Genomic DNA, 72,089 nt, shown 5'->3' on the forward strand with positions numbered 1-72,089 from the left:
AAATGTATCTATCACCAATCCCAAGATTGACACAAAACTCAAAACTAGCTAAATGGTTCAATTGAACCTTGACATAAAGTCCTAGTTTTGGCTTCCTTTTGATGTATTTGCCCATACCATCCCACAATGCATCCCTATCATTGGTTTATATGGCATCTATACATTCAAAACCAATTATCATGCTATATGACCCCAAATGTCATATTTCTTGCATGAAACACAATCCATGTGTGCCAAATCCCTAGGTTTGAGACTCAAATCCGTCTCTAAACCATTTGGCACACTCCATGGCTCCTCTAGACCCCCAAGTAGAACCCACCTGAGATCCATTGGCCATGGGTCCCAAATTGACTCTTTGAGCTCCCCCTAGAGCTCTTAACATTAGTCACCTCCCTAGGTGACTCATCCACAATGGCTAGGCCGCATCGGTCCACCCCCGGTGACACTTGGCCTACAAACCTAACTTTCTTAACCTTGGACACCTTGTCCTTGGTTAATTTCTCCTTACCTTTAAATGACTTTCCCTTGCCATTAATTGACTTCTCCTTGCTATAGTCATATGCAACCCTAGCATAAGACTTTCCCTTAGCCTTGGAGACCTCTCCCTTGCCATGATCATTTGCCACCCTAGCACATGATCTCTCATTAGCCTTAGAGGAACTAGATCGGTATCCCAAGCCCGATCTATCATTGTTGGGTCTTTGGTTACCCAACATCATCCTTAATTCCTTAGATCCAATATTAAATCTCTTAAGGAATTGTTCCAACTTATCAAGCTTTCCCCTTAAAGCTTGATTCTCCTTCTCTAGGTTTCTAACCCTAGAGTTAATTTGTCCAAATTGGACATTCCTAGACCTACCCTTCCTAGGCATGTGTCTCCCCTTCTTGGGATTAATGCCTTGGGTCTCCCTAGGTCTATTGTTTCTAGATTTTTCATGCATAGATTTCCTAGGGTTTTGATCTACATTAACCCTATTCCTATCATGATATTTAAATCCAAAATTTTGCATGGGTATATAATGATTAACATTATTTTTCCTAACATGCATGGAAGAATTTAAATTTGACTTCAAATTTAAATTAGGGTTTACCTTACCCTTTACCTTTGGAGCTCCCCCTTGACATGAGCCTCCATTCTTCCTCCACTTCTTTTCCCACATCCTTAAATGCCCCAACCTTTTGAGCTCTCTCTTCCTTGGGCATTTGGTGTGGTAGTGCCCTATTTCACCACAAGTGAAGCATCTAATGTGCTTCTTCTCGTTCTTCTTCCTACAACTCAAATTAGATTCAAAATGAATTGAATTGAGTTTAGGAGTTACCTCTTTCTTACCCAAAGGACATCTACTCTTGTAGTGTCCCTTCTTATTGAACCCGAAGCAAATTATGTGGTCCTTTGACTTCACTTCGGTGGAGGTGCTTGCTAGATTGACCACTTCCAAGACCTCTTCTTCTTCTTCACTTGCCTTGGAATTTTCTTCAATTCTTGAGGATGTAGATAATGCCTCATCTTCATTTTCCTCCTCCTCAACTTGAGCAATTAAACCCATCTCCTTGGGTTCTTCTTCTTTTGATGTTGAATTGCTCTCCACATCCGATTGGTCCTTCTTCTCCTCTTGGACCACTTCATCACTTTCTTCGGATTTTTCATCTTCTTGTGTAGGCAAAAATTCCTCCCATGGTAATTTCTTCACTTTGCTCCACAATTCATGGGCATTCTCATATTTACCTACACCACTTATCACATTAGGAGGCAATAAATCAATTAAAATTGCTATTACCTTTGAGTTTGCCTCCGATCGTGAGGTTTGCTCCTCCGTCCAATGTCGTGTTCGGAGCTTCTTTTCTTTCTTGTTCTTTGGGACTTTGAATGACTCCTTTACCACCATCATGGTGTCCCAATCCGTGTTGAAGAAGACTTCCATCTTCATCATCCAAAATGTGATGTCCACAAGGCTTCCTCCTTCAAACTTTGGAGGGACAATCAACCCGGCCATCTTCTTATGCGTTGCTCTTCTCGGTGGTTAGTCCGATGAAGTGCGCCCTTGCTCTGATACCACTTGTTGGGGATCGGACGGCCGACTTGAAGGGGGGGTTGGATAGACGGCGCCCCCAAATCGTTGCTTCCTACGTATTCGTTAGCACAGCGGAATACAAAGAATACAAATACGAATACTAAAGCTAATCTAAAGACAAGGAAAGAACAAGCAAACCAATGACACGTTCGTTTAACGTGGTTCGGAGATTAGGGCTCCTACTCCACGGCTGTCCGTAAGGTGGACGATCCCGATCCTTCGGTGGATTACTCCCCGGCAAACTCCGGCTAGCACAATCCTCCTTGTCGGTGGAGAAACCTCGCCACAACTCGATCAAGAACACTTGGATTGCTAGGGCACTAGTTGACTACTAATTAGAGGTTACCCACCACTAATTTCGTCAACTCAAACCAAGCTCCCAAGCTTTGGTTTTATAGGCCACGGGTTGGAAAACCCCGCCTACCAGTCGACTGCTAAAACATGCAGTCGACTGCCCTCTGTGGAAATTCGACCGTTACATCCCAACGGCTCGATTCCACACATTCTGTTCGCTGCCAGTCGACTGCCCCAGTCGACTGCACCAGTCGACTGCTAAAACATGCAGTCGACTGCTACAGTACTGCTACAGTAGTGCTACAGTACTACTACAGTAGCGCTACAGTACTGCTACAGTAAAACCCTAAAAACTAGGATTTTACTCCGAGTACAATCTCTCGTGCACTCGTACCCTCACCCTTATGACTCACTTGATTCTTCCTTTGCAGCTTTGACCTTTTGCCTTCAAGCCTACTTCCTTTGGCTCTCGTCCCTCGGATGCATTCAAGCCCGCGGCTCGTACCCAATGCCATCCTTCGCGTATGCCTCGAAGTCGCTTCCCTCGGCCCTTGTCCTCGCTGCCTTGTCTACGGTCCCTCGGATGCTCCATCCTTCACCGGACCCGAAGCCATCAACCTGAGTCACATGTGTATCCTGCAAACCTGCACAACTCAAATACACATATCAAATACAAGGGTGAACCTAACTTAAACCCTTTGCCCAAACACCAAAACACATGGTCCCGCGGACCATTGGGATTGCTCCAACAAAAACGGCATTCCTAAATGGAGATCTAGAAGAAGAGATATATATGGATCAGCCTGAGGGATATGTAGTCTCTGGACATGAGAATAAAGTCTGTAGGTTAGTCAAATCTCTTTATGGTTTGAAGCAAGCCCCAAAGCAGTGGTACGAAAAATTTGATAGAGCTATGCTATCGTTTGGCTTTGAAGTAAATGACTCTGATAAATGTGTGTATGCTAAAATGAAAGGTGATAATTGTATTATCCTATGTTTATATGTAGATGATATTCTACTATTTGGAACTAATCTTTCAATTATTAATGAGACTAAGGCCCTCTTAAGTGGTAAGTTTGATATGAAGGATATGGGTTGTGCTGATATGATTTTAGGGCTGAAGTTGACTCGATTAACTGATGGAATAGCAATTTCTCAATCACTCTATGTTGAGAGAGTATTAGAGAAATATGGCTATAGCCAAGTTAAATCTGTTGTCACACCATATGACCCTTCAAAAACTCTCCACAAGAATAATAGTGGTGTGGCAGTGTCTCAATTAAGATACTCACAAATAATATGTAGTTTAATGTATTTAGCTAATTGTTCTAGACCTGATATTTTTTTTGCTATATCGAAATTGAGCAGGTTTACCAGCTGTCCGGACAGAACGCATTGGGATGCATTAGATAGAGTACTCAGATATCTGAAAGGCACTATATCCTTGGGCTTGTGGTATGGGAGATTCCCTGCAGTCCTGGAGGGATATAGTGATGCCAGTTGGATAGCTGACACTGCTGAGTGTAAAGGCGTTACTGGTTATGTCTTTACACTTGGAGGCGGTGCAGTTGCTTGGAGGTCTGTTAAACAGACGATTATAACCCGGTCTACATCTGAGGCAGAATTGTGTGCTTTGGATACCACAGTAACTGAAGCTGATTGGCTTAAGGGTCTTCTTTCTGAAATTCCCTTGATGATGAAGCCAATACCTTCTATTTCAGTACACTGTGATAATCAAACAACAATAGCTCAGATTAGAAGCTCCAAGTATAACCAGAAATAGAAGAGACATGTACGAATAAGATTAAAGTCTATTCGTGAGCTAGTGTCTCTTGGAGTGGTGTCATTGGACTTTGTAAGTTCAAAAGACAATATTGCTGACCCACTCACTAAAGGACTTGATTCTGAGAAAATCAAGAGATCCAGTAAGGGAATGGGACTGAGGCCTGTCCTGGTTTCATCTATAGCGGCAACCCAACCTATCTGATTGGAGATCCCAAAAAGTAGGTTCAATGTGGTACAAACAAGCTATAAGGGTGAAACGTAAGCATCAAATTAATTGAGATATAATCTCATAGTCTCTTCCCTGGATAGATGCTTGACTGCTAGTAAGGATAAGCTTAAAAGCTCTTAATGAGTTCAAGGTCTTAATGACAGGATGCTTGCAGTACATCCTTGGAGAACTCACCTATGTAAGTGTAACTGTGAGGCCGCAGTGTGGGGGGTCTAGGCAACTCTCCTTAGCACTTATGAAACAAGATTCGGTGGCATGGCCGTAATGCACCAACCCAGAAGGATTCAACCGTCGCCAGTGATGAGTTGTTACCAATTGATCTTCACATATAAAAGGTTTAAGATCAAGACTCTGTTCTCTTCAAACCTATGTGAATAAGATTGGTATACTTAGGTGAAAATTCAAACCGGAAGGTATTTTCACTGAAAGCTCATTGCAACCAAGCCTCAGAACATATCTTTCTTTTCTTCTAAAATAATTTGAATTAGTGGGGGATTGTTGAATTGTAATTCAAACTATTCCCTTCCCTTTAGTTTTTAGTCCCACATTGCCAAGCTAAGAACTTTGGAAGGCCTTATATATGGAACCCTTCCATCCTTGCTTAGCAATGATAAGGGGGCCTACACGCATGCGCGGGCCAAGCCCAAATCGAATGGATTTGGGGGGTTCGAGCCGGAAATCCATAAACCGGGCGTCACGTACGCGATTATCGCGCGCAGGGGGGGTGCAAATCCCCAGCTCGTGGGCCTCTCGCTTACGGGCGGCCCGGTCTGTTTTTGCCAGTCCGGTTTGGTTCACTCCATTGGGTTTTGTTGCCTGATTCCGGTTCGGTTCTTTTCCGCTCCGCGTGAGGAATCAAAACAGCGCGACGCACTGTTTCTGTCCGCGTGAACGAAGAGACGCGATTCTGTGAAGGAGCAAAGCGACGTACACTTTGGTGCGTGCGCTGTTTCGAAGTGTATAAATACACTTCCTCCGTTCCTTCTGAAATCACACCGAAGCAAAGCATTTCTTCTGCCTTCTGCTTCTTCTTCTCTCCCCTTGTTCCGAAGTTCTGAGGCTTGGGTTGCGATTTGAGGTTGAGTCCGAGTGCGGTGCTCGTTTTGGAGTGCACCTACGAGCGACGCGAGCGGTTGTCGGATCTTGGGAGGATTTTGCCGGAGAGCCTTTGCACCGTGGGCGGCAATCAATTCTCTAAAGACAGTCGGCACGTCCGACGCTTCGACCGGAGATACACAATTTCTTAACCCTTTGCTGTTATTAAAGTTTATTGCATGCTCGTCGTTTATTAGTGCAATTAAATATTACTGTTTTAGCATAATTAGTTCTATTACAGTTATTATAGACTATTGACCACCACGTCCTCTTGACTTTTGACCACCATATAACCTTGACTTTTCTAACCCTTTTCTCATGGACCCCTCCATTACCAACCGTATCAATTATGAAGCCCAAAAAGTAGCGTAAGATCACGGATTCCCGATGGACAAGCAGGATCGGAGAAAGAACGAGGACGCAAAGAGGTTGGGATCGGGAAGGAGAAGGCACCAGGATGAAGATTGACGCTTTCAAGCCGGGTCATCAAATCCTAGACCGACCGTCTCCGGTGTGCGACGTCCATCCAAGGCAATATGTGACCCATGACTATCCAAGTGACATGAGAAAAAATTCTAATTCTATTAAACAATACGACATATTTTGCAAAACAGCTTACGAATGGTACATTCATCTACATTGACTACGAACCACTGCCGCCTGTATATCCTGTCAGCTTGTCATTGGGATACTCGTCGCTAAGATAGTCGGCCACCTGATCATCATAATCGTCTGTGTATGATTGGACATTTTCATTGGATTCGAAATCTCAGTTGGTATCGTCGTATTTGGAGGAGCTGACTTGCCTCATGCTCCACTCTCTCTCTCGCCTGAACTCTGTGAGTAAGCCTCAACTCTGGCCATTTTAGAGCTGCCAGTAATCCAACTGCTGAAAGTGACCTTTTATCAGTTGTGGATACTACTCTGCAATCCGATCTGTGCTCAGACCTCACCTCACAGTTCGACTTCCACACCTGAGGCCACCGCGTCCTCACATTCGTCCTCTTCTAGTGTATTTGCTTTTGGCTTTCCTTAAAATGCCAAGATCTTGAGACATAAGATCGGCTCTGGAGGAACTTGCACTTCCTCTTGACCCTCTCCGTCCTTGTCCTCGTCCTCGTCCTCCACGACTTACTTGGCCTTCACTACCTCTGCCCCGGCCCGTGTCCCCTTCCTTCATTCAGGTAATCAACTTGCTCAGGTGTTTCCCTAGTCTTTACCTTCTGCATGTTGTTGACAACAGCATAGCGTGATGGAATCTTCTGCACAACAAACATTCTTTAGACCCGTGAAATTAATACTGGCATCGGATATGTAACTGCTGCAGAACACTAACAAAAGAACTAGGAAAATAACATTCTGGGACGTTAACAACTTCCAGTTTTTTTCCCCTAGTCTTACGGGTTCAACGTCTAGTTTTCACTATCATTTGAAAATTTTAAAACGAAACATGGATTACTTTCTATAAAAACACAAAAAGATGCAGTGATAAGAAAGGCAATAAATTACTACAAAATACTAACTCTTGTAGGAAATACTACAAATGTTGATTACACAAAAGAGTTGCTAAACGGAGATCTTAAAACCGAAGGAAATGCTTTCCAGGGACACGCGGGAGAATTCGAAATAAGTTCAGCTTACTCTTCCCTTATGGTTAATGGTTAAAAAGAGAAAAATGGACTGAATTCATAGAGGGAACCTATAAGAACTAGGTCATAGCATCTTTCTGAGATTCCAGCTTGGCATTTATTAGCATTTCAGACTGTTATTAGCATTGAAATATTCAATGCATGGTTTAACTAGGTTGATTGGAAAGCATATCCACTACAACTAGACTAGATACATAATGAAGATTTACTGGTAAATTTTGTTAACGCTTTTTACTATCTTTGGATGCCAGTTATGACCCACATTAGTCTGCTTTGGATTTTTACAACAGTCCAATTTTTCACAAATATTACTAGAGTATAGTAGGACCTACAACAATTATTTCTTATCATTGGATCTTCAATTTATTAATAGGCCAAGCCACTATGATTCAAATACAAAAGCCATATGTTCGTTAAATTCTGATATACAAGAAAGAAAACAGAAAAAAAATGGAACTTACATTTTGATATCCTTCCTTTTCTTTTTGAAATTCGAGCTTCTGGTTCAATTTAGATGAAATTGATAAATCAAGATCTAATAGCCTTAATGCAACAGCTGCTGAAGTGTCAGAAACCCATGGCAGCACAGGAACAGTTCGTGAGTAGGCAGAGAAAAAGTCTGCATCAACCTCGCCAGTAGAACTCAGCAGTTCAGCTGTTGTTTTAAAGTTCGATGAGAGAAAATCTGGCACGTTACCCAAAAAAATCACACAACTGTGTTCAATTAAAGAAATGCTCCAGCCACCAAATATTTACTAATGTTGGAGAAGAAAAACTGCTACTGATTAATGTAATCCAAGAAAATATGATCTTTTGGTACTATTAAGAATTGGATTAAAAAAATCAATAACAGAAAATCAAGTGAGATAATTTGTGTAGTTCCAAGATTTATCATGAGTTCAGTTTTATTCCAACGTAATAGGAAATGGAAATAATGTGGTTAATGGCATGAACAGGTTAAAACCTGAGACAATTCCCCAGCAGATGATGAAGCGTCCAATTTTACAGCCCAAGATTTCGGATTACCAGCCTGTCCAAAAACTCTGAATTGCTTCAGCTGGAATACCAGCCTGTGATTAACAAAGTAGCATACATAATTAAACTAACAAAAAAATTAATAATGCCAACCAGGAAATATCATAAAAGAGTTAGGTTTACAGCAGTTCCAACCTCAAACATGGATAGTTGTGCCTTTAGCAATCTGATCCTTATTGGAAGAGTAGAGTTAGAGAGTTCGGATTTCCAGTCGGGGTCTGACTTCCTTTTCTGTTTGCACAAGGCCAAATGCTCTGAAAAAAGTGCATTGGAAGTTTGAAAGGTCTTAAATGTCTTGTGACATGAAGGACAATGCCTTTCTTCGAGTAAGAAAGATTGGAAGCAATTAAGAATTACAAGTGTGAAGGCGCTCAGAACATCTTTTCTCCCCGTATTTCATTGTGCATAATACATGTGCATTGCAGCATTCTTTCCACATCCATCTCAAGAAACCTTGATGTCTAATAAGAGCAGATTTTTTTTCGGCATCATCGCCCTCAAATCCAATCTTGAAAGACTTTGAGTTCTCTAACACATCAGAAGTGAGCCCAGTGGGAGGACTATTAGGACTGCCGTTTTCCACACTCCAGTCTGGGCTTGACATTATTTTAGAATCCCTTGGTTTAGCATGATCTCCAACTGACTTTAATGAATTGATAGTTTTCTGTCTCTGCCTAATTGCCTCTTTGAAATTTCTCTCTATTCTGAGCAGCATTTAGTGCAAATGTGATTCTCTAATCCCACGAGTGTCTAGAGCAGCTAAAAGTGCATCAAATGCCTACATTCATAGATGACAAATTAAACATAATAATAATAAAACCTGAGACTTGCAAAGATCAATTACTTCAGCACTTGAGTTTTGAACAAGAGTACATACAATATCCTTAATTCATCAGATTGCAGGATCTAGCTGGTTCTTATGCACATTATGTCTTCAATTGGGAAGAATTGATCACCTTCTACATCTTTTTTTCTTGCAATGGGCAATTTAAGAACTCTTCATAAATAGGTGGAAGTTGGTACAATAAGTGTCTATTGTGCGATTGAGGATATCAATATGGTAAAGCACATGGAAGCTACATGACTCATGATGAAGAATGTTTAGCTTACATGGATGGACTCCTTACTCTTCATCAATGAGACGCATATCATAGGGGTCATACAATTTTATTACGCACATGGTATCCAAATAAATAGTGAAGCAATCACTGGGGCTGCAGTTTTGATGGATTTAGCAGAAATTATAGGTAACATGATAGTCTTGATAGGAGAAGGTGGAGTTGTGGGCACTATGAAGGTAATTGCACTCATGAATGAGACAAAAAAAAACAAAACAAAAAAAAAAATATCATGTAAGTTCATCATTTTGAAGAATTTTTATTTTAGTGCAGGAAGAAGCCAAATGTAAAGTTACCTCCTCTGAATTAATAAGGCTCCAATGACCATCTTTATATTCAAAAAAGATTCTTCCAGAACCAGGATCATTTGGTGAAGAAGATGTTGAAAATAGCCAGTAGCAATTTTGCCTATGACCCAAGGGTAATGACCGGTATGCATAAAGTTGCTCTGACTTATGACCAATAAATGATTTTAACAGTGCATGAGACTTCTCAGCAACATATCCACTTTGCTGAACAGATGAAGTGTCAGGAGTTTGTTCTTGCATAGAACTATAGCCCAGATTAACCTGATTCAGGTCGACAAACTGCTCCTTGTTTGCTTCTAGATTGTCATCATTAACCTTGTCAACATTGTCAAGTGGAGTTTGGTTTCCCCCTATTGCAGCATTAGTTTGGGCAGTCTCAGACTTGTATGATGTATCCATCCAAAGTACCATGTAATTGGCTGGAGTATTCTTGTCTTGAACGTCTTATTTCTAGTTGTGTTTCTGGCCACATTTTTTAAGTGCAGTTGCAGCTTCTATACGTTCCTGTTAAACCTCGAGTGAATAACACAATCAGAAACCAGAAATTATAAAGAACATAGCATAAATATATGGTATCAGTACCTCCAGAACTGCTCGTATAGAGTTTCCATCAATAGCTATACCTATCAAAGAGACAAGTGCATTCAGGCGTTCTTGAACACTCAACTCCCAGTAATCACCTTCTGATAGGCCCTGAACCCATGGTTCACCAAAGTTGCTTTCATTAATCTCTGTATCCTCCATGTCAGGGTTAGCTGATTCATGGTACTTTAAACTGGCATCAGTATGTTCAGCAGCACCAGAAATACCTACTGTTTTCAAGTTATCTGAACAAGGGATTGGAGGAACCTTCTCAACATTTCCAAAAGTAATTAGTAGAGTGTCTTCAGTATCTCCTCCTTTCCCCTTACCTAGTGAAGTGTACATTCTAGGGTCTTTTAGCTTGCTACCAAACAGTTCATTCTTACCCAATGTCGGATCCATGCTAGCATCATCAACCTCAGGATCATCATCAGCATCTTCTGTATCTTCATCTCTTTCTGCATCATCTACATCTTCTATATCCTTTTTGTTGGAATGTATACTAAAAGGCTAACTTTTTGTATAAACATTTATTTAGAAATAAGAATCACATTGGTCAAATGTCTACATTTATGCTAAGTATAGTTGTCCATTTAATTTATATTGTAGATAACATGATGTGAGGAGACACAGAAGTTCATGTTATCAGTTCCTTATAAATTATAAACAGTTGCTCACAACCAAAATGAAATGGGACAAACCATTGGAGTGGTTGTAGTGTAATTAGGTATTAGTTTATCTTGACTAATAAATTGCACTAATACACTATGAGTGTATTGAGCAGGACCATTTGAGGTAGTTTCTTTTTATACTGACTATATAAAATAACAATACCTTTGTTATTATGGAAATGTGTACTCTTAATTATGATATAATAACAAGCACATATACTTAATATTTATTTCTTTAATTTATCAAAGGGTGCGATTTAGCTCGTTAAATCAATAGGCTCAATAAGTTGGGAAATGATATTATTTATATGGTGTGTTGTTGATTATTGAATGAAACTGTGTCCTAATAATCTAGGTTGATGATGTCCCCTTGAGGAGCTCATAAGGATTATCATGTAAACCCTGCAGGTGAACTTAATCCGACATGACAATAAGGTTGAGTGGTACTACTCTTGGAGTTAGATATTAATTAAGTGAGTTGTCAGTATCTCATTTAATTAGTGGACATTCGATATCTTAAACACAGGGAGATTAACACACTCATGATAAGAAGGAGCCCATATAGTAATATGGGATTGGTGCGGTAGTTCAATAATAACTCTTTAGTGGTATGAGTTATTATTGATCAACTCGAGTTGGGTGTTCGGGACGAGCACGGGAAGCTCAAGTTCATCGGGAGACCAAAACCAATTCCTCCTCTCGGTTCTTGTCGTAGGCTCGTAGCCTCTTATTTATAAAGTCTTATACCACCTATACCCACCTTCTTATCCATCCTTAGGTGGTCGGCCAAGCCAAGCTTGGAGCCCAAGCAAGGGTCGACCAAGATAAGCCTTGGATGGACCAAGTGGTGGTCGGCACTAGCTTGGAGCCCAAGCTTAGGTGGCCGACCACATAAAAAAAATAATTATAAAAAAATAAAAGGAGTTTATTTTAAAATATTTCCTTATGTGGAAGTCATGGTTTTAAAAGAGAGTTTAAAATTTAAATCTTTCCTTTTATAGCTTTCTACAAAAGATTAAAAGAAAGGTTTGATATCTTTCCTTATTTGTAGTTAAAAGGAAGATTTTAATTTTTGATAAAACTTTCCTTTTTTGTAACCATCCTCATGATTTTAAAAGAGAGTTTTAAAATTTAAATATTTCTTTTTATAGCTTTCTACAAAAGATTAAGAGAAAGATTTGATATCTTTCCTTATTTGTAGTTAAAAGAAAGATTTTAATTTTCGAGAAAACTTTCCTTTTTGTAATCATCCACATGTTTTAATAGAGAGATTTTAATTTATAAAAGTTTCCTTTTATAATCAACCATGAAGGGAATTTTTAAAGAGAAATTTTTATTTTAAAAATTTCCGGAAATAAATTAGGAAGTTTTAATTTTGTGTTTAAAACTTTTCTTGTTTGGAGAATTTGAGGTGGTCGGCCACATTAATAGAATAAAAGGAATTTTTTTATTAAATTTTCCTTTCAATGGCAAGGAAATTAAGGAAGTTTTAATTAAAACTTTCCTTATTTGCCAAGAACAAGGAATATAAAAAAGAGGGTAGAGGTGCCTCGCACAAAAATATCATCTAGTATTTCTCTCTTCTCTTCCTTGGTGGTGGCCTGCCCTCTCTTCCTCCTTTTCTCCTATTCTTCTTCCTTGTGTGGCCGACGACATATTCATCTCAAGGAGTTTGGTGGTGACCGGATCTTGTTAGAGGAAGAAGGAGAGATAGGAGGCTTTGTTTCTTAGCATCCCTTGGAGCTTAGTTGGTGGCCGAAAGTTCTTCATCTCTTGTAGATTGTTGGGGGTCGATGTTGGGACTGAAATGTAGCTAGAGGGGGGGTGAATAGCTTGGCGCGATCTCGTGCTCGTCGTTGCTTGCCTCTTGCGATGATGTGCAGCGGAAATACAAGAAAACAAACACACAACGCTAACTCTAGGGATTTACTTGGTATCCACCTCAAGAAGAGGTGACTAGTCCAAGGATCCACACACTCACGCACCCTCCACTATAAAAACACTCCTTCTCGGTAACTATTGAAGGCGGAGAAGACTTACAACCTCACAATACAACAATGAGAAAGAAAGAAGCAAAATACAAATGAATCTTACAAGATTATAATGAAAACCCTAGTTTCTTCTTCTTCTTGTTGCAACTCGCCTCTTGACTTGGATGAGCTTCCAAAAACCTTCAAGAACTGGCGGTGAGGAAGAAAAGATCGCTTTGGAGCTATGCTGTGATCGCCTGTGGAGAAGAGAGGAAGAAGTGCCGAAGAAATCGCTCACCAACGGCTTTATCCGCGCCAACGGTCGAATCCCAATCGATTGGATTGCTCCCAATCGATTGGGGAGGCTTTGGATCGATCGACCGATCGATCCAGAGTGCCTTTGTGCTTTCTGGAATTGCCCTGAATCGATTGCTCGATCGATTCAAGGCTTCTCGAGAGATTTCCAGCGCTTCAATCGATCGGTCGATCGATTGGAGATTTCAATCGATCAACCGATCGATTCAGAAGCTTACTGTTTGCTCAGAAACTCTCCCAATCGATCAGTGGATCGATTGGGGAAGTTTCAATCGATTACCCAATCGATTCACAGTATTTCTGCACAAAATCGCGTCGCCCAATCGATTGACCAATCAATTGAACCCCCCAATCGACTTGCCAATCGATTGAGAAGTAGAAATCTGTGTAGATCTTGAAATTAGCTTCGTTTTGCATCCGAGATCACCTCATTCCGATATCCGAGTCAAAAGTTATGACCTTCGGAAGCTCACTACGTCCGAACTTCCTAGTTCCAAGCCAACTCCCTATTGGACTTACGATCGCTAAGAGTTCGGTCAACTTTTGACTCATCTAGACTTTCTCCTTGTGCCAAGTGTTCAGTCAACCTTGACCCACTTGGACTTATCATCTCGTGCCAAGTGTCCGGTCCTCCATGACTCACTTGGACTTCCTTCTACCAGATGTTCGGTCACCCTTGACCCATCTGGATTTCCTCGTGCCTGGCTTCACTCACCAGGTCTTTCCATTGTCCGACTTCACTCACCGGGACTTTCACTTGCCTGACTTCACTCACCAGGACTTCTACCTGTCTGGCTTTACTCACCTGGACTTTTCAACTGCCCGGCTTCACTCATCGGGACTTTCACCTAGCTTCACTCACTAGGATTTTCATCTGCCTGGCTTTACTCACCAGGACTTCCCATACGGACGATTGCACCTGCAATCTCCACGACCTGTCAGTCTCCATGTATTGTCTCAATGTATTTTCAAACATCGAAACCCAAATATCAAGACCCAAGCTTGAGCCAACTCAAACTTAGTCAACCAGGTCAACCTTGACCTAGGGAATATTGCACCAACAATCTCCCCCTTTTTGATGTTTGACAATACCTTTAAGTTAGGCTAATCCCATGCCGATGTATGAATGAGGGTTCCCTTCATTCTTCCCCTTTCCTAGACGGCACAAACTTTCTCTTTAGGTAATGAAGGCCTAACTTAACCACACATTTTCTCCCTATTGGCACACATCAAAAACTCTCCCCCTGAAGAGTCACTCACCGTTGTTCACAACTTCACTAGTTGTGTTCAACACAAAAATGAAGGTCTCATACCCTTCATTATCTCCAACGCTCACCCTTGAGCACGAACAACTAAACAATGAAAATATCCACTCCTCATTGTATTCAAATGGCCAACTTTGAGCATTTTCACTAAAGAAGGTTAACCACCTTTCAAGGTGTATGAAAAATAGATTTTCATGTCCTTAAAGAGTAACTCCCCCTAAAGACATGCGCGTAACTTCTGTCATTGCACCAACAATGACTTGGAATCCCTAAATCTTTAGGAAACCCAAATTTAGAAGTTTTAAGGTTCAAAAAGTCAATAATGAAGTCAAACCTCAACTTAAACCTCTACTTAGTCTTCCTTAACCAATTCATCTTTGTTTTCATCATGAAAACTCCCCCTAAAGGTATACAAATATTTTTGAGAGGTTAGGAATGGTTACATAGACCAAAAATGCTGACAATAAGCTTTCCTAGCCAAAATCAGCATCCCCAATCGATTGGAGTTGGGTCCCAATCGATTGAACCTGCTTGAATCGATCCACTGATCGATTCAGCTAGTGTGGATCGATCGGTGGATCGATCCAGTGAGCTTCTGTTCGCGAGAAGCTCACTCTCAATCGATCGTCTGATCGATTGAGACCCTTCAATCGATCGGGTGATCGATTGAAGGTCTGAAGTTGTTGAAATTTCATTTCAGTCAACTTCAGAAACCCCTAGAAAATTCTACAAAATTCTAAAAATCATAAAAATTATTGTAGACATTATTTAGGGTATATATTATCATGGAAAAATAGTTTTCTAAGAAAATACTTCATATTTTCAAAGATTGATACAAACTTGGAAACTTTTAAAAAATTTAGTGTTTTCTTCCAAGTTTGTGCCTAACTATTCAATGATGATTACTATCAAAAGATAGCCTTCACCAAAGTTTTCCAAAAGCATTTTAAAACCATTTTCAAAACCAATATCCAACCATATTCTTTGGGCTCAATGTACATGACTTGTATATTAGCTTTCCCAATGATTGGAAAACACATAACTATGTGTTTTGATGAACTTAAAAACTCAAAAGAATGTACTAAATTAACATCTTGAGTTTGGTTCATTATCCTATCATCTCACTTGTATTTAATATGTACGAAACCACATACAAGTCACCTTATAGTTCTTTAGTGAGATGTAAACTTTGGTTTTGCCCTAATCTAGGGGTCATGCATATCTATCTAGGCATTTTGAGGTTATGAACATCCACCAAGGATGTTACTTGTTAATGGATGCCATTTGTCCTTAATTTGAAAGAAATTAAACATGATGCATGATGATGTTATGGCATACATTAAAGATAAATAATTCTCAAAAGATAATTTCCTATAACTACATGATGTATGTATGACATGACATGGTATTTTTATATTTTTCATAATAAAACATGAATGCAAAACATGATGTCATGGCATATTATGAACAAACAAAGCATGACAAATTAGTATAAATAGAATACTTAGATTAACTATCTAAGTATCCTTAAACCTTAGCTAATCTTAAATTTAAACCCTAGATTGCCCAATATTTCCCAAGAAAATGCCAAAACCCAACTTGATATTTCTTTAACTCTTGATTAATTTGTGCCAGTTAAGATTTTGCATATTCCTTAAATCTTTGGCACAATTTACTCTTACCACAAGAGTAATCATTTTAACCTTAAGGCCCGGATTGCCTTTAATTTCTTAAGAGCATACCAAAATTCCAACTTGGTATTCTTATGATTTTCCTAAATTGTGTCAATTTAGATTTTATCAAATTTCTCAAATTTTTGGCACATTTTACTCCTTTTAAGAGTAAATGAATAATTCACTTCATTTTCAAAGGTTAATAATAACCTTAAAAATGTTCTCCGAGTGTCAACTTTATCATGATTAGGTTGACTACCCTTTCAATTTGAGTTGGCACTCTCTAACCCATCTAAGGGGTAGAGAAAATGCTCCTAGGAACCCAAAATCTATTAGTGTTCCTTGGATGCTTTAGGTACTCACTAGGAATAACTTCCCTAGATACCTTTCTAGTGACCTTGTTAGGCTTCTTAGAAGCCTTGATCACTTTTTCTAGGTCAACACTAGGGATTTCTTCCCTTGTGACCTTCCTAGTGACTTTCTTAGACTTCTTAGAAGTCTTAGTCACGTTTGTTATTGCAAAAATACTTCTAGGGATAACTTCCCTTGTATTTTTGACTTGACCACTAGTCCTAGGGTTAGTTCCATAGGTATATGGAACCCTATGGTAAGAAATTGCATCCTTCTTGGTTTTAGGTTTGTATCCCAACCCCTTACGACCATTGGATGACTTTTGTACTCCTAGACCTAGGTTATGATTTTTGGACCCTTGTGTTTCATTTGTGATTTTCCTAAGGATCCTTTCCATTTTATCAAGTCTTGACCTCAAGACTTTATTTTCCTTCCATAGTTCCTCAACCTTAGATTTTTCACTAAAATCTTGATTTTTCCTTTTCTTAGGCATATGCTTAAAACCCTTAGAATTATTTCCTAGTTGGTTATCTACCTTCCTAACCTTAGGTTGAGTGATTTTAGCATGAAAAGCTACATGTTTTTCCTTAATGCTATCATGCTTCTTATTTTTGTGGTAAATAGCATTAACATGATAAAAATTAGAACTAGCATATGCTTTTTACCATAATTTAAAGAGGTGGGCTCAATAAATGATACCTTGCGTTTTACCTTTGAAGCTCCCCCTTGATCCATGCTTCCTCCTTTAGCTTTTGCCACTTTCTTCCCCTTAGGACATTGACTCCGGTAATGTCCTTTTTTATGGCACGAGAAGCACATAATGTGCTCCTTGCTCTTCTTTGTAGTGAGGGCGGTCTCCTTAGGCTTCTCCTTGCCCTTTAGTGTCACTGGCCCTTCTTCTTTACCAAGTTAGGGCACTTACTTTTGTAGTGTCCATGTTCCCTACACTCAAAACATATGATATAATTTTTATTATTAATAATTGAAACATTTTTACCTTTGCTTGTAGGAATGACACTTGCTCCTCTATTTGATGTTTCTTGATTTTTGGAGGATGCATTGACTTCTTCTCCTTTTGACCCTGATGTAGAAGCTTCTCCTTCTTCTTGATCCGATGTCAACAAAGGTCTCTCTCCCTCAATCCTAGAGGTGGAGGCTTCTTCATCTTCCTCTTATACATGGAACAAAGAGTATGCTCCCTCTTTGCCCTTTTCATTGTATTCCTTTGAAGATGAAACTTCTTGACCCTCTTCTTCGGAAGTTGAACATCTCTCAACTTCGGAGTCCTCTTGCTCTTGGTCTTGCTCCAATGAGTTGTCCTCTTTGGATTTGTCTTGATTTGGTATAGTGGAGGGTTCTTCATGAAGCTTGGCCAATTTTCTCCACAATTCCTTTGCGTCTTCAAATTCTCCAATTTTGCATAGAATTGTGCTTGACAATAAATTAACCAATAATTTGGTTACCTTTTCATTCGCCTCGCACATTTGGATTTGTTCTTGGCTCCATTTGCTCCTCTTGAGGATCTTGCCCTTTGAATTTCTTGGAGTTTCGAAGCCTTCCATGAGAGCAAACCATTGCTCTATCTCCATCATAAGAAAATTCTCGATCCTTGATTTCCAAGAATCGAAGCTTGTAGATACATATGGTGGAGGCACCCTTGTGTCGAATCCAAGTCCATCTTAGAATTCCATTTTGAAGTTGAGCCTTTTGATGAAGTCTTCGACTTGTAGAATTTTCTCCAACTTCTTCACCCTCTAGCTTTTTGCCCCTTCCGGCGATGATTCCGGTGAAGAGCGGTCTCGCTCTGATACCACTTGTTGGGACCGAAATGTAGCTAGAGGGAGGTGAATAGCTCGGCGCAATCTCGTGCTCGTCGTTGCTTGCCTCTTGCGATGATGTGCAGCGGAAATACAAGAAAACAAACACACAACGCTAACTCTAGGGATTTACTTGGTATCCACCTCAAGAATAGGTGACTAGTCCAAGGATCCACATACTCACGCACCCTCCACTATAAAAACACTTCTTCTCGGTAACTACCGAAGGCGGAAAAGCCTTACAACCTCACAATACAACAATGAGAAAGAAAGAAGCAAAATACAAATGAATCTTATAAGATTACAATGAAAACCCTAGTTTCTTCTTCTTCTTGTTGCAACTCGCCTCTTAACTTGGACGAGCCTCCAAAACCTTCAAGAACTGGCAGTGAGGAAGAAAAGATCGCTGTGGAGCTGTGCTGTGATCGCCTGTGGAGAAGAGAGGAAGAAGTGCCGAAGAAATCGCTCACCAACGGCTTTATCCGCGCCAACGGTCGAATCCCAATCGATTGGATTGCTCCCAATCGATTGGGGAGGCTTTGGATCAATCGACCGATTGATCCAGAGTGCCTCTGTGCTTTCTGGAATTGCCCTGAATCGATTGCTCGATCGATTCAAGGCTTCTCGAGCGATTTCCAGCACTTCAATCGATCGGTCGATCGATTGGAGATTTCAATCGATCAACCGATCGATTCAGAAGCTTACTGTTCGCTCAGAAACTCTCCCAATCGATCAGTGGATCGATTGGGGAAGTTTCAATCGATTACCCAATCGATTCACAGCATTTCTGCACAAAATCGTGTCGCCCAATCGATTGACAATCGATTGAACCCCCCAATCGACTGGCCAATTGATTGGGAAGCAGAAATCTGTGTAGAGCTTGAAATTAGCTTCGTTTCGCATCCGAGATCACCTCATTCCGATATCCGAGTCAAAATTTATGACTTTCGGAAGCTCACTACGTCCGAACTTCCTAGTTCCATGCCAACTCCCTATTGGACTTACGATCGCTAAGAGTTCGATCAACTTTTGACTCATCTAGACTTTCTCCTTGTGCCAAGTGTTCAGTCAACCTTGACCCACTTGGACTTATCATCTCGTGCCAAGTATCCGGTCCTCCATTACTCACTTGGACTTCCTTCTACCATATGTTCGGTCACCCTTGACCCATCTGGATTTCCTCGTGCCTGGCTTCACTCACCAGGTCTTTCCATTGCCCGACTTCACTCACTGGGACTTTCACTTGTCTGGCTTCACTCACCAGGACTTCTTCCTGCCTGGCTTCACTCACTAGGACTTTTCAACTGTCCGGCTTCATTCATCGGGACTTTCACCTAGCTTCACTCAATAGGATTTTCATCTGCCTGGCTTCACTCACCAGAACTTCCCACACGGACGATTGCACCTGCAATCTCCACGACCTGTCAGTCTCCATGTATTGTCTCAATGTATTGTCAAACATCGAAACCCAAATATCAAGACCCAAGCTTGAGCCAACTCAAGCTTAGCCAACCAGGTTAACCTTGACCTAGGGAATATTGCACCAACAGTTGAAACTTGCTTAGAGAAGAAGGAAGATTGGGTGGATTCTCGTCTCGATAGATCGTCACCCACACGACGTCCGGGGTAAGAAAAGGAATATGACAGAAGATCGTGAGGTCTATGAGCTACAAAAGGTGTAACTAGTTACTAGTTTCCGCATCATAACTAGTTCATCCTTTTGTTTAGATCTTGAAATACTAAACACAAGAGGCCAACGTTTCTAGGTTTCGGATTTATGATTTGAATTTGTGTTTCTTTTTATTTTCGATCTTGTGTTTCGATTGTTCTTATTGGTTAAACCTAAGGAGATTAAATATTGAATTTCGTTGAAAGACTTTATTTAGGAAGTGGTGGATGCTCCCATAACCAAGAAAGTTTAGTGTCTCGTCATGTTTAACCTGGAAGTCGATGTCTGAAATAAATATTTAATCAAATTTGTAACATAGGTAGATTTGAATTAATAATGTTAAGCATCGTTTGCGATCCAAGTCTAAACTTCTAAGAACAGATAAGTTGAATTTGGAATCAATAATGTTAAGTTTTGTTTGCGATTCCAAATTTAATTTTTAAAGAACACAATAGGTTGTTAGGAAAGATTCGGGACTTGTATAAAATTTTTTTACAAAAAAATCAGTATGATATTCCGAGTAGCAACCAATACTTTTCTGCTTCTTCATAATCTGAAAGTGCACTTTGAAAACCTTGTACTTTTGTCAGAGCCGCAGAGAGTACTGCATCAGCATCTGCAGGATCTTTTCTATATCGGGATTGAACACAATATGTCGAAGGAGCAATTTTCTCAAAAAGTTGTGTATCACAGGATAGAGCTGCAGCAACTGATCCCTTAGGTGTCTTGCTTGTTGTTAGATATCTCAACCCAGATTTCTAATAATGAGACAATTTGGTTAAATAAATCAAGAACAAGGAAACAACCTTACAGAAAGCATATACCTGAATCTTGCTGGCAACTTCATGTATTGTCAAGCCTCTGCCACCTTCAAGCGAAAGAACATGAAGCAACAAATTTAATTGTTCCAGGAGTCGAGCAATGCCAAGATCTTTGGCAATGTGTGTGCTCCCGTTCATGCATTGAAGCAACAACATTTTTTAACAGCCAAACCGTTTCGCAAAGTGGAAATGATATCTTTGCCACCATTACTCTGAATATAAATTAGTTGATATTTTAGAAGTAACAATGGAAACAAAAAGAAATATTACTTTAACGATGGAAGGATTGACCTGACAATGGAAATTTAAAAATCTCCCAGCTCACAGTTCCACACTCGTCAAGTCTCCAATTCAAAAAGCAATTCTGGAGTATTTCATTGAGCACAATCTCATCAATTTTGTGCATAATTGATATTCAAAAATATTATTACCTATGCTGCTCAGACTCTGGTACAAATATTGGACACAGATATAGATTTAAGTGTCAGCCACATATTTACAAATAAGGATACAAACACTCATCCGAAAAGATGCAATTCTTGGAGACTTGTTAAAAATTATAAATAATATTAGTTATTAATATCATTAACTTAATATATGCTAATACATAATAATAATAATAGTAATAAAATTACAATTTCATACTATCATATCATAAATTTAATTTGCAGGAATACTTTTTAGTAATAAAGTTATTGATTAATTGTGTGATATTATATGATCTAATGAAATTTACTTATATTTGACCCTTGTGAAGGATTAAAAAGTACCTAATAAGTGTCACTTGATTACCATATTAAACCTCAAACCACTTTTCTCCCTAATATATCTAATATCTTGAGCTAATTAAACCAATATACTTGCCGTATTAATTGTCAACCCTTTCTTTCTTCCCATGTCACCTATTCATATCTTCTTCACTTGATCCCGCCCAAATATACTGTCAAATTAGCAATTCCGCCATTAATTACTCAAGACCAGAAAAATCACTCCTCAAATGCCCTTGACAGTATGTTTCTCCTTCCCTATATAGGTCTTCTGTCTTCTGTCTTCTCATTTTCTTTTTCACCTTTGTCCCTACCCAACTCATTCCTGTCGTTGTACAATCTTTGCACACATGATTTGAACAGGTCATCCATTTCTGACCTGATTTAGGTTGTATTCCTTCAATTTTCACTCAATCTATGTTTCTCAGGCCTTCTTGCATTATGTGTAGGAATGCCAATGAATATGCGGTCCTATAATATTCATGATTGATACTTGTTTATGTTCGTTCAATCTTAAAAATATATAAAAGAATCACATTTGAATACTAATGAGCTCACTTTTTAATCCTCATGAATAAAACTTGTGAACGTTGCGAACAAATTTGTTTACGTGTATGTTTAGTGTTCAATAATCATCTTATTTGTTTAGGTTTTAATTAAATATATAACGAATATGATAAGCATGTATATGAACTTTAGAGTTTCAAATTATATAGAATAAGTTAAAATGAGTAACAATATATGTTTATTCATTTTAATCAACGATTTAACAAAATTATAAGGACAACCATGTTGCAAATTCATTTTAACAAACAAGATTGGACAAGCTTAATAAAAAAAGTTTGAACATTGTCAGTTACAACCCTAGTTATATGCAGCAAAAATACCACATTTTTATCGCAGAAATATGCGATTGCAACATCCTTTTTTCTTCAGTTGTGGCACAAGTCCAGCTGACAAAACACTTTGTCGCAGTATCTCAGGCCATGTCAAGCAATTCAAATGGCGCTGCCAACTCTGAATGTTGAAGCCCCAAGCATAAGCCTGCAAATGAAAGGAGAAACTGGAAATGAGTTAAAGGAGATCAAACAATGGAAATAAGTAACTGAGAAAGTATAAAGTTAAAGGAGATAACAAAGCCGACCCCCTCAACGATATGGAGATGACCACTGCTTGGATTAGCAGAATTACTCTGATTAGCACGGACTGTTATAGCAGAATTTCTTACAAGAGCCACTATGTCCTTGATTATGGATTTAAGCAGGGAAACAGAGATTCCACCCAAGAGTCTTGAATCCTGTAGGAATTGAGTTGAGAAGTTGAAGCTGCTTTTACTGATTGTATAGCTACATTTAGCATAATATTAACAACCTAGTCATCTACAGTTTGAGCATATAAATATGATATAACAGGTCAATGAGTAATCACCACTAACAACCTCTCAACCAATCACATGGTTGACGCTAATCATTTTAACAAACTATCAGTCAGCAACACGGTGGATGGAAAATAATGAACTTCAGCTACGGCATATGGTACTTTATATTTTTACTACTTCTATAGACAGATATGTGTGTTAAATATTAGTTGAGTTATGACACATTACCATATAAACCAATAAGGGCACAAAAAAGTTAGCTAGTTCTGTAAATTCGATTTCTTGTCAAATATCATAGATTTCAAGGTGCAGATATCACAAGTGTAATTAATATTGGTTCCTAATATATTACCATGTCAAGAATCTACAAGATTCACCAAAAAGCTCACATAATGAGGAGACCTACGGTAGTAGATGAATTAGGAACAAAATAAATCTAGCAAAAAAGGGTAATTTGGTTAAGATAAGAATCCACAACAAAAATGAAAGTTGTTTTAACGAGAGAAAAAATGGCCTAAAAATATCCAAAATTCCTAATCAACAACAGAGATCTTTTTTTTATGTATACATCAATACTGGTATATTTACCACCACAACATTATAAATGGACTTAACATCAGATATTATGTCATTCTAGCTTTGCAGATGATTTGATGATTCATAAGCATAGGGTATAGTTTAGAGAGCAGCCCACACATAATCATGGAGAGCTTGCACAAACTCTTCAACTGTGAAAGGCCAGAGTCCAAGTAGATCAGCAAAAGTAATTAAGAACCTCCATGCCTGCAATTTCAACCAGCAGTGTAACACATGTCAAGAAAACTTGATCAAACGGCTGAAGTGGGATTACAAAGCTCAGGAAAAAAACATAACTCCCCAATGCCAAAAAAGAAACAGAAAAACCTGCAACATACCTATAGAGGATAAATTAAATACTGAGAATGCATATTTCATAATTTCTTTCAGAGGGCAAAATTCTAATATGTGAGATTAACGGCGCTAAGAAAACAGAAAAAACATGGCATGCAGGAGGTACCAAAAACTTGCAAGGTAATGGAGTAATAATCATCATTTAGCCAAGAAAACAAAAATTCTGAGAGAATAATCATAGTGACACGAGGAAATGCACCATAAGAAGGTTTGCTATGTTTTCATCAGAATCCACCCAGGGTTGAATACCAAAAGGCCTTCTCAGTCTCACAGAGCTTGGTGGAAATACCTGCAACATACCTGCAGTATAGGTTGTGAGTGTTTTGTGATGGTGGGAACTAAACTAGTACTTAAATAGAGAAAACAAAAACAATAATCATACTAATTTGTAAGAATAATATAAAAAGAGCAATTAGAGTACAAGAAACACTCACCTAGAAAGTGTAATAAAAGCAATATTTCAGAACTAGTACTAAATAAACTCAATATGAGGATCACAAGTACACAGAAATCATATCAAGCAAATTAATATAAATAAGCTTTAAAACTAGAAGAACCATACTTCTGAAAGAATCCAATTGTTGCAATGTATCACTGTCAAGACTAAAGATCGAGATAAGTCCTTTATTCATTGCAGACAACTCCATTAACTCTAGTTGCTCATCCTCAATAAACTCCATATATTGCCTCCGAATTCTGCAGGCAGTAGCTCTCCCTTTTGCAGCTTTCTGTCTTTCTGCTTCCTTAACACGCCTCAATTCTTCTCTGTCTCAACTTTTCAGCCTGAAATCATCCAGAAAGATGCTAGGAAACTAACAGAGATTATGGGACTCAGATGAAAATTATGTAACCTACTCTAAGGGATTCCTTTAGCATAAACTTCTCTCAGCGTTTATTTTCACGTCTTTGTTCTTGTTGAAACTTCTCTTCTTCTCATTGCTTTTGGTGCACCATCCACTGCTCTTCTTTTTTTCTTTCACAACCATGACTCTGAATTTCCCTCCTCATTTGCTCTTCCCTCTAAGGAATGATAATTTTGTTTCAGCACCAAATAGTGAAGAAAGGAAAAAAAAAAACATTAGAGATGAATTGGCAGCTTTCTTCTCATGAAATCTTGTTTCTCTAACTCTTTCCTTATCCGTTTCTCACGCGCTTCAACCTCCTTAGCAACCCTTGCTTCATCACACTGCACAAATTGAAGCATTATATAACAACTATTCTTTTAAGAAAATTATCCCTGTATGAAGAGGTTGTGCATATCTTGTGTTTTCTTGCCAAAGTAAAAAAAAATAAATCATCTCGTACAGTCTTGTCATAGGATATACTGGTGTTGTAGACCTATGACATGGTGCATATCAAACAGAATGTCATCTGAGGGTACAGGAGACATCTCACTGTGTTGAGCATCATCAGAGTCCATTGAGATGAAAGGAAATTTTTGCTTCCTTCCATGCTGAGACAAGAGACCAGCATTTGACATTGAGCTTGAGCAGTATAATTTGGTGTCAATTGTTCATTTCCATGAAGATTTTTACTTGCTGAAGGTAAAGATGGCTCTCTGGTAGACCTGACCCGGCCCGGACCCATAACCGGGTGAACGGGCCGGTTGCCCATTGATCTGGGTTGCCGGGCCAAACTGGAACTAGCCCGACAGGATGTCGGGCCGAATTGGAACCTGCCCGGTAGGTTCTAGGCCCCAAAAAATGACAGACCGTTTCGGTCCGTTGATTTTTTTGTTTTTGTTTAAAACCATTGTTACCGTCGATTTCTAACCGTTGGAACCATCGGTTAACCGACAGTTTATAGCTGTTGGGGGAGTGTTTTTGGGTATTTTTTCCAACGATTAAGATCATTTGACTGTTTTTTTATCAATGACTATGATTTAGTGTCTGTTACTTGTTGGACCCCGTGGTAGTTTTGATGTGATCAACCAAGTTGGTTAGGTCCTGCTGTGTTTGATCCCTGTGTCTGAGTGTGCAGGAGCTTAGAAGCACAGGAAGTCGAGCGGAAGACGCAGCTAGCGAGAAGAACGGCACGGGAAGGGAGTCGACGGGCTCGGTGCGTCCGAAGGACGAGAGAGCTGCGGAAGAGTACTCCGGTGGGCGTGAAGAGCGTGCGCGGTGTTCGAGGGACGTTAAGCCGGGACGGAAGGCTGCTCGAGGAGAAGGCCGGGAATTGGGTTCGGGTGAGCCCTATTCCGGTTGGCCGCAATCACCCAAAAAAACGGAGCTTCGGAAGCCAAAGCGAAGAAGAAAAGGAGCCAAAAGAAGTTGAAAATTACTGTAGCAGAAAGTTACTGTAGCAGAAGTTACTGTAGCTTGAAGGCGCCTTAAGCAAGCTTAAAGGCGCCCTTGAAGGCGCCTTCAAGCCTGTTCAAGGCGCCTTGAGCAGGCCAGTTTGACCGTTTGCACTGCGGATAAAGTTTTATCCGCAGATCGAGTTGGAGGCGCCTTGAACCCTGTTGGAGGCGCCTTGGACTCTCGGGATAAGATTTCCAGGGCCTATATAAAGGCCCCTGGAGCTAGGAATTCAACGACAACTCAAGCAATCAATCTGTAAGCAATTCCTAGCAGTAGTTCTGAGCAATTAGAGTGTAAAAGGCTTCTCCGCCTTCAGAGAAGGAGAATTTTCTTAGTGCGCTTTTCACTGCCCTGGATTAACAACCTCCTTGGTTGTAACCAGGTTAAATCCTGATCTTCTTTGTATTTCTTTATTTAGTTTTTATTGCTTTATTAATTTATCACTATTGCACTAATTGAGTTGAAAGTACGAGGAGGATATAGTTTAATTTTTGTTTTCAGCAATTCACCCCCCTCTTGCCGGTCTCCGCTGCACCAACAAGTGGTATCAGAGCCTGATCGCCTCAGAAGGACTAACCGCCAACTGAAGTACTACGATCAAGATAATGGCCGGCGCGAACATCCATCCCCCGAAGTTCGACGGAGATTTCGCTACATGGAAGAGAAAAATGGAGGTATTCTTCAAAACCGAGTTCGATATCTTACTAACAATGGGATACGGTTTTTCAGCTCCTAAAGACAAAGAAGAGTTCCAATGGACGAAGAAGGAGCAGGCGGATTTTGTGGCGAACGGAAAAGCTGAGTTTCACTTGCTCAGCGTTCTTCCGCCCCAAGAGGTAAGTCGGATCGGAAGCTACGACTCCGCAAAAGACCTTTGGGAGAAATTCCTAGAGCTCCACGAAGGCACCTCGGAAGCAAAGCTAGCGAGGCGTGACATTCTTCGAACACAACTAACGAATCTCCGAATGAACACCGGCGAGAAGGTAGCGCAACTCCAAGCACGGATCAAGGAGCTGATAACGCAACTGATGAATCTCGGCGAAACGGTAACGAACCGAGACTCCATTCGATACGCGCTCAACGCCTTCCCGAGGACTCCGGAATGAGCGTCCTTAGTAGATGCTTACTACATCTCTAAGGACCTTGAGGTAAGTACCTTAGAAAGTTTGTTTTCTACCTTTGAACTTCACGAGTCTCGGATTGCAGAACCTAAAGAAGTAGTGAAGTCAAACCTCGACGTCGCCCTACAAGCAAGGAGGGACGATCCCGATTCCGAAGCTTCGATCGACGAATCCGAAGCGGCATTACTGGTAAGACGGTTTAATAAATTTGTAAATTCTAACAAATTTAGATTGCAGTCGAAAAAGCTCCAGCGAAAGAAAAGGGTGGTTCGTTGCTACAATTGCAACGAAGAAGGACATATCAAAGATGACTGTCCAAAACTGAAGAGCAAAAGTAAGGAAAGGAGCAAGAAGCCCACTCGACCCAAACACAATCTAAAGGCCACGTGGGATGATTCGTCGTCCTCCGACTCCGAAGTCGAAGAATTCTCGGGACTAGCACTGATGGTTTACTGATGATTAACCATCAGCTAGAAGAAATGTCCAGCTCAGAAATGAGCATAGATGAAGGGGGACGAACATCAGAAGGAGAAAGCAATGATGGAGGGGGAGAATCGCAAGATGAGGTAAGTAAGGTACGTTCCCTAAACTCTAAACAGTCTTTTGAGTTTATTAAAGCTTTGTCTAAAGAATTAGATCAATTAGAAAAAGAAAATGAAAATTTAAAATCTGAAAATAAAAATCTAAAATTAGAAATTGAGAAGTTAAGAAATAATACATGTTTAAATAGATTTCCAAATTCAAAAATTAAAATTTATGGAAAATTGAACTGGTACATTAGAAACCATCAGGGTCAACTTAGAAGAATACCCAAATATTATGTACCCCCTAAGTATCTGAATAACCCTGTAGATAGGAACCTCTATTGGGTTCCAAAATCTGTGCTTAATTAATTTTTCAAAAATTAAAAGCTTACAATGAGAAAATTAAACATTGAAATTCTTTATGGAAGTTTTGTCTAAGGAAGTGGTTGTTGCTCCACTAACCAAGAAGGCCTAGTGCCTCGCCACGACTTGGAAGCTAAAATATTGAAAGAAAATGTTTAATTAACTTTCTAAAAAGCATTAAACAAAAATTAAATAATGCTTTGAAAGTTTATCAAATATTTGTTAAAATAAACAAAAATTCCTTAGAATTTTTTTAAAAAATTCTAACTTAATTTTTTTGGGTTAGAAATTTTCTTCTGGAAAATTCTAAAAGTTCATTCACTTGACTTAGAAATTTTTGTTGGGAACATTTGAATATCTACTTAGGATTTTTTTATACTTAGAATTTTTTTTTGAAAATTTATTTTAACTTAGCAATTTTTTTCAAAAATTCATTTTTAACTTAGAAAATTTTCAAAAAACTTCAATCTTACTTGAATATTCTTAAGACCCCATTTTTGTTGTGATCAAAGGGGGAGAGAAAAGTACAAGTTTAGGGGGAGTTAGAGAAAACTTAAAAAAAAAAAAAAAATTAAAAGTGTTGTAATTTTACTAATTGCAAAAATTATTCTTAACTTGTTAGTTTAGTAATTTTTCTTTAAAATTACTGTTTTTTGTCTATTTTTAACCCTAACTTGAACTTGGGTTGATGCACATCAAAAAGGGGGAGATTGTTGGACCCCGTGGTAGTTTTGATGTGATCAACCAAGTTGGTTAGGTCCTGCTGTATTTGATCACTGTGTCTGAGTGTGCAGGAGCTTAGGAGCACAGGAAGTCGAGCGAAAGACGCAGCTAGCGAGAAGGACGGCACGGGAAGGGAGCCGACGGGCTCGGTGCGTCCGAAGGACGAGAGAGCTGCGGAAGAGTACTCCGGTGGGCGTGAAGAGCGTGCGCGGTGTTCGAGGGACGTTAAGCCGGGACGGAAGGCTGCTCGAGGAGAAGGCCGGGAATTGGGTTCGGGTGAGCCCTATTCCGGTTGGCCGCAATCACCCAAAAGAACGGAGCTTCGGAAGCCAAAGCGAAGAAGAGAATGAGTCAAAAGAAGCTGGAAATTACTGTAGCAGAAAGTTACCGTAGCAGAAGTTACTGTAGCTTGAAGGCGCCTTAAGCAAGCTTAAAGGCGCCCTTGAAGGCGCCTTTAAGCCTGTTCAAGGCGCCTTGAGCATGCCAGTTTGACCGTTTGCGCTGCGGATAAAGTTGTATCCGCAGATCGAGTTGGAGGCGCCTTGAACCCTGTTGGAGGCGCCTTGGACTCTCGGGATATGATTTTCAGGGCCTATATAAAGGCCCCTGGAGCTAGGAATTCAACGACAACTCAAGCAATCAATCTGTAAGCAATTCCTAGCAGTAGTTCTGAGCAATTAGAGTGTAAAAGGCTTCTCCGCCTTCAGAGAAGGAGAATTTTCTTAGTGCGCTTTTCACTGCCCTGGATTAACAACCTCCTTGGTTATAACCAGGTTAAATCCTGATCTTCTCTGTATTTCTTTATTTAGTTTTTATTGCTTTATTAATTTATCACTATTGCACTAATTGAGTTGAAAGTACGAGGAGGGTATAGTTTAATTTTTGTTTTCAGCAATTCACCCCCTCTTGCCAGTCTTCGCTGCACCAACATATAAATAGGAAGTTCATTTCATCATTTTCACACATCTTCTCTACTCTTATTTTCAATTTTGCATTCTCTACACATTTTCGACTCCAGGTCTCTATTTCTACGCACTTTCGTTTCAAATTTTCAACTGCAATAGAAGGAGATCGTGGAGATTCATCATCTCGATCTCAAAGGAGAAAGGAAATAGTGAATTCGCACGGGGATCCCACCATTCAATCCACCGATGATGAGACCGAGCACCTTTCGATTTCGACACCTGAAATGCAAGTACCAATGCAATTACTTCTAAGATTCGGGAAATTCCTCCTCTAAAATCTTATATTTTCACTAAATATTTTGAGAAGATCACTCTTCCGTCGAGAGCATTGCATGCAAAATGTAAGCACTGCAATGCTTCCTATAAATTCCCAGCCGGAAGCGGCTATGGGTTATTGAAATGACATAGAAACGAAGCACCGGATGGAATATGGACTCAACCGTTCTCAAACACAATTATCTAGATTTTTTTCAACTAGCTGTAGTACTGATTCTGATTTTTTTTATATTCTAATAATAAATTAAGAGAATCATTAGTTAAATTTATTTCCGTAGAACATCTTTCTTTTAGTTTTGGATCTAAATGCATATTTAAAGATTTTTGTAAAGAATCTATTAATCCATGTGCTAAACGTGTTCCTAGGACTACACTTACTCGTACAATTAAAAAATTAGTAAAACAAGGAGAAAAAATTTAATTGATGAATTTAGTAAATTAAATAATAAAGTTTCTTTATGTTCCGATATTTGGAGTGATCATTAGCAAACACGTTTGTATATGAGTGTGACTTGCCATTAAATCGATAACTCTTAGAATCTCTAAAAAAGATTGTTAACTTATAGAGTTTTTAATGAATCACATTTTACTCATAACATCACACAATTATTATATTTAATTTTAAAAGAATATGGATTAACTCACAAAATTTTTTCAATATCATTAGATAATGCTAGTTCCAATACCGCTTGTATAGAAGAACTAAAATTTGTTTGTCAATGTGGTTTGTTTTTTTATATTCGTTGTGTATGCTATGTTTTAAATTTATGTGTTCAAAATTAATTAAAAATTTTAAAAAATCATATTAAACCAATTAGAACTGCAATTTCTTATTTATGGTCACATCCATCTATAATGAAACAATGGGATAAGTTTTGTAAAACTAATGGAACGAGATCTAAATAATTTCTACATGATGTCTCAATACGTTGGAATTCAACATATCAATTATTACAAGATTCATTTCAATATAAAGAATTATTATGTTTATTTTTTACACAAAATACTAATACTAATATATATTTATTTTCACAATAATAGAATATTTGTAGTAATATTTGTGAAATTTTAAAAGTATTTAACGATGCAACTGAACAACTTTTCGATGTTTATTATCTCACTACTCATTTAATTTTAGAAAAATTTTCAATATAGTATTAGTTTTAAATGAACATATTAATAATGAATCTTTATCTTCTTGCATATTATGTACGAAAACTAAATGGGAAAAATATTTTTATGTAATTCCAAAAATTTATTTAATTGTATTTGCTTTATATCTTAGATTTAAATTAGAAGTCCTATAAAAAATGCTAACTTTATATTATAACGCTTTAATTCCAATTAAAGATTCTTCTCCTAATCCAGTTAATATTATATATATGTTAGAATTTACTTATATGATTTTTATAATCAATCTTATGTAAAAAATAGAGTACAACCTAATATTTCTGAAACACAACAAACTACTGGTAGTAATTTAAAACTTACAAAAATACAATTTTTATTAAAAGAATAGACGAAACGTCTAAAGGATCCTCAAGTTCCATACAAGAACTTGAAAATTATTTTACTACTTTTTATTTTAATGAAACAGATAGTGAAAATTTTGAAATCCTAAAGTGGTGGTCACATAAGGCTCAAAGATTTCTCGTCATCTCCATAGTCGCCAAAGAAATTTTAGCTTGTCTAGTGTCAACTGTTGCTATAGAGCAGACGTTCAATGTCGGCAACAACATATTAGATGAACTACGATCGACTTTGTCTCTCGACTCATTGGAAGCTCAAGCATTACTCGACGATTGGATCAAGGCCAAGAAAATAATTCAACGAATGCAACTTTCTGATGACAAAGTCGAAGAATTTGATACCGAAGGAACCAATGCAGTAGGAACAATGTAACTTCCTAATGTAAAATGGTAAAAATGTAAAAGAACTACGTGGGCTTTGATTCCCCTATAATCTAAGGGAATACGTAAGCAACTTAAATAAGTGCAAACCCTTTTTTTAATAAATTTAAGTTTTAAATTTTAAATTTTTTAATATAATAATCTTGAACTGTGGTGAACCGTGAACCAAACTGTGAACCGTCGGTTCCGAACCGTGGAGACGTCTACTCTCTAGTACTAGAAACATCTATTGAAGAGTTATGGTAAAGAGATTGAGACACCTCATCATAAATCCATGATTGAACCCTCAGTTGTTCAGGGAGAAATTGATACTCGTGAATAGCTATATGGCCCATCTGTGGATGAACCATATGAGAAATACTAGCTTCTAGTTTCTCATTCACATTGGATGAGCTAGCTAATGAATGTTCCATTGTAGACAAAAAAGCCTGGCTAGCTAATGAATGTTCCATGGTAGACAAAAAGTCTGCTGCTTGCAAAGCAGTATATTCACAACAATCTTGAATCTACCAGAAACAACAAACCAAGTTCACAATGAAAGAAACTGTAGATATTCTACTGATCTGAGTAAAGTGTTGGTTGGTCCCAGGAAGATCGTACCGGCTCCAATGTACAAAAATTTTGTATAAGTGTCGAACCTTTCCTAAACAACCTATTGTGTTTTTTAGAAATTAAATTAGGAATCACAAATGGAACTTAACATTATTGATTCCAAATTTAACTTATCTGTTCTTAATGGTTTAGATTTGGATCGTAAATGATGCTTAACATTATTGATCCAAATCCACCTATGTTATAAATTTAATTAAATATTAATTTCCAAAATTGGCTTCCAGGATTGCATGGCGAGGCACTAGTCCTTCTTGGGTATGAGATCATCCACCACCGCCTAAACAAAGCCTTTTAAGGAAAGCTAATATTTAATTTCATTATATAACTCTAGGTTTAACCAAAAAGAACAATCGAATCACAAATTTGAAAAACAAAAAAAAAACACAAACTCGAATCACAAATTCGAAACTCTAGAATCATATACCTCTTGTGTTTGGAATTCATACAAAGAAAAAACTAGCATGATGCGGAAAATAATTACTAGTTATACCTTTTCTTTGTATGCTAATAACCTCGAGATCTTCTACCGTATTCCTCGCCTCCTCTTAGACGTCATGTGGGCGACGATCCTCCAAGACAAACACCACCCAAAAGCTCCTTCCTCCTTCTCTAAAATCCGGCCACCACCACCATAAAGAAATAAAAGAGAGCAAAGGGAAAGGCAAGGGGAGAGGGTCGGCCACAGGAGGGAGCACAAGCAAAAGAATAAGAATTGTTGTATCATGAGGCCTCTCCTCCCCTTCTTTTATAATACTTGCCCAAGGCATACAAGGAAAGATTTTTACAAAAAATTAAAATCTTCCTCTTATTTTTCCTTTCCTCCTTTTTAATTCCTTTTTCTCCTCTTTGATTGATTCAATTGATTGGTCGACCCCTTGCTTGAGCATCAAGCAAAGAAGGAAAGCTCTTATAAAATTTTACAAGCTCTCTTTTAATCTCCTAATGTGGATGTTTAAAAAAAGAAAGTTTTCTTTATTTTAAAACAAGTTTTAAAATTTAAAACTTCTCTTTAAAAATTTCCTTTTTTAACATGGTGACAAAAAAAGAAAGTTTCAAATTTAAAACTCCCTTTTTAAAAATCATGAGGATGGTTAAAAAAGGAAAGTTTTAAAACTTTTAAACTATATGGCCTAATTCAAATAAGGAAAGTTTTATAATTTAAAATCTCTTTTTTAAAACTTGTAGATATCTACAAAGAAAAGATTTTAAAAATTCAAAACACCCCTCATAATTTGAATTATGTGGTCGGCCCCCTTTGCAAAACTTATGGCCCGCCCCTTTAGAGAAGATAGTGGCCGGCTCTTGGCTTGGTCACCAAGCCTTGGGTCGGCCCCCTCTTGGGACGACCCCCTCTTGGGCCGGCCCCCTCTTGGGCACCAAGATGGGCTTTTCATAGGTGGATATGAGGCATTAATGAGGGTACGATAGGGACCTAGAGGAGAAATTGGTTTTGGCCTCCTGATGAGCTCGAGTATCCCGTGTTCGCCCCGAACACACAACTTAAGTTCATCAATAATAACTCATTCCACTAGAGAGCTATTATTGCACTACCGCACCAATCCCAAATTACAATATTGGCTCATTCTTATCATGAGTGTATTAGTCTCCCTGTGTTTAAGATATCGAATGTCCACTAATTAATTGAGTTACTGACAACTCATTTTAATTAATGTCTTAGTCCAAGAGTAGTACCACTCAACCTTATCGTCATGTCGGACTAAGTCCACCTGCAGGGTTTAACATGACAATCCTTATGAGCTCTTCTTGGGGACATTATCAACCTAGATTAATAGGACACAGTTTCCTTCTATAATCAACAACACACACTATAAGTAATATAATTTCCCAACTTATCGGGTCTATTGATTTATCAAGCTAAATCTCACCCTTTGATAAGTCAAAGAAATAAATATTAAATATATGTGCTTGTCATTATATTAGGATTAAGAGCACACACTTCCATAATAACCGAGGTCTTGTTCTTTTATTTAGTCAGTATAAAAAAACTACCTCAATGGTCCTACTCAATACACTCTAAGTGTACTTAATACCTAATTACACTACGACTGTTCTGATGGTTTATTCTTTTCCATCTCAGTCGTGAGCTACTGTTTATAATTTATAAAGAACTGATAGCATGATCTCCTGTGTGTGACACCACACACCATGTTATCTATAATATAAATTAATTGAACAACTACAAATGTAGATATTTTTGACCAATGTGATTCTTTATTTCAAAATATATGTTTACAAAAGCTAAGTTTTTTGTATACACTCTAACAATCTCCCACTTATACTAAAAGACCAAGCTGCCATATCTGTTGTCATACATCTGATTCTCATCGCCTCCACATGCCGATCAAAAGCTTTCTCCAGAAGGGCCTTAGTGAAAGGATCTGCCAGGTAATCTGCTGATGCAATCTTGGCGACAACAACTTTTCCTCGTTTGACGATATCTCGTATCAGGTGGTACTTGCGCTCTATATGTTTACTCGCCTTATGGGCTCGTGGTTCTTTCGAGTTTGCAACTGCACCGCTATTATCACAATAAATTGTGATGATTTTGGGCAAACCAGGAATCACATCTAAGTCCATTAGGAAGTTCCTAAGCCATACAGCTTCTTTGGCTGCCTCAGAGGCTGCCACATACTCAGCTTCCATCGTTGAATCTGATACGCATTTCTTCTTAACACTCCTCCATGTAATGACTCCACCTCCTAAAGTAAACACATAACCTAATGTAGACTTACTATTGTCCCTATCTGATTGGAAATCTGAATCCGTGTAACCCACAGGGAGCGTATCATCTGCTTGGTAAACTAGCATATAATCTTTAGTCATTCTCAGGTACTTTAATATATGCTTTACAGCAGTCCAATGTCCTTGTCCGGGGTTACTTTAATATCTGCTAACCATGCCCACGACAAAATAGATATCCGGTCTCGTACACAGCATTGCATACATTAAACTTCCCACAGCCGAAGCATAAGGAACTGCCTTCATGTCCTCTATCTCTTTTGATGTCTTCGGAGACATCTCTTTAGATAAAGCTACTCCATGCCTAAAAGGTAAGAAACCTTTCTCGGAGTTTTGCATGCTAAAACGAGCAAGGATTGTATCTATATATGAATCTTGAGATAGACACAACATCCTTTTCTTGTGATCCCTTATGACTGTTGGTTGCTACTCGGAAAACCTAGAGGTTCCACTGTACAAAAATTTTGTACAAAGATCTGAACCTTTTCCTAGCTACCATGTGTTCTTTTAAATTAAATTTTGGATCGCCTGCGGAACTTAACACGTTTGATCCAAAACTTAATCTATTTGTTCTTTTAGGTTTTGACTTGGATCTCCTGCGGAACTTAACACGTTCGACCCAAATCACCTTAAGTTATTAATTCCATTAAATATTAATTTCCATAATTGGTTCCCAGTACTGACGTGGCGAGGCACACGGCCTTCTTGGATATGGGAGCAACCACCACCGACTAGACAAAACCTTTTATAGAAATCTAATATTTAATTTCCTAAAATAACTTTAGGTTAACCAAAAAGAACAATCAAATCACAAGGAAAAGAAAAAATAAAAGAACACAACATCGAAAAACATATTCGAAATTCTAGAACGTAAGCCTCTTGTATTTGGTATTATTTCCATAAATAACTAGTATGATGCGGAAAGTAAAATTACTAGTTATACCTTGTAGAAAAAACCTCTTGATCTTCTATCGTATTCCTCTTCTAACCTCGGACGTTGTGTGGGCAACGATCTTCCAAGATGAGAAATCACCAACCACCTTCTTATCCTCCTAGCTAGGTTCAGCCACAAAGAAAGAAGCTTCACCAAGGAAGAAAATCAAAACACTAACCAAGCTCCAAGAGATGCTAGCTTCCTCTCCTTCTTCTTCTTCTTCTCCAAGTAGTATCCGGCCACCTCAAGAGCTCCAAGCCTTTGAGAGAGGTTCGGCCACCACAAGAGGAAGAGAGGGAGATGATGATGATGGCCGGCCACACCAAGGAACAAAAGAGGGAGAGAAAATAATAGAGGTTGTGTCTCATGAAGGCACCCCTACCCCTTCTTTTATATTCCTTGGCTTAGGCAAATTAGGAAATTTAATTACAATAAAATTTCCTTAATTTCCTTGACATGATTTAATTGAGAAAAATAAAATAAAATTTCCCAAATCAAACTCTAATGGCCGGCCACATCAATAAAGGAAAAAAATTAGACAAGTTTTAATCAACAATTAAAACTTCCTAATATGTTTCCGGAAATTTTAAAAATAAAATTTCTCTTTAAAATCTCTTCATGGTTGATAAAAGGAAATTTCTATAATTTTAATTTTATCAACATGTGGATAATTTTAAAGAAAAAATAAAATATCTCACCAATTTACAAATAAGGAAAGAGATCTAATCTCTTTCTTTAATCTTTTGTAGATCTTTTACAAGAGAGATATTTTAATTTTAATTCTCTTTAATAAATTATTTCTTCCACATAATAAAAATTAAAATTAAAATCCCTTTTTAATTTAATTTGGCCGGCCCCCACTAGCTTGGGTTCAAGCTAGGGCCGACCACCCAATTTTATACCTAGGCCGGCCCTAGCTTGGTTCCCAAGCTAGCTTGGCCGGCCCCCTATTGGTGGGTATAGAAGGTGGGTATAGGTGGGTATAGAACTCTATAAATAAGAGGCTACGATAGGGACCGAGAGAAGGAATTAGTTTTGGTCTCCCGATAAAATTAAGCATCCCGTGTTCGCCCCGAACACACAACTTAATTTTATCAATAATAATTCATTCCACTAGAGAACTATTATTGAACTACCGCACCAATCCCAAATTACATTTTTGGGCTCCTTCTTATTATGAGTGTGTTAGTCTCCCTGTGTTTAAGATATCGAATGTCCACTAATTAAGTGAGTTACTGACAACTCATTTAATTAATATCTAAGTCCAAGAGTAGTACCACTCAACCTTATCGTCATGTCGGACTAAGTCCACCTACAGGGTTTAACATGACAATCCTTATGAGCTCCTCTTGGGGACATTATCAACCTAGTATCTCTAGGACACAGTTTCCTTCTATAATCAACAACACACACTATAAGTGATATCATTTCCCAACTTATCGGGCTTATTGATTCATCGAACTAAATCTCACTCATTGATAAATTAAAGAAATAAATATCAAATATATGTGCTCGTTATTATATTAGGATTAAGAGCACACACTTCCATAATAACTGAGGTCTTTGTTCCTTTATAAAGTCAGTATAAAAGAAACGACCTCAAATGGTCCGACTCAATACACTCTAAGTGTACTAGTGTAATTATACAGTCAAGATAAACTGATACCTAATTACACTACGACCTTCTAATGATTTGTTCCTTTCCATTTTGGTCGTGAGCTACTGTTTATAATTTATAAGGTACTGATAACATCATCTTCTGCATGTGACACCACATGGTATGTTATCTACAATATAAATTAATTGAACAACTACAAACAAATGTAGATAATTTGACCAAATGTGATTCTTTATTCAAAACAAATGTTTGCAAAAGCTTAGGCTTTCAGTATACATTCCAACAATCTCCCACTTATACTAATGACTAAGCTGCCATATCTTCTACCATACATCTGATTCTCATTCCCTCCACATGTCGATCGAAAGCTCAAAGGGCCTTAGTGAAAGGATCTCCAGCCGCCGATGCAATCTTGGCGATGACAACTTCTCCTCGCTCACGATATCTCGTATCGGTGGTACGCCCTATATGTTTACTTGCCTTATGAGCTCGTGGTTCCTTCGAGTTTGCAATCAAGACGCTATTATCACAATAAATTGTGATGATTTTGGGCAAACCAGAATCACATCTAAGTCCATTAGAAAGTTCCCGAGCCATACCGCTTCTTTGCTGCTACATACTCAGCTTCCATGGTTGAGTCCGAAACGCATTTCTGCTTAACACTCCTCTATGAAATGGCTCCACCTCCTAAAGTAAACACATAGCCTGATGTAGACTTACTATTATCCCTATCTGATTGGAAATCTGAATCCGTGTAACCCACATGGAGCAGATCGTTTGCTTGGTAAACTAGCATATAATCTCTAGTCCTTCTCAGGTACTTTAATATATGCTTTACCGCAGTCCAATGTTCTTGTCCTGGGTTACTTTGATATCTGCTGACCATGCCCACGGCAAAACAGATATCAGGTCTCGTACATAGCATTGGATACATTAGGCTTCCTACAGCCGAAGCATAAGGAACTGCTTTCATGTCCTCTATCTCTTTCGACGTCTTTGGAGACATCTCTTTAGATAGAGCTACTCCATGTCTAAAAGGTAAGAAACCTTTCTTGGAATCCTGCATGCTAAAACGAGCAAGGATTGTATCTATATATGAAGCTTGGGACAGACACAACATTCTTTTCTTACGATCCCTTATAACTTTGATCCCAAGAATGTGTGCACAATCTCCTAAGTCCTTCATATCAAATTGTTTGGACAACCATACCCTTACGTCTGATAATACCTTGACATTGTTGGCAATTAACAAAATATCATCTACGTATAGTACAAGAAATACCACCACGTTTCCGTTACACTTCTTATATACACAAGACTCATCCAAACTTTGAATAAATCCATATGACTGGATTACTTTATTAAACCGGATGTTCCAAGATCTTGAAGCTTGCTTTAGTCCATAAATGGACCGATTGAGCTTGCACACTAGATGCTCTTTGCCTTTTTCAATGAACCCTTTTGGTTGCTTCATATGGATGTTCTCTTCAAGACTTCCATTAAGGAAAGCTGTCTTGACATCCATTTGCCAAATCTCATAATCCATATGAGCAGCAATGGATAAGAGTATCCGGATAGACTTAAGCATGACCACCGATGAAAAGGTCTCCTCATAATCGATTCCCTCTTTCTGAGTGTACCCTTTCGCAACAAGCCTAGCTTTGAAGGTTTCTACCTTCCCGTCTGTCCCTCTTTTCCTTTTGTAGATCCACTTGCATCCAACAGCTTTTACACCATTAGGTGGTTCTATAAGCTCCCAGACCTTATTAGAGTACATAGACTCTATTTCAGAATTCATTGCCTTTTGCCAAGATGCTGCATCTATATCTTGGAGTGCTTCGTCATATGTTCGTGGATCAGGTTCATGTTTACCCGGGATCAAGTCCGAAGACTCTCCCAAAAACATGAATCTCTCAGGTTGCCTTACAACCCTCCCACTACGACGAGGCATTGTCTGTGGTCGTGTATCATGTGTGACACGTGTTGCAGTCTCTTGTGGTACTTCATCTTGTACTATTGGTACTGAAGTAGACGTGTCCTCTCTAAGTTCTTCTAAAATAACTTTGCTACTGGGCTTGTGATCCATTATATAGTCTTCTTCTAAAAACTGGGCATTGATGCTAACAATGACCTTCTGGTCTTTAGGACTATAAAATAAACCACCTTTCGTTCCTTTGGGATATCCTACAAACACGCGAACTTCTGTACGAGATTCTAACTTATCAGCATCTGGTTTCAGCACATGTGCTGGACTACCCCAAATCCGAATATGTCTTAGACTGGGTTTTCGCTCATTCCACAATTCTATGGGAGTAGAAGAAACTGATTTAGAAGGTACTAAGTTCAGAACGTATACTGCTGTTTCCAGAGCATATCCCCAAAACGAATTTGGTAATTCTGAATAACTCATCATCGATCTAACCATCTCCATAAGAGTCCTATTCCTTCGTTCTGCTACACCATTCTGTTGGGGTGTTCCAGGTGCAGACAATTGGGATTGAATCCCAGCCTCTGATAAGTAATTCCTAAACTCTCCTAAGAGGTATTCGCCACCACGATCAGACCGTAGTGTCTTGATACTTTTACCTAGTTGTTTCTCCACATCAGCCTTGTATTCTTTGAACTTATCAAAGCACTCGGACTTGCGGCGCATTAGGTAAATGTATCCGTATCTTGAATAATCGTCTATGAAGGAGACAAAATATTCAAAACCTCCTCTTGCTTGGACAGACATAGGACCACACAAATCAGAGTGAACCAATTCTAACACTTCTTTGGCGCTATACCCCTTGTCCTTGAACGGCCTCTTGGTCATTTTTCCTTCTAAGCAGGATTCACAAGTTGGAAAATTTTCCAACTCTAATGAACTCAAAAGTCCATCAGCTATAAGCCTCTGAATCCTACTTAAGTTAATATGACCAAGCCTTAGATGCCAAAGATATGCTTGGTTCATTTCCGAAGGTTCTTTTCTCTTATTAGAATTAGAAGATGAGTTATAAATTTCCATGTTTTGCTTTGTGGAAGAAATTGGATTTAAAGTATACAAATTGCCAACCAATGCACCAGAACAGATAATCACATTATTTCTTTAAATAACTACATCGTTACTGAAAGAAACAGAATATCCATCTAGAAACAGTTTAGAAACTGAAATTAAATTCTTTCTAAAACTGGGTACATAAAGACAATTTCTTAAAACCAAATTTCTATTTCTACTAAAAGATAAGTAGACGTCTCCCACTGCAACAGCTGCCACCTTAGTAGCATTGCCCATGTAGACGGTAATTTCTCCTTCAGATAGTCGTCGGGTTTCCTGGAACCCCTGCAAGGAATTGCAGACATGATCAGTGGCTCCCGTATCTACACACCAGGTGCTGGTAGATAACACCGCTAAACATGTTTCAACTACTAGAGCATGAGATATACCTTTGTTTTGGTTCCTACGAGGACAGTCCGCCTTCCAATGAGCATTTGCCCTTCGGCTTCTTCATTCCGCTTTAAATCCGTACTGAGATTTATTCACTTTCTTTGTTGAACCAACTTGTTTCTTCTTCTTCTTTCCTCTCGGTTTAGAAGTAGAACCATTTTCAGCATAGTGAATTTGAGCATTGTGACGAAATAATCCTTCGGCTGCCTGTCAGTAGTTTCCCTAATGAATAAATCCTCTTATTCATATTATAGTTCGGGAACCGCTCAAAACTTCTAGGTAGCGTTTGAGGATCATATCGATCCGGGTTTCCCATCAATTTCTCCTCCAAGGATCTCAGATCTCGCTTAGATAAGCCATCATCTTTAGGATATGATCCCTCACAGAGTACCCTTGGTGGTGGTCATTATCTTTCTCATGGCTTCTTGCCTAGAAGCCCTATCCCGATGACCAAAGAGTTCCTTGAGATTGTTCATAATATCATAGGCAGTTGGTAAATCTTGATCTTGATGTTGCAATACATTTGACATTGAAGCCAAAATGTAACATCGCGCCATCTCATCTCTCTTACCCATTTCCTATGATATTCAATCTCCTCTTGGGTAGATTCACCAAGAGGGTGCTTCAGCACCGCTAAGTCAAGATAAATTTATAGCTTTCAAAGAAGGACAATATCCGTGTTCCTTTTCCAATCTATGTAATTAGGTCCAGTAAGTCTATTCTGTTGAAGTATGATGGACAGTGGGTTGAAAGTCATCCTAAGAATCACAAATAACTTTTGGTTTGAACTCTAAATTTAGAATAATATTGATTCCTCAAACAATACTATTTTAAATTAACCAACACCTCAAAACACCGTGAATTTTGTATGTCATGTTAGTGTGGACGTATACTAATTCAACATTTGTAAAAGGAGGGTTTTAACCCATTAATTTTATTATCTTGTCAACCTAACTTTTTGACAAATAAAATTAATAGTTGGTATCATTTGGTCACACAAATAATAGCAGTGACTCTGATGGGGAGGATACTATTAGATGTGTCTAAGTGTATACCACTACTTGACACTAAGTCCATTAATAAGATTATGCCCCTTCTGTTGGGGAAGATCACACGCTCTTAATTAACTTCCTATAGTCATCCAAAAATGGAAGTCTGTTCTAGTGATCCGCAAACAAGCTCATCCGTTATGGAGGAAGGCACTCAGAGCCAACGCGCAAGCTTGTTTGCATCACTTACAAACCAGTAATGGAGATCATGGGATTTACTTAAAAATCCCTCTCCCACTTAGTTATTTATAAATGAGGAATTTTAACTATGCTAGCCTACTAAACTTGTAAACTAACATGCACACACAGCACAAAGCAATAAATAGAAAATCTAATTTTCAACTATTATGGCTTTTGTCTCTAGTTGTCCTCCGTGTGTTGTCATCCCAAGCTGCTGCCATATTTGGCCACCGCCACCGTGTCTAGCTGTCGCATCCATCTTGCTCCTAGTTCCGCTGCGCCTCTGGTCCTTAGCAGGTTCCACGCGTTGCAAGATTCGATCCGCGACATAAATAGAATTTTACATTTTGATCCTATATTCCATAAAAGGAATGTACATGTATCTAGATCAAAAATAAAATCCTAATAAAACTAAATACAGCTCCTGCTGTATTTTAATACAATCATGCACACACATATAAATGCCCTTGACATGTCCAAGGGTCCAATCACACACATAATAACTAAAAGCCATAATAGTTGGATCCTGCATCCACAAAGTTAGCACATCCTACTATTAACCTGCCTAAATTATGTATGACATGTGCATAATTAAACTAATACCAAATACACAGAGGCAAAACCCTAGCTCTGATACCAATTGTTGGTTGCTACTCGGAAAACCTAGAGGTTCCACTGTACAAAAATTTTGTACAAAGATCTGAACCTTTTCCTAGCTACCATGTGTTCTTTTAAATTAAATTTTGGATCGCCTGCGGAACTTAACACGTTTGATCCAAAACTTAATCTATTTGTTCTTTTAGGTTTTGACTTGGATCTCCTGCGGAACTTAACACGTTCGACCCAAATCACCTTAAGTTATTAATTCCATTAAATATTAATTTCCATAATTGGTTCCCAGTACTGACGTGGCGAGGCACACGACCTTCTTGGATATGGGAGCAACCACCACCGACTAGACAAAACCTTTTATAGAAATCTAATATTTAATTTCCTAAAATAACTTTAGGTTAACCAAAAAGAACAATCAAATCACAAGGAAAAGAAAAAACAAAAGAACACAACATCGAAAAACATATTCGAAATTCTAGAACGTAAGCCTCTTGTATTTGGTATTATTTACATAAATAACTAGTATGATGCGGAAAGTAAAATTACTAGTTATACCTTGTAGAAAAAACCTCTTGATCTTCTATCGTATTCCTCTTCTAACCTCGGACGTTGTGTGGGCAACGATCTTCCGAGATGAGAAATCACCAACCACCTTCTTATCCTCCTAGCTAGGTTCGGCCACAAAGAAAGAAGCTTCACCAAGGAAGAAAATCAAAACACTAACCAAGCTCCAAGAGATGCTAGCTTCCTCTCCTTCTTCTTCTTCTTCTCCTTCTCCAAGTAGTATCCGGCCACCACAAGAGCTCCAAGCCTTTGAGAGAGGTTCGGCCACCACAAGAGGAAGAGAGGGAGATGATGATGATGGCCGGCCACACCAAGGAACAAAAGAGCGAGAGAAAATAATAGAGGTTGTGTCTCATGAAGGCACCCCTACCCCTTCTTTTATATTCCTTGGCTTAGTCAAATTAGGAAATTTAATTACAATAAAATTTCCTTAATTTCCTTGACATGATTTAATTGAGAAAAATAAAATAAAATTTCCCAAATCAAACTCTAATGGCCGGCCACATCAATGAAGGAAAAAAATTAGACAAGTTTTAATCAACAATTAAAACTTCCTAATTTGTTTCCGGAAATTTTAAAAATAAAATTTCTCTTTAAAATCTCTTCATGGTTGATAAAAGGAAATTTCTATAATTTTAATTTTATCAACATGTGGATAATTTTAAAGAAAAAATAAAATATCTCACCAATTTACAAATAAGGAAAGAGATCTAATCTCTTTCTTTAATCTTTTGTAGATCTTTTACAAGAGAGATATTTTAATTTTAATTCTCTTTAATAAATTATTTCTTCCACATAATAAAAATTAAAATTAAAATCTCCTTTTAATTTAATTTGACCGGCCCGCACTAGCTTGGGTTCAAGCTAGGGCCGGCCACCCAATTTTATACCTAGGCCGGCCCTAGCTTGGTTCCCAAGCTAGCTTGGCCGGCCCCTTATTGGTGGGTATAGAAGGTGGGTATAGGTGGGTATAGAACTCTATAAATAAGAGGCTACGATAGGGATCGAGAGGAGGAATTGGTTTTGGTTTCCCGATAAAATTAAGCATCCCATGTTCGCCCCGAACACACAATTTAATTTTATCAATAATAATTCATTCCACTAGAGAACTATTATTGAACTACCGAACCAATCCCAAATTACATTTTTGGGCTCCTTCTTATTATGAGTGTGTTAGTCTCCCTGTGTTTAAGATATCGAATGTCCACTAATTAAGTGAGTTACTGACAACTCATTTAATTAATATCTAAGTCCAAGAGTAGTACCACTCAACCTTATCGTCATGTCGGACTAAGTCCACCTACAGGGTTTAACATGACAATCCTTATGAGCTCCTCTTGGGGACATTATCAACCTAGTATCTCTAGGACACAGTTTCCTTCTATAATCAACAACACACACTATAAGTGATATCATTTCCCAACTTATCGGGCTTATTGATTCATCGAACTAAATCTCACTCATTGATAAATTAAAGAAATAAATATCAAATATATGTGCTCGTTATTATATTAGGATTAAGAGCACACACTTCCATAATAACTGAGGTCTTTGTTCCTTTATAAAGTCAGTATAAAAGAAACGACCTCAAATGGTCCGACTCAATACACTCTAAGTGTACTAGTGTAATTATACAGTCAAGATAAACTGATACCTAATTACACTACGACCTTCTAATGATTTGTTCCTTTCCATTTTGGTCGTGAGCTACTGTTTATAATTTATAAGGTACTGATAACATCATCTTCTGCATGTGACACCACATGGTATGTTATCTACAATATAAATTAATTGAACAACTACAAACAAATGTAGATAATTTGACCAAATGTGATTCTTTATTCAAAACAAATGTTTACAAAAGCTTAGGCTTTTAGTATACATTCCAACAATGACTTTGATCCCAAGAATGTGTGCATATTCTCCTAAGTTTTTCATATCGAATTGTTTGGACAACCATACCCTTACGTCCGATAACACCTTGACATTGTTACCAATTAACAAAATGTCATCTACGTATAGTACAAGAAATACCACCACGTTTCCGTTACACTTCTTGTATACACAAGACTCATCCGGACACTGAATATCCATCCAAGTTAATATGACCAAGTCTTAGATGTCAAAGATATGTTTGGTTCATCTCCGAAGGTTTCGGCTTCTTCATTCCATCTTTTTGTCCTGTACCTTGAGGTTTATTCACCTTCTTTGTTGAAACAACCTGTTTCTTTTTCTTCTTGTCTTTCGACTTAAAAGTAGAACCATTTTCAGCATAGTGAATATGAGAATTATGACGAAATAGCCCTTCTGCTGCCTGAAGTTCTGTCAGCAGTTCCGCCAATGAATACATCCTTTTATTCATATTATAGTTCAGGCGGAAATGCTCAAAACTTCTGGGTAGCGTTTGAAGAATGATATCGATCTGGATTTCCCCATCGATTTCTCCTCTAAGGATTTGTATTTATTCAAGTAGACCATCATCTTTAGGATATAATCCCTTACGGGAGTCCCCTCTGTCATGGTGGCTGTCATTATCTTTCTCATAACTTCTTGCCTAGCGGCCCGATCCTGGTGACCAAAGAGATCCTTGAGATTGTTCATTATATCATAAGCTGTTGGTAAATCCTGATGCTGATGTTGCAGCACATTTGACATTGAAGTTAAAATGTAACACCGCACTATCTCATATGCCTTTACCCATTTCCTATGATTCTCAATCTCCTCTTGGGTAGACTCACCATTAGGCATTAGGCGCATTAGGGCACTCTTCTGACAGTACAAACTTATAGCCCTCAGTAGTTAGGACAATGTCTAGGTTTCTTTTCCAATCTATATAATTGAGACCAATAAGTTTGTTCTCTTTCAGTATGATGACCAGCGGGTTGAAAGTCATTCTAAGAATCACAAAATAAACTTTGGTCAAGACTCTAAATTTAAAATAATATTGAATCCTCAAACAATACTATTTAAATTAACCAACACCTCAAATTACCGTGAATTTTGCATGCCACGATAGTGCGGACTTATACAAAATCAAACATTTGTAAGAGGAGGTTTTACCCATTAATTTTATTCTTGTCAATCTAACTTTATGACAAATAAAATTAATAGTTTGTTTTCCTTTGGTCACACAAATAATAGCAGTGACTCCGACGGGGAGTGATCATGTCCGAGCGCTGAGTCGATGGATGCCGGGGACGTGGCGCTCTCTGCTATCCTCTAATGATGGTGTAGACCCCCGGCGAACCTGCAAAGAAGCCGAGCCGAGAGGGGTTTCCTGGCGACGACCCTCCGACGCTCAAGTCAGGCAGTGAAGAAGAAGAGGAGCAAAGTAACGCTACTGTGTCTACAGTGATGAGAATCGCATTCCTCCGTCGAACTGTGGGGGTCCTTATATAGGACCCCGGTGAGGCGCGGGCACGCTTCTCGATGCGTGCACGCTTCCCCAAACATACCTCGGTATGGTTGTGTTAGAAAAGCATGTCTGACGCCATTTCGCAATCGTCCGAACATATCCTTGACGTAACAGTGGAAACATCCACCGTACGATACTATGTTCGCTCCGGCCGCCAACCATGCTGTTTGTCGGTGGCAGGTGTCTCGAGGATGATGTTACCAACTGTCCCTTTTGTCCCTTTGCGCCTCTTGCCTGTTCCCAGGCCGAGCGGGCCGGTCGCTCGGCGCTCATGGCCTCCGGGAATGTGCATACCTCGGACCGGGCGGGGAAGCCCTGCTCATGTGCTCAGATGGGATTGCGCCTTATTGTCTTGTGGCTCGGCCGAGCGGCCTGTCCGCTCGGCCCATAGACTCTTTTACCTTGAGCATCGGAAACCCGACTCCTGGTCGGGCTATCTTTCGTCCGGCCTGGGAGACCCCTAGCCGGATGTTCGATCGGCCGGATGCTCGGTCGGCCTGCCAGTCCGCTCGGCATGACCTCTGTCCGCTCGGCACGACCTTGGGGTTGACCCTCTTGACCATTGACCTCCATGTGTCGTTGACCTCCCGCCAACGAGGGTCCCCCGTCCTTACCACCAGATCACATGCCTCCCCCTCAAGTCTAGTCGAAGGAGACGCTAAGTCCGACTGACTGGACTATGAGTTTGGCCAAGCGACAGCCATCCTGCTACTCCCGAAAGTGTACCTCCGCTCGGCCACTATGGGGTCGAATAACGCCAGTCGGCTAATTGCCAAGGGCTGCCCAACTGATGGCCTGTGATGATGTCCGCAGGATCTTCTCGGGATACGTGCAAATCTCCGCCATTATGGTTGAGCACGCGGGTTCTGCCTCGTGATGGGGCTCATTAAACACCCTCCTCTAACCGAGTGCCACGTGGCGCTGTTGACGTTAACGTACGACCGCTGCCTTACGCCCGATGCGACGTTCATCGGTTTGAAATGGACGGTTGGATGCGGGCCTCGGGTTATGTGACCTGCATCCGACGGCTCGGGCGGATCGAGCCCATCCTTATAAAGCTTTCGTCGCCTTCTTCCGCCGCACTTTCGTCGTCGCGTGCTCAGAAGCCTTTTCCTGCGCTCCTTGCTCCGGTGACCTCGTTCCTCGGCACTCCGACGACCCCTTGCCCTCTTCTTTCAATCCTCATCTTTTCTGTAAGGTTCTCTGCCTTTCTCCCTTCGGTTCTCGTGTTTTCTTTGCGTTCCTTGCCGCGTTCTTGCCTTTCGGTCACTGTTCCGTTCGTCTTCCCTGAGCCTTTGCGTTTTCTTCCGATCCCTGCCTCCTCCACTGTTCTGGCGATGGCTAGCTCTTCCCAACCCGCGGACCTCACTCTCGGCCCATGGTATACTACCATGGAGTCGCAGTTCGATCGTGGTGATGCCGAGAGCCTGATAAACGCTTTCGACATCCCTTCTGATTTCGAACTGATTTTACCCTCGCCTTCCGCTCGGCCGCACAAACCTCCGCGCGATGCTTTTTGTCTTTTCAGCGACCAATTCATAGTCGGTCTGCGGTTTCCTCTCCACCCCTTCATCGTTGAAGTTTGCAACTTCTTTGGAAATCCGCTCGCCCAGTTGGTTCCCAACACTTTTCGCCTTTTGTGCGGAGTTGTGGTATTATTTAAGATACATAACATTCCCCTCCGCCCAGAGGTCTTCTATTATTTCTACTATCCCAAGCAGTCCGAGCCGGGCACTTATCTGTTTCAGGCTCGGCCCGGTTTAGTCTTTTTTGATAAACTGGCCTCTTCCAACAAACATTGGAAAGATTACTACTTTTTTCTTTGTATCCCCGGTCGGCTTCCTTTCCGGACCAAATGGCAGGTCAGACCGCCCACCTTCCCCGAACTAAAGAGGTATAAAACCCGACCGAATTATCTTCAGACAGCCAATATGCTTGCTGGTCTGAAGCTCGACATCAACAAGCTTCTTCCTGAAGGCGTGATGTATATGCTTGGCTTGAGTCCGAGCCGAACCCCCCTCCTGAGCAGCTTTGGTAAGAAATTTACTTGTGCATCAACCTTGAGTTCTAACTGATTTTCTTCCCCTTTCCTTGCAGCGAACATCGTAATGAAGTTTGTGCTGTTCGAGATTTTGAAGATAAAAGCGGCGGCGCTCAAGGCGGCCACTGCCAAGGAAATGGAGCAGTTGGGCCTCGCCCCGGTCGGCTCTCACGATGGTGAGAGAGAGGCAAATGCAGGGGAGTCGGCCGCTCAGGCTTCGCCTACGGAAGCGACGGGTGGTGCAACTTCCAGCCGGGAACCGACCGTTCGGGAGGTGGGCTCCGATCCGGAGGACGAGCTCCCACTCAACCAGAAGAGACGGCGTGTTGAGATGCCCCTCCGTTCGGCCACCTCCGCAGTGCTAGCGTCCGAGCGGACGGGCACCGCATCTCCCCGCGGCAAAGCTCCATCGGTCGAGGCGCTCTCCTCCGACCGGACCCCCTCCCAACTGGATCCGCCTGCGGACCCGATAGAAGCGGTGCCGGTCAGCTCTCTTCCTCTTGTACCCCGCCGAGTCCACCGCTCGGGCATTCTGTCCTCGATGTCTAGCAGGCCTCCGATCCCTCAGTGTCCGCTCACACTACTCCGGGTCAGCGCCGCACTATTAAGGTCACCCTGCACCTCCCCACTGAGGCGTTTATGGCCGAGTCAGATCAGCCGACGACTCCTGAACACATGATCACTATCAAGGGGCCCCTTGCTGTGATGTGGGCGGACGCCCGAGCTCGTGTTGCCATGATACCGCTCGACAAACTGACTGACAGCCACATGCAGCAGTCCACAACGGTAAACCTCATTTCTGCTCTTTTATGTAGTCTTCCTGGTCGGCATTTTAACACTCCTGCGTACATCAGAGATGGATGAAAAACATTGCTGTCGCCAACCGCTTGGCCATGGTGGAGGAGCTGAAGAGACTGAAGAGTCCGGGTGACCCGTCTTCTTCTCAAAGCCCGTCATATGCCGAGCTGCAGAAGGAGCTTACGAAGACCAAGGACCTGCTGGAGACCGAGCGGAAGAAGACGGCTGACCAGGCATACATACTAGCCCAGCTCGAACAGCAGGTCAAAACTTATGACCACAAGATAGAACTCGCAACCACTCGAAAAAATACCGCTATCGCCGATCTGAAAGCGAAGAATGTGAAGGCCCGAGCTTTGGAGCAGCGTGTGAAGGAGCTAGCCGAACTGCTGGACGGAGAGCAAAAAGGTCGTTCGGAGGAGGTGACCAAACTCAAGGACGAATTGAAGGCCCTGCAGGAAGCTCTCGACGCTTCCCGCGCCGCCTTCAAGGAGTACCAGGAGGCGAAGCCAGGCCGTGTCGCCACCTTGAGGCAGAAGTACATCCGCTCGGCGGAATTTGCTGAGAAGGTCTGCGACCGGATGGTCATTACCTTCAAGTTGGTCATCACCGCCACGACGGACTATCTGAAGTCCAAGGGTCAGCTCCCCGAATCCGTGGTCATCCCTGTTACAGAGCATGCGGCGCTTCTCACCACCATTCCGAAGCATGTTTTCAATTATCTTGAATGAAGTGTTTTCTGTAACCCTCCCGATCGGCGAACTTATAAATGTAACTTTGGAATGCCAATTTTTGCTCTGTTAGCCTTCCGTGAAATGTTTCTTGTAACTGCACCGCTCGGTCGAACGACCTTCATTCCGCATGGAACTTCTGTTAGTTTTTCGTTGAAGTGTTTTTCTCAACTACGCCGCTCGGTCGGACGACCTTCCATTCCGTTAGCTTTTCGCTGGTCGGCGCTGGTAGGCGCACGCCATTCTTTTCTCCTTGTCCTTAGGATCAAGGCTTGCTGATCATCGGCCCTAGACGCTGGGCCTTAGTATATCTGCGCGACGCTGTCCCGTCCGGGGGGTTTATAGTCGCCGGCCCGACCCTAGAGTTTAACGTCGCCGCTCGACGGTCTTCGAGCCGGGGGGTTTATAGTCGTCGGTTCGACTCTAGAGTTTAACGTCGCCGCTCGACGGTCTTCGGGCCGGGGGGTTTATAGTCGCCGGTCCGACTCTAGAGTTTAACGTCGCTGCTTGACGGTCTTCCGACCGGAGGGTTTATAGTCGCCGGTCCGACTCTAGAATTTAACGTCGCCGCTCGACGGTCTTCCGACCGGGGGGTTTATAGTCGTCGGTCCGACTCTAGAGTTTAACGTCGCCGCTTGACGGTCTTCCGACCGAGGGGTTTATAGTCGCTGGTCCGACTCTAGAGTTTAACGTCGCCGCTCGACGGTCTTCAAGCCGGGGGGTTTATAGTCGCCGGTCCGACTCTAGAGTTTAACGTCACCGCTCGACGGTCTTCAAGTCGGGGGGTTTATAGTCGCCGGTCCGACTCTAGAGTTTAACGTCACCGCTCGACGGTCTTCGGGCCGGGGGGTTTATAGTCGTCGGTCCGACTCTAAAGCCGCTCGACGATCTTCAGGCCGGGGGGTTTATAGTCACCGGTCCGACTCTAAAGCCGCTCGACGATCTTCGGGCCGGGGGGTTTATAGTCACCGGTCCGACTCTAAAGCCGCTCGACGGTCTTCGGGCCGCGGGGTCTATAGTCGCTGGTTCGACTCTAGAGTTTAACGTCGCCGCTCGACGGTCTTCGAGCCGAGGGGTTTATAGTCGTCGGTCCGACTCTAGAGTTTAACGTCGCCGCTCGACGGTCTTCGGGCCGGGGGGTTTATAGTCGTCGGCCCGACTCTAGAGTTTAACGTCGCCGCTCGACGGTCTTCGGGCCGGGGGTTTATAGTCGCCGGTCCGACTCTAGAGTTTAACAACGCCGTTCGACGATCTTCGGGCCGGGAGGTTTATAGTCGCCGGTCCGACTCTAGAGTTTAACGTCGCCGCTCGACGGTCTTCGGGCCGGGGGGTTTATAGTCTCCGGTCTGACTCTAGAGTTTAACGTCGCCACTCGACGGTCTTTATGGAGCTTTGCCGTTCGGCACCCAATGCTCATATCCTTTGTCATTTTGTTAATTTCTACTCCTGCAGCCAAAGGATGCAGATGCACGGATAGGGATGGCAATTTTCCCCGCGGGTTTGGGGCCCTGCGGGGAAAACCCGAAATGGGGATGGGGATCCCCGATTTTTCGGGGATGGGGCGGGTTTGGGGCGGGTATGGGAATACTATCCCCATCCCCGAACCCGCCCCGAATATTATTATTATTAATATTAATAAATAATAATATGATTTTTTTAAAAAAAGTATTAATAATAGTATTAATATTAATATTAATTTTTTTGAAAATATTATTAATAATAATATTATTAATATTGATATTAATATTAATATTATCAATTGACCCAAACAAACCACAGACACTAGAATAGCTCATGCCAGGTCAGATTACATGTATTAATATTAATATTAATATTGATGATAATATTGGTATTAATACATGGCAGTTAAGCTTTCACCTCCATGGATTGCAATTGATGATACAGTGGCTACCATTTTGGTGTTTCTGTGTCTGTGATTTGTTTGGGTTAATATTCTACTGTTTCTGGTGTCTGTGGTTTGTTTGGATCAATTTGGAAATGGGGCGGGGATGGGGAATCCGCGAACCCATGGGTTTGGGTTCGGGGAATCCCCGAACCCGAAAAAATAAGAATGGGGCGGGGATGGGAATGGCAAACCCGCCCCCACCCCGCCCCATTGCCATCCCTATGCACGGAGCATACACGAAATGAATTACACTGGCGCACCTTTTACCCAGCACGGTATGGCTGGAGGTGGTTTGCGCTCCATGGTCGTTCTAGCCGCAGTCCATCCTCACTTTCCAGGTAGTAAGCACCCGATCGAAGCTTCTCTATGACTCTGAAGGGCCCCGCCCAGGGAGCTTCCATCTTGCTCACATCGCCGACCGGCTTCACCTTCTTCCACACTAGGTCGCCGACCTGGAAGGCTCTGGGAATTACATGCCTTTTGTAATTCTACTTCATTCTTTGCCTGTACGCCATCAGCCGGACGACTGCTTTAGCTCGTGCTTCGTCAATTAGGTCCAACTCCAGCTGCCTCCACTCAGCATTATCCTCATCGTAGCTCTGGATCCGATCGGACTCTACTCCAACCTCGATTGGGACGACTGCCTCGCCCCCGTATACCAAGTGGAACGGCGTTACCCCCGTCCCCTCCTTTGGGGTGGTGCGAATGGCCCATAGTACGCCCGGCAGCTCGTGGGTCGACCAAGCGAAGACGTCGCAGTTTTGAGATAGCCAGCCTAACCTGTCCGACCGGCAAAACTTCATTACCGGTGAACCCGTAGAAGGGGGTTGTCATTGGCAGCAACTCGGCTCGGTCGATTTGCAATTGGTCGAAGGCCTTCCGGAAGATTATGTTGACCGAGCTGCCTGTATCAATAAAGATGCGGTGAATAGTATAGTTAGCCATTACCGCTCGGATGATGAGGGCGTCATCATGCGGGACTTCGACTCCCTCGAGGTCCCTAGGCCCAAAACTGATCTCCGGTCCGCTCGCCCACTCCTGACTGCAGCCGACTTCATGGATCCCGAGCTGTCTTGCATGCGCCTTCCTTGCCCTGTTGGAATCGCCTCCGGTCGGCCCTCCGGCGATGATGTTGATTTCACCCCTCGACGCATTGCCTCTATTCTCCTCCCGAGCGGATGGTCGAGGTCGTTCATGCGATGCTAAAGGAATGGCCCTGTGCTGCTGGTTATGTTGCCGCTCGGGAGATCTCCTTTCTGTACGTCGGCCAGGACTTTGGTGTTGATGTCGTCGATTCGACGAAGGTGATCGACGGCGATAGCTCTTTGGCATAGGATGAGTGATTGGGGGGAGGCTTTGACAGTCGCGGGTGTTGTGAGTTGCTGATTGATGGAGAGAACAAAACATGGGAGTCCATATCTTCCCTTTCGGTTTAGGCCGATCGGTCGCTACTTGTTGGACGGCGTGCGACCTCTGATGAGGACGGGCTACCTCTGCGTAGGGTCCTCTCGGTGGTGGATAATTGGAAGGTGGCTTCCGCTCGGCATGAGCTGGTGGCTCGGATGGTGCTTCCTTTTTCCTCGCCATCTGAGCTTCCTCCACGTTGATGTACTCGTTGGCCTTGTTCAACATGTGGTCGTAGCTGCGAGGCGGCTTTCTGATGAGCGAATGGAAGAAATCACCGTCCATAAGCCTCTGTGTGAACGTGTTCATCATAGTTTCTGAAGTGACCGTCGGGATATCCATGGCCACGTGGTTGAAACGCTGGATGTAGGCTCGGAGCGACTCCTTCGAGCCTTGTTTGATGGCGAACAAACTGACGCTGGTGTTCTGGTAACGCCTGCTGCTCGTGAAGTGATGGAGGAAGGCCGTGCGGAACTCTTTGAAGCTCGTGATGGATCCGTTCGGTAGCCTCCAGAACCATCGTTGTGTCGATCCAGAAAGTGTGGTGAGGAACACCCGGCACTTCACACTATCTGTATATTGATGCAAAGTGGCTGTGTTGTCGAACTTACCCAGATGGTCGTCCGGGTCGGTGGTCCCGTTGTATTCCCCGATCGTCGGGGGCGCGTAATGCCTTGGTAGTGGGTCGCGCAGGATGGCCTCGGAGAACTGCCTATTGATCCGCTCGGGGGACGAGTCTGTTTGTGGCGCCTTACCCTTCCTTGCGTCGCGGAGGGGCGCCTCATCGGACGAAGAGCCCCGGTCGAGGTTGGCTTGCGCGACTTCCGAGGGCATTTGAAACAGAGCTCTATGGAAAGGTATAGGGGCGGGCGGTGCTTCCATCTGAGTTCCAGTCGGACCTTTGTTTTGCCCCCATATCGAGAGTTGTTCCGGTCGGTCCTCTGGGGCTGCCTTGCCGCCCGACACGGAAGTTGCCTGCTGTGACATTCGCTCGGTTTGAGCTTTCTACTATTGCTCCACAATCTTCGCTGCTCGCGCTTAGATGAGTGCGTCAAGCTCTTCGGGGGAGAGTGTCACCATGAGTTGGCGTCCAGCTTCTTCCATATTCTCTGCTCGGATTCAGGTGCGTTCCCACAGACGGTGCCAATTTGATCCTGTCCGAGCGCTGAGTCGATGGACGCTGGGGACGTGGCGCTCTCCACTATCCTCTAATGATGGTGTAGACCCCCGGCGAACCTGCAAAGAAGCCGAGCCGGGAGGGGTTTCCCAGCGACGACCCTCCGACGCTCAAGTCAGGCAGTGAAGAAGAAGAGGAGCAAAGTAACGCTACTGTGGCTACAGTGATGAGAATCGCATACCTCCGTCGAACTCTGGGGGTCCTTATATAGGATCCCAAGGAGGCGCGGGCACGATTCTCGATGCGTGCACACTTCCCCAAACATACCTCAGTATGGTTGTGTCAGAAAATCATGTCTACCGCCATTCTGCAATCGTCCGAGCATATCCTTAACGTAACGGTGGAAACTTCCACCGTACGATACTCTGTCCGCTCCGGCCGTCGACCATGCTGTTTGTCGGTGGCAGGTGTCTCGAGGATGATGTTACTAGCTGTCCCTTTTGTCCCTTTGCGCCTCTTGTCTGTTCCCGGGCCAAACGGACCGGTCGCTCGGCGCTCATGGCCTCCGGGAATGCGCATACCTCGGACCGGGCGGGGAAGCCCTGCTCATGTGCTCGGATGGGATTGTGCCTTATTGTCCTGTGGCTCGGCCGAACGGCCTGTTCGTTCGGCCTAGAGACTCTTTTACCTTGAGCATCGGAAACCTGACCCCTGGTCGGGCTGTCTTTCGTCCGGCCTGGGAGACCCCTGGCCGGATGTTCGATCGGCCGAATGCTCGGTCGGCCCGCCAGTCCGCTAGGCATGACCTCTGTCCGCTCGGCACGACCTTGGGGTTGACCCTCTTGACCATTGACCTCCACGTGTCGTTGACCTCCCCGCCAACGAGGGTCCCCCATCCTTACCACCGGATCAGGGAGGATATTATTAGATGTGTCTAAGTGTATACCATTACTTAACACTTAGTCCATTAAATAAGATTGTGCCCCTTCCGATGGGGAAGATCACACGCTCCTAATTAATTTCCTATAGTCATCCAAAATGGAAGTTTGATCTAGTGATCCACAAACAAACTCATCCGATGTGGAGGAAGGCACTCAGAGCCAATACGCAAGTTTGTTTGCATCACTTACAAACCAGCAATGGAGACCATGAAATTTATTAAAAAATCCCTCTCTCACTTAGTTATTTAAGGTGAGGAATTTTAACCTAGCAAGCACACATCACATGCATCACAGTAAATAAAAGCAATAAATATGGAAATTAATTTTCCAACTATTATGACATTTTCCATCACTGTCCTTCGCGTGCTGCCAGCCCTAAGGTTCATGTCGTCGGGTCCATCGAGCTTCCTTTTTCCGCTGTGCTTCTGGTCCTCCAATAGTATCACGCATTGCAAGGATACAATCCGCGATAAAAATAGAATTTTACATATATCGATCCTATATTCCACAAAGGAATGTACATGTAATCTAGATCGAAACAAAAATGTAAAATTCTAAAATTAATACAGCTCCTGCTGTATTTAATATATACAATCATGCATACACAAAAATGCCCTTGACATGTCCAAGGGTCTAATCACACACAATATCTATAAGCCATAATAGTTGGAGCCTGCAACCACAGAGCTAGCACATCCTACTATTACCCTGCCTAAATTATGTATGACATGTGCATAATTAAACTGAAAACCAAACATACAGAGGCAACCCCTAACTCTGATACCAATTGTTGGTTGGTCCTACGAAGATCGTACTGGCTCCACTGCACAAAAATTTTGTACAAGTGTCAAATTTTTCCTAAACAACCTATTGTGTTCTTTAGAAATTAAATTAGGAATCGCAAACGGAACTTAACATTATTGATTCCAAATTTAACTTATTTGTTCTTAATGGTTTAGATTTGGATCGCAAACGATGCTTAACATTATTGATCTAATCCACCTATTTTATAAATTCAATTAAATATTAATTTTCAAAATTGGCTTCCAGGACTACATGGCGAGACACTAGTCCTTCTTGGGTATGGGATCATCCACCACCGCCTAGACAAAGCCTTTTAAGGAAAGCTAATATTTAATTTCCTTATATAACTCTAGATTTAACCAAAAAGAACAATCGAATCACAAATTCGAAAAACAAAAAAAAACACAAACTCGAATCACAAATTCGAAACTCTAGAATCATATGCCTCTTGTGTTTAGAATTCATACAAAGAAAAAACTAGCATGATGCGGAAAACAATTACTAGTTATACCTTTTCTTTGTATGCTAATAACCTCGAGATCTTCTGTCGTATTCCTCGCCTCCTCTTAGACGTCGTGTGAGCGACGATGCTCCAAGATGAACACCACCCAAAAGCTCCTTCCTCCTTCTCTAAAATCCGACCACCACCACCACAAAGAAATAAAAGAGAGCAAGGGGAAAGGCAAGGGGAGAGGGTCGGCCACAAGAGGGAGCACAAGCAAGAGAATAAGAATTGTTGTATCATGAGGCCTCTCCTCCCCTTCTTTTATAATACTTGCCCAAGGCATATAAGGAAAGATTTTTATAAAAAATTAAAATCTTCCTCTTGTTTTTCCTTTCCTCCTTTTTAATTCTTTTTTCTCCTCTTTGATTGATTCAATTGATTGGTCGACCTCTTGCTTGGGCACCAAGCAAGGGTGGCCGACCCTAAGAGGAAGGAAATAAAATTTTGTAAAGCTCTTATAAAATTTTACAAGCAAAGAAGGAAAGCTCTTATAAAATTTTACAAGCTCTCTTTTAATCTCCTAATGTGGATGTTTAAAAAAGGAAATTTTTCTTTATTTTAAAATATTTTTTAAAATTTAAAACTTCTCTTTTAAAATTTCCTTTTTTAACATGGTGACAAAAAAAGAAAGTTTCAAATTTAAAACTCCCTTTTTAAAAACCATGAGAATGGTTAAAAAATGAAAGTTTTAAAACTTTTAAACCATGTGGCCTAATTAAAATAAGGAAAGTTTTATAATTTAAAATCTCTCTTTTAAACTTGTAGATATCTATAAAGAGAAGATTTTAAAAATTCAAAACACCCCTCATAATTTGAATTATGTGGCCGACCCCCTTTGCAAAACTTATGGTCGGCCCCTTTAGAGAAGATAGTGGCCGACCCTTGGCTTGGCCACCAAGCCTTGGGCCGCCCCCTCTTGGACACCAAGATAGGCTTTTCATGGGTGGATATGAGGCATTAATGAGGTACAACAGGGACCTAGAGGAGAAATTAGTTTTGGCCTCCCGATGAGCTCGAGTATCCCGTGTTCGCCCCGAACACACAACTCAAGTTCATCAATAATAACTCATTCCACTAGAGAGTCATTATTACACTACCGCACCAATCCCAAATTACATTATGGGCTCCTTCTTATCATGAGTGTGTTAGTTTCACTGTGTTTAAAATATCGAATGTCCACTAATTAATTGAGTTACTGACAACTGATTTTAATTAATGTCTTAGTCCAAGAGTAGTATCACTCAACCTTATCGTCATGTCGGACTAAGTCCACCTCAGGGTTTAACATGACAATCCTTATGAGCTCTTCTTGGGGACATTATCAACCTAGATTACTAGAACACAGTTCCCTTCTATAATCAACAACACACACTATAAGTAATATCATTTCCCAACTTATCGGGCCTATTGATTTATCGAGTTAAATCTCACCCTTTGATAAGTCAAAGAAATAAATATTAAATATATGTGCTTGTCATTATATTAGGATTAAGAGCACACACTTCTATAATAACCAAGGTCTTGTTCTTTTATTTAGTCAGTATAAAAAAGAAACTGCCTCAATGGTCGTACTCAATACACTTTAAGTGTACTAGTGTAATTATATAGTCAAGATAAACTAATACCTAATTACACTGCGACTGTTCTGATGGTTTGTTCCTTTCCATCTCAGTCGCGAGCTACTGTTTATAATTTATAAGGAATTGATAGCATGATCTTCTGTGTGTGACACCACACACCATGTTATCTACAATATAAATTAATTAAACAACTACAAATGTAGATATTTTTGACTAATATGTGTGTTTATTTCAAAATATATATTTACAAAAGTTAAGCTTTTAGTATACACTCTAACATAAAGATCACATATCATAAGACATATCATAAGGCCAACAAATTGTAATAAACTTCAACTGTAACAGTGAAAGAAAGTACACCTTCAAAGACTTGGTATCAAATCTCTCAAATTTGACATCATAAGAACATATAGGTTGCTTCTGTTGCATAGGCATTTCTGATGAAATATTTATAAAACAAATAATGAGAAACTTCATAGAGTTTGCAACAACAAATTATATGTAGATAGAGAATATATGAAAAAGTTAAAACACAAAATTAACACCAAAACAAGACAATGAATCAAACTCTTTAAAGATAAATTGCAAGCATTTTTTAGAGGGAAGTTTCAGCATCAAGGTTTAAAATACTTAGCAAAAATTTATACATGAAGTTCCTAAAAAATGTCAATATGAAATACATCAAAGCAAATCTTGACCCATCTTCAATTAAATGAACATTTTAACATTGAAAATGAATGATTTCAAAACCATCATTAAACAAAAAAAAATTCAAACATAAGTCAGTTTCATTTGTATAACGATATTCACTTAAGAGGTTAGTATAAAAGAAAATCAAATTTAGGGTAACTCAAGCATGATGACAAACGTATGCCTACAATATCAGGGCAGCTTCAAGTGAAACTTAACAATTTAAGTAGCTACGAATGATAGTTTTCTACAAGTGCACATAAATAGAAAATCATCTCCTTATATATATATAAATATACCTATTGGTGCACCAAAAGCACTGGGTGGCATTGAAGCGGGCTTATCTCCAAGAAGTGGGCCATCCTGTCTAACTGGCTCTCCAAGTTGTGACTCCACTGATGCAAGTCTCCATTTTTCAGCCATGGTTAGTTCTGGGAGCGGATGTAGTAGCAACACCTCCGGGTTATAGTAGTGCTTTCCTATGGCAAACGAATTTCCCTCAATTCTAAAATCCACCAGGGCTGTCTTGAACATTGGCTTCTTGTGCTTCCCTTTGCTATCATGCACTACATAGAAGGAGTTGAGCCTATCGTTATTCTTCCGCGGGAGCATTGGCAACGGCTCATCCTCTCTCTGTTGTCTCTTTGTCCGGTCCTTGAGCCTATGATGATAGAACCACATCTGGAGCTGCCGTCCGAGAGACCAATCTTCACAGACAGCTCATCCCGCATTGTATCCAACGGGTAAGCCTCCATTGGTGGTAAAAATATATAAAATTAATGTTGCGCTCAAAGGATGTTCACGTATTTTCACAATGACATGATATTATCCATTTAGGTCTAAGCCCTCATGACTTTGCTCTTAGTCTCTATCTAAAAGGTCTCATGTCAATGGAGATATCCTATATCCTTTTAAACCCATGATTTTTACCAAATTTTTCTAATGTCGGGCTTTGATTGAATCCCAACAATCCTCCTCTCAAACGAAGAACTATCATTACTCTCATGATCTGGGTCTCCCCGCGAGTATCCGAAAATATCCTATATCTTTTTAAACTCATAATCTTTACTAAATTTTTCAATGTGGGACTTTAATCGAATCCCAACAATCTTACCTCAAACGAAGAATCATCATTACTCTCATAATCTGGGCCCCGTGAGTAGGGGTGAGCAAAAGTTCGGTTAAACCGATTAAACCGATTAAACCGACCGAATTTAAAAATTCGGTTCGGTTTATTCGGAAATTCGGTTTTTATTTCTAAAAAATCGGTTAATTCGGTTCGGGTTCGGTTTTGATTTTTTTTATTCGGTTAAACCGAATAAACCGAATAGACCGAATTTTTAAACCAAATCGATTTTTTAGACCATAAATTTTAGATCAAACCAAATTTTTATTAAGCTAAACCAAATTTTTAGAAAAAATCGGTTTATTCGGTTTGTTCGGTTCGGTTTGTTCGGTTTTCTTGGAAATTCGGTTCGGTTCGGTTCGGTTTTTGTCGAAAATCGGTTCGGTTCGGTTTATTCGAAAACAAATCGGTTCGGTTCGGTTCGGTTAATTCGGTTCGGTTCGGTTCGGTTTTAACCGAATACTCACCCCTACCCGTAAGCATCCGATCACTCATTCAAGGTCACCCCACATGTCATCTGGTATGGACCATGACTTTGATATCATTTGTTCCCCCTAAAGGATATTCATATATCTCCACAATGGCATGATATTGTACACTCTAGGTCTAAGTCTTCATGGCTTTGTTCTTGGATTCTATCCAAAAGGTCTTATGCCAATGGAGATATTGTATATCCTTTTAAACCCATAATACTAAATCTGTCCAATGTGAGACTTTGATCCTCTGTTCCCTCCCCCGACTCCATAGCAGAGCAAGCAAACCCTAACCCCTGCAAAAACCACACCTCCGGAAAAAAATCGAAGCGGGCGGCCAGATCCGAAATCGCCCACAAAAACAACAAAGAGATAAATAAATCCAACAACAACCGGCGAGGAAGAAAACGGATTTGGAGTAGGAATAAAAGCAACAGTGGTTTGTTTGATCCATTGAATGACTGGGAACACGAACGAGATCGAGATCCATCGCGCTGCGTGATCTTGTTTTTGGAAGAATAACACGTCGCCGTAAGGAGCGACGAATTGAGGTGGTTTCTCCTACGCCGTTTCATTTTTTTTAATGGGATTTGTCGTTTCTCCGGCTCTAGTTTTTTGAATTTGAAGGGAAAAAGGGAAAAAATAAAAATAAAGATTCGTGAAATATGCATCTTCTCTGTGTCCAGATTTTTCCAATAAGGTCCCTCCTATATTGAATTTTCAAAATTTAGCCTTAGAGATATTTTTCATAAAACCTCCTTTTCTCTGTCGAAATGATTGAAATATAATCTTGTCAACAAAAAAAACTATTAAAATATCATGAATATTATTTTAAAGTAAAAAAATAAATCAAAAAGACCCTTATTATAAATTTAATAAATTTTATTTAAATACATGTTGATAAAAATAATGCTTCCCAAGCTTGTTGAATGAATTTTACAAAGGTCTCAGTAAGTCCTAGTTAAATAAATTGTATTCTGTCTTACTATTTTTTTAGCCAAATTAACAATGATAGTTTGAACACTCTAATTACATAATTGTTGATTATCTTTGAATTTTTACATAGTTTACATTGTCTTAGTAAAAGAGAGGTAGGTTTAAAATTCTCTTACTATACTTTATAATTAACTAAAAGATTTTTGACTCTTCCGTGTATAAATACATAAAAAAAAAACATAATAATAATAATAATAATAATAATAATAATAATGGAAAGTAGCTTCCTTTTCACATTTCCTAGACTACAAATTCTGTACAAAAACAATAAATACAGGTAAATTACATAATAATAGAGGCACACTAAGGGTACCCTTGACTTATAATTTCGAGTCTAAATTAAAATATTTTTAAAAAATTAATTAAAAAGGCAAAAAGTGAAAATCATCACAGCCAGAGAGCTCCGGCTTCTTTCAAGATCGGGACGAGCTCGCCGGTGATGTGGACGGTGACGAGGCGATCGAGTCCCCCGAGCAGTCTTCCCCCGACGAACACAAGCGGCTGCGCAGCCGAGCGCCCGCCACCCCCGGCCGCCGCCTCCGCCTCCATCATCGTCGCCGCGTCCTCTGCCCCCTCGCCGATCTCGCACATCACTGGGTTGACTCCCAGCCCCAGCAACAGGCGCCGCGCCACGTCGCACATGCAGCACCCCCTCGCCCCCACCACCACCACAGGGTTCTCCGCCACCGCCGCCCTCACGGCCGATCCGCCGCCAGAGGAAGAGGAAGAAGAAGAGGTGGAAGGAGACGACGACAAGAGGTCGTCCGCCGTCCGCGGAGGCTCCGGTCGGCTTGAGATCGCTCCTCGCATTCTCCGAAATCAGGGCACGCGATTGGGATTTGGGGGAAGTGACGAAACAGGAGAGGGAGAGAGGGCCGTTAAATAGCGGGGGTTTGTGGGAAAACAGAGGCGGGGAGACGTCAGCCGTGGGCGGGGCCCGACGGCGTCAGTGGCGGTTAGTGAGCGCTCCAGTTGGCGTTTCGCTCGCGGAGTCGTAACCGCTCACACGTCGCCTCGGCTTGACGTCACGCTGCCTCCGTTACGTGTTACGGACTCGTAACCGGCAGCCTGGCCACGTGGCACCCTAGCGCAGGAGACAGGCAGACAGGCGACTGGATCCCATTGTCTGACGTTGACTCGGTAACAAATAATTAAATTGGTAGTTTTTAAAATTTTAAAAATGATTTAAATAGCTTCTAGAAGACAAAACGAGGTGAACGTCGAAGAAGCCGGCACGTTAGGAGAAGATTAAAACCGAGGTGGGAGCCATTTTAATCAAACCAGCCCCACACCAGACGTACCACGGCTAGATCTCACGGTCCTTGGAGAGGACTGGACGGCTGTGGAGCGGTCGCGTCGCTTGGCGTTGCGTCCGCCGCGCGGAGCACGCCACGGCCACCACGTGTGACGTCACGACTCATCCACCGTATCGGGTGGCGGATCGGGTGACGTCTCGGTCGCCCCACGTTGATGCCGCTATCCTTACCGGCGCCACCCTGACGTCATTCAGTTTAGACAGAAACTCTATATATACAATTTTTTTTATGCTCTGGACCGTCGCTGTGGATGCTGCTGCAATCATGCAATTTTTTATTTTTAATTAATTATTTATTTATTTTTTGATTTTCAGTTATACTAATAAAATTTTGTATCTAGGGTTAGGCATTAAATTATAATATTACGTATAAATTTTTTTTTAGTTATATGCAGAGTGTGACATAAGGTCCTTAAGGTATTATCTCTCTATATATTTTTATATTTTGGACTGTTAAATTTATGTCCATCTATTTTTTATTTTATTATTTATTTTTTAAAATTATTGATTATGTCAATAAAATTTTACTTTTAGGATTTAAAGATTGACTTATAAGTATAAAAAAAATTTCAAATAAAAAAAAATCAGGTGTGCATAGGGTACGTGGCCTAAGGTCCTTAGGATAAATAGGGATTTTATATACCGCGGATAGAGCTCTCAAACGAGTCAATCCATGGTAGAGCAGGCTGCCCTATGGTAGGTCGATCATTTGGCAAGGGTAGGGTTGGTTGATCCGTCATCTTAGCAAGTTAGGAAATTCATAACTCAACCCAACCCAACCTAATTCAAGACGGATTGTGGATTAAACGGGTCAATTTACTAGGCGACTAAAAAAATAACAAAGTATGTGGCCAGCTTGGGTTGCTCGCGGGTTGCTCATCGAGTGAAGAGGAAATGTTCATGAAGCAAAATGAATTTAACACCTATTACTCAAGAAAACATATTAAAGTAAGTTAAGAAAGCTTACCTAAAGATGATTATAAATCAATCTACTAGCCCAAATTGTATCAATGCACTACAAAAGAGCAGTAAGTGTGCTCTTAGCTATGAGGAACACTTACACAAGAGAAGCATCAATTGACCTCAATGATAGTTCAAGATGCATGAGCAACTGCTTCAGTATTTCATCAACTTGTGAATCAACTCAAACCCTCCTCGGGCCATACAACCCATGCAGGTAGTGACGTAATTAGGATTTTTAATTAGAGGAGACAAATTCAAGTCAGTGAATTCAAGTGGACCATGGCTGAGGGCACATTGCAAAGGTTGTGCCCGACCTTGCCTCTGAGGCTGTGACCAAGGTGAGACCTCACTTCGAGTTCGCCACCAAGCCGTCACTAAGAGAGAAGAGTGAAGGAGGGAGGATCGAGCATATCGACGGGATGTGACGTGCGAGGAGGATTTTGATGTCTAAATTAGAGTTAGGGAGAGAATAAAAAAGGGATTAGGAAAGGAAGAAGAAAACATGGGCAAGAGAAAAAAAAGTTCGACTCAAGAAAGAGATGTTCAGTTGGTGGATTTTAATTGGACTTTTTGCAAAAAAAATATAATTTTTTTTTTAAATTTATAGTTAAGTCTTTTTTTTAAAAAAAAAATCCTAATGTATTATTATTTTTTTTTTAAATTCCAGGGGGTGCGACCGCACCCCTGCTCTAAACATAGTTACGCCTCTGCATGTAGGTTGTGTCCCAAGGGGGTCGACCCGCCCGAACCCGTCTTTAAATGGATTAATAAAATTTCTACTCAACTCGCTTAAATTGTTTGGTGAGATGGGTCAACTGTCCAACCCAAATTGATGGCTCTAGCTCCGAACCTACACTGCAGACCTGAGAGTTGGGGGTACTCGGATCACTTCCGGGCACCCTGACTCACTCAGGTCAGCATCTCAAGCATGAAAGCTCAGTTTGTAACAAATCAAATATATATATATATATATAGATATATATATATATATATATATATATATATATATATATATATATATATATATATATATATATATATATATATATTTTATTCTACAGTTACACCCGCGATGCACACCCACCATAGATGGCCCTCATAATGAAATATGTCGCACCCCTTATATCGCATGCTCTACGAGCACCTTAATTTGTTTTTTTTTTTGTTTTGAAATTTTTTTGTGCTTAATATTATAATTCAAACCCTAAATCCTAGAGGCAAAGTCTGATTAGTATATATATATATATATATATATAGATACCCTTTTGGGCATCCCGACTCACTCAGGTCTGCATCGTAGGTGTGAAAGCTCGGTCTGCAACATATCAAATATATATAATTTTTATTCTACACACCCGCAGTGCACACCCACTATAGATACCCCTCATAATGAAATATGTCACACCCCTTACGTCGCATACACTATGAGCACCTCAATTTTTTTTATTTTGAATTATTTTTGTTTGCTTAATATTATAACTCAACCGCTAAACTCTAAAGACAAAATCTAATTGACATAACCAGAAGCTATTATATATATATATATATATATATATGAAATTGATACCCTGCACACCTGTTCGGTGAGCGACACTGGGAGACTCAGAGTGATTCTGGATGCCCAGACCACTCCTAGGCGCCTCGAGTGGCCAAAATCGACTCGAGGCGCCCGGGAGTGGCCCGAGTGCTTAAAATCACTCTGAATTACTCATGTGTCTCTCATCGAACAGGTGTACAGGGTAATAATTCTCTCTCTATATATATTGAATTTTTTTATAAATAGACTAAACCCTAAATTCTAAACCTTAACCTCTCAAAAATAAAATAAAATAAAATATATACTTGGTGTTCACAAGATGAACACCATAAGATAAGTAGGGCAATGTTCTTATATATATATATATTTTGTTGGAGCTCCGTGATAGTTTTGATGTGATCAACCAAGTTAAGTTAGGTACTGTTGTATTTGATCCTTGTGTCTAAGTGTGCAGGAGCTTAGAAACACAAGAAGTCGAGCGGAAGACGTAGCTAGAGAGAAGGATTGCATGGGAAGGCAGTCGATGGGCTCAGTGCATTTGAGGGACGAGGTGTTGTGTAAGAGTACACCGGTGGACGAAAAGGACGCGCCCGACGCTCTGAGGGACGAGAAGCCGGGAGGAAGTCTGCTCGAGGAGAATGCTGGAAAATGGGCTCGGGTGAGATATATTCCGGTTGGCCTAAATCACCCAAGTGAGAGATGTTGGGATGTATACTATAAACCTAGCTTTTTTATAAACATCTATTTTGAAATATTTTGAAATGAGAATCACTTTGATCAAATGTCTGCATTTTATATTTATATATATGTCAATGTAGTTGCCAATTTAATTTATATTGTAGATAACATGGTGTGTGGTGCGACACAGAAGATCATGTTATCAGTTCCTTATAAATTATAACTAGTAGCTCACAACCAAGATACATTGGGGCAAACCATTAGAACGGTTGTAGTGTAATTTGGTATTAGTCTGTCTTGACTATAAAATTACACTAGTATACTTTGTGTGTATTAAACAGGACCATTTGAGGTTGTTTGATTTGTACTGACTATATAAAAGAACAGAACCACTGTTATTATGAATGTACGTCTTCTTAATCTCTATATAATAACAAGCACGTATACTTAGTATTTATTTCTTTAACTTATCAATGGGTAAGATTTATTCGTTAAATCAATCGATCCGATGAGTTGCGAAATAGTACTGTTTATATGGTGTTATTGATTATAGAAGGAATCTGTGTCCTAATTATTTAGGTTGATGATGTCCCCTTGAGGAGCTCATAAGGATTATCATGTAAACCCTGCAGGTGGACTTAGTCCGGGATGATAATAAAGTTGAGTGGTTGTAACGCCCGCCCTTCTATTAACCTTAACATGCAGGATAAACGTTACTCTTTCCTCGTATATCTAAATTCTCAGCCTTCTTACCTATTACATGTTGCTTAGTCCATAAATATATTCTAACATGTTACGCCTGGTAAGACATGACTTGCAGCCAAGTAGGGTCGAAGGGAGTCTGAAGCTTCTAGTGGGTCTGGGTCGTGTGGCCCTGACAAGTATTGTACTCCCACTGGCGTAGGGCACGACCGTGTGAGGGTCGTACGACCGTGACCCTTGGCAGAGGATGGGAGGGGCACAACCATGTGAGCCCACACGGTCGTGTCACTTTGGCCGAGAGAAAGAGAGACACGACCGTGTAGCATTAGCCGAGAGGAGGAGGTGCCCGGCCGTGTGATTCCACACGGTCGTGTCATCTTGGCCAAGAGGAGGAAGGGCATGACCGTGTGCTTCCACATGGCCGTGTCACCTTGGCCGAGAGGAGGCAGTGGAAGGTCGTGCGAACCCGCACGACCGTGCCATGGGCCATGCAAAAGATCCCCCTTCTCTACCGGAAGACCTTGTTCTCCCCTTTTTTACTTTCACTTGCCATTCAAAATTCTGCCAAGCCGTCAAATTTATTCTAAACCAATCAGTGCCAGTATTTTATGTAAAGCGGAGAGAAGAAAGGAATACTAAAGTTCTACATGTTTCCCATAATAACAAATTCTCTGATCTCTTTCCATTGTTCCGTCACACACATACACACCTCCAAGCACTGCTCCTGCTGCCTCCTCCTACTCAAACTTTCCTTTTCCTTTATCTGCAGTACAAGGGAATGCAAATCTATAAGCGGATGCTTAGTAAGTACCGTCTACTCACAAAATGATACATTAAAAGAGGACATGTTTTTTAAAACTGCTTGAGGAAAATGCAATGATGTAAATATGCTTTTAAAACTATTTAGGGAAACATAAACATACACTTGGCAGTAATTCACACGAAAACCATACTTCGGAAATATTTACATGACATGCATTTTTAAACTAGTTTATCATGCAATCTATTAACTTAAAAATCATGCTAATAAAGCAAGGAATACAGGATTCTTGGCATACTATATAGTTCATCAATGCTATACGATATAACTCAACTTCTCAACTTAGGAGACCTCCACTAGGACAAACCATAAAGTTTGAAAACATTATATTACATAATTAGTGAAAATAGTAATAACTTGCTTGGGCCTGACATTGTACCACTTTGCGTGCATCCTTAATAAGATCCGAGGTAGCTAATCCCGAACCTATAAAGGTACTACTAGGTGGTCTAGGAGCCTAGGGGCGATCTAAGAGCCCACCCATGGACCTTGTGTCCAGTACATGCCTTTCTAAAGTAAAATACTTTCCTTTAACTATTAATTCCTTGTACTTGCACTTGCTTGCCATTTAACCAAACATCTTATGTGCGCTTAATTCCCTCGTACTTATAGGGAAGCACTTTAGACACTTGATTTATACTTCTTAGTCCCAAAACCTAATGAGAAGCAAATCAAGATGATCTAAACATGCTCTTAATCCCAAAACTTTAGAGGGCATCAAACATATCATAGCATCTATCTCCTTTAACATGCAACACACTTAAAACATATTGTAACATGTATTAACGGAGCTACTCATACTGTCGGTGAGAGGTACTTACAACTTTTCGCTAGATCTTACTACTATAAGATGTAGGGAAGACAATCCTCTCTCTTGCATGCCTTATTCTCCAAGCCACCCTTCACCCGCGTACCAATCCTTGCAAAAACTCTCCTCTTAGATCCTCCCCTTGAATAACTTAGAAGCTTGGACCTAGATCTCTTGATCTTGGCCGAAACTTGAAAGGAGGAGGGAAAAGTTTCGGCTAGAGGAGAAAAGGAGATGAAAATTAGGTTTTTTTAATCTCATCCATCCCCTTTTATACCAAGTGAAAGTTGGATCATCTTTTCGTATATAATCTACATATAATGAATTGTTTCATATTGCTCATGTGATGCTTTACCACTACCCTAATGACAACTTAAACTAATCTCAACTAAGAGGTCTCGGGTTCAAATCCTAGCCCAAGCTATTTATGAATATATTTTTATTTCTTTTCTCTTCTTTTATTTCTTTTTACCCTTTTTGAATAGAGGAAATTTATGGGTGTTACAGTGGTACTACTCTTGGAATCAGATGTTAATTAATTGGGTTGTCAATAACTCAATTAATTAACGGACATGCGATATCTTAAACACAGGGAGATTAACGCACTCATGATAAGAAGGAACCCATATTGTAATATGGGATTGGTGCGGTAGTTCAATAATAACCCTTTAGTGGTATGAGTTATTATTGATGAACTTGAGTTGGATGTTCGGGCCGAACACAGGAAGCCCAAGCCCATCAGGAGGCCTAAACCAATTCCTCCTCTAGGTCCCTGTTGTAGCCTCTATATAAAGCCTCGCATCCACCCACCCATAACTTGGTTTGGTTAATTAGGTTTGGTTTAACTTGGTTTAGTTTAACTTGGTTTAGTTTAACTTAATTTGGTTTGATTTAACTTAACTTGGTTTTGTTTAACTTAACTTGGTTTGGTTTAACTTGGTTATATAAAGAGAGATTTTTTCTAAACTGAATTCAGTTATAGAAAGAGAGATTTTTTCTAAATAGAATTCTGTTATTTTTCTTTCTTTGTAACCGACGACAAACCTATAAAAAGGAGTAGGCGGTGGCTCCTAAAACCTAAATTTTCTAATTCTCTACAATCCTCTTCTCTCCTTGTGGTCGGCACCCCTCTTCCTTTGCTAGGGTCGGCGCCCCTCCTCACCTTGCTAGGGGCGCCCCTTCCTCACCTTGCAAAGGTCGCCCCCTCCTCTCCTTGCCTAGGGTCGGCGACCCCCTTCCTCTCCTAGCTAGGGTCAGCACCCTTTTCTAGCAATCCATTGGTGGCCGATGGCTTGAAGAAGAGGAAGAAGATTTGAAGGTGCCCCATTGTAGAGCCTCCTTTTGTAGCCGGCGGTTTGGAAACCGAGAAGAGAAGGAGGGTGGTGTTGTCTTGGTAGATCATCGCCCACACGACGTCCAAGAAGAGGAGAGGAATATGACAGAAGATCAAGAGGTCTTTAGCTACAAAGAAAAGGTACAACTAGTTCTTTAATTCCGCTGCGTATCTAGTTTTGTTTTCTTTGTATCATTTTTGGAATACCAACACAAGAGGCCAGCGATCTTGTACTTCGATCAAGGTGTGCTTTGATCATTCAAGAACTTACTTGATTGATCAAATACATGTTTGATCGAGCATGCGGGTTGCTAGGAAAAGTTCTGTTCTTGTACAATTTTTTGTACAGGGAAATTGAAAAAAAATGAAATTCCAGCGCTTTCAAGTGGTATCAAAGCATAGTTTCTGGTTCTATGTAATTGGTTTTTGGTTAAATTATGCACTGCTCATATATAAATTTAGGCCGGATAATAGTAGGATGTGCAAGATAGATTAACTCTGTGGTTGCATGCATCCTAGATCCAACTTTTATGGCTTTGTGTGTTTGTGTATGATTTGAACCCTCGGGCATGTCGAGGTTGTTTGTGTGTGCATGATTGTAATAATTAAATATGGTCGGTTGTCGTATTATTTTTTTATATTTTGTTCGATCTAGATTACATGTAAATTTCTTTGTGGAATATAGGATCGATAAATATAAATTTTATTTCTTTATGTTGCGGCTTGTATCCTTGCTATGCGTGGTGCTATTTTGAGGACTGGAGGCGCGGCGGAGAAGGAAGCGAGATAGACGCGACAGCTTGATCCATTGGCGGCACATTGGAGGACAGTGATCCATTGCTGGCATATTGGAGGACAACGTTAGATGAGACCATAATAGTTGGAAATTTTATTTTCATATTGATTGCCTTTATATGCTGTTTTTGTGTGTTGTGATGTTGTGTTTATGTGCTGTGATGTGTATGCATGTTAAAATGCCTCAATTTAAATAACTAAGTAGGAGAGAGATTATTTAAATAAATTCCACGGTCTTCATTACTGGTTTGTAAGTGATGCATTTAAACTTACGCGTTGGCTTTAAGTGCCTTCCTCCATATCGGATGAGTTTGTTTGCGGATCACTAGATCAAACTTCCTCTATGGATAATTATAGGAAATTATTTAGGTTTGTGTGATCTTCTCCATCTGAAGGGGCACAATCCTAATTAATGGACTAAGTATCAAGTAATGGTATATACTTAGGCACATTTAATAATATCCTCCCCACCGGAGTCACTACTATTATTTGTGTGACCGAAGATGAACCAACTATTAATTTTATTTGTAAAGTTAGGTTAACAAGATAATAAAATTAATGGGTAAAACCTTCTCTTACAAATGTTTGAATTAATATACGTCCACACTATCGTGGCATATAAAATTCACGGTGTTTTGAGGTGTTGGTGAATTTAAATTATATTGTTTGAGGAATCAATATTATTTTAAATTCTAAAATTTTGATCCAATATTTTATTTTGTGATTCTCAGGATTTTAAAATGGCGTTCAATCCTCTTGTTGTTATTTTAAAAGAAAACAAACTTACCGGTCCAAATTATATTGATTAAAAATGAAACTTGGACATTGTCTTAACTGCTGAAGAATACAAGTTCGTAGTTCTTGAGGTCTGTCATAGCG

At 40.5% G+C, this 72,089-nt stretch overlaps 1 protein-coding gene and 1 pseudogene across 1 annotated transcript; both read right to left on the minus strand.

Moving 5' to 3' along the window:
- Positions 1-10,035: 10,035 nt before the first annotated feature.
- LOC122022900 lies at positions 10,036-25,274 on the minus strand (annotated as a pseudogene).
- A 37,171-nt stretch (positions 25,275-62,445) lies between these two features.
- Positions 62,446-63,103, minus strand: LOC122024596 (monothiol glutaredoxin-S3-like). Its single transcript, XM_042583251.1, has one exon. The coding sequence runs from the start codon at positions 63,067-63,069 to the stop codon at positions 62,647-62,649; it is 423 nt and encodes a 140-aa protein (XP_042439185.1). The 5' UTR covers positions 63,070-63,103; the 3' UTR covers positions 62,446-62,646.
- Between the last annotated feature and the right edge of the window lie 8,986 nt (positions 63,104-72,089).

This window comes from Zingiber officinale, chromosome 9B, assembly GCF_018446385.1.
Source record: "Zingiber officinale cultivar Zhangliang chromosome 9B, Zo_v1.1, whole genome shotgun sequence".
In the NCBI taxonomy this organism is placed as follows: domain Eukaryota; kingdom Viridiplantae; phylum Streptophyta; class Magnoliopsida; order Zingiberales; family Zingiberaceae; genus Zingiber; species Zingiber officinale.

Coding starts and splice junctions, on each gene's coding strand:
- LOC122024596 (XM_042583251.1), bottom strand. CDS start 63,069: ATGCGAGGAGCGATCTCAAGCCGACCGGAGCCTCCGCGGACGGCGGAC.